Source organism: Pavona decussata, unplaced genomic scaffold (genome assembly GCF_977016875.1).
Source record: "Pavona decussata unplaced genomic scaffold, jaPavDecu1.1 SCAFFOLD_302, whole genome shotgun sequence".
Taxonomy (NCBI): Eukaryota; Metazoa; Cnidaria; class Anthozoa; order Scleractinia; family Agariciidae; genus Pavona; species Pavona decussata.
Window position 1 is genome coordinate 1,234,986 of NW_028145698.1, and position 70,596 is coordinate 1,305,581.

The 70,596-nt window shown below is 38.8% G+C and overlaps 6 protein-coding genes and 1 long non-coding RNA gene across 10 annotated transcripts in view; 4 read left to right on the plus strand and 3 right to left on the minus strand.

The window, feature by feature from the left end:
• Positions 1–3,017: 3,017 nt before the first annotated feature.
• Positions 3,018–4,957, minus strand: LOC146454402 (uncharacterized). Its single transcript, XR_014859266.1, has 2 exons — positions 4,078–4,957; positions 3,018–3,684 (listed from the first exon to the last, which is right to left on the minus strand). It is a non-coding gene; the product is annotated as an uncharacterized LOC146454402 (long non-coding RNA).
• A 1,053-nt stretch (positions 4,958–6,010) lies between these two features.
• Positions 6,011–28,237, minus strand: LOC146454403 (adenosine deaminase-like). Of its 2 annotated transcripts, XM_085095487.1 has the most exons (10): positions 28,087–28,237; positions 24,804–24,865; positions 16,534–16,662; positions 14,796–15,085; positions 13,791–13,918; positions 12,685–12,756; positions 9,731–9,832; positions 8,313–8,380; positions 7,430–7,559; positions 6,011–6,493 (listed from the first exon to the last, which is right to left on the minus strand). In XM_085095487.1, exons 1-10 carry the CDS (start codon positions 28,111–28,113, stop codon positions 6,404–6,406), a joined length of 1,098 nt encoding a protein of 365 aa, XP_084951613.1. In that variant the 5' UTR covers positions 28,114–28,237; the 3' UTR covers positions 6,011–6,403. The 2 variants fall into 2 exon arrangements, with proteins under 2 accessions (XP_084951613.1, XP_084951614.1); XM_085095488.1 differs by lacking the exon at positions 6,011–6,493 and having other exon boundaries at positions 8,245–8,380.
• Positions 28,238–29,486: 1,249 nt separating this feature from the next.
• LOC146454404 (mitochondrial inner membrane protein Mpv17-like) lies at positions 29,487–32,918 on the plus strand. 2 transcript variants are annotated; one of them, XM_085095474.1, is made up of 2 exons: positions 29,487–29,797; positions 32,335–32,918. In XM_085095474.1, the coding sequence occupies exons 1-2, from the start codon at positions 29,710–29,712 to the stop codon at positions 32,820–32,822; spliced, it is 576 nt and encodes a 191-aa protein (XP_084951600.1). In that variant the 5' UTR covers positions 29,487–29,709; the 3' UTR covers positions 32,823–32,918. The 2 variants fall into 2 exon arrangements, with proteins under 2 accessions (XP_084951600.1, XP_084951599.1); XM_085095473.1 differs by having other exon boundaries at positions 29,487–29,650.
• Positions 32,919–35,664: 2,746 nt separating this feature from the next.
• Positions 35,665–65,145, plus strand: LOC146454405 (mitochondrial inner membrane protein Mpv17-like). 2 transcript variants are annotated; one of them, XR_014859276.1, is made up of 3 exons: positions 35,665–35,843; positions 42,612–45,150; positions 65,094–65,145. XR_014859276.1 is itself a non-coding variant. In XM_085095565.1 (2 exons), exons 1-2 carry the CDS (start codon positions 35,762–35,764, stop codon positions 43,097–43,099), a joined length of 570 nt encoding a protein of 189 aa, XP_084951691.1. In that variant the 5' UTR covers positions 35,665–35,761; the 3' UTR covers positions 43,100–46,302. The 2 variants fall into 2 exon arrangements, 1 of the variants encoding a protein (XP_084951691.1); XM_085095565.1 differs by lacking the exon at positions 65,094–65,145 and having other exon boundaries at positions 42,612–46,302.
• On the minus strand, positions 38,502–41,385 carry LOC146454406 (uncharacterized). Its single transcript, XM_085095508.1, has 2 exons — positions 39,745–41,385; positions 38,502–38,519 (listed from the first exon to the last, which is right to left on the minus strand). Exons 1-2 carry the CDS (start codon positions 41,383–41,385, stop codon positions 38,502–38,504), a joined length of 1,659 nt encoding a protein of 552 aa, XP_084951634.1.
• On the plus strand, positions 47,609–50,803 carry LOC146454407 (uncharacterized). Its single transcript, XM_085095529.1, has 3 exons — positions 47,609–47,785; positions 49,925–50,054; positions 50,637–50,803. The coding sequence occupies exons 2-3, from the start codon at positions 49,967–49,969 to the stop codon at positions 50,801–50,803; spliced, it is 255 nt and encodes an 84-aa protein (XP_084951655.1). The 5' UTR covers positions 47,609–47,785; positions 49,925–49,966.
• The window catches only part of LOC146454408 (uncharacterized), a 204,412-nt gene continuing 187,166 nt past the window's right edge, over positions 53,351–70,596 (plus strand). Inside the window, exons 1-6 of the mRNA XM_085095547.1 lie at positions 53,351–53,518; positions 54,039–54,272; positions 59,775–59,934; positions 60,753–60,925; positions 61,398–61,631; positions 62,649–62,805. Of these exons, the coding sequence (XP_084951673.1) occupies positions 53,407–53,518; positions 54,039–54,272; positions 59,775–59,934; positions 60,753–60,925; positions 61,398–61,631; positions 62,649–62,805 (1,070 nt within the window). The 5' untranslated portion in view covers positions 53,351–53,406. The remainder of the gene's footprint in view (positions 53,519–54,038; positions 54,273–59,774; positions 59,935–60,752; positions 60,926–61,397; positions 61,632–62,648; positions 62,806–70,596) is intronic.

Here is a 70,596-nt window from a genome sequence, read left to right on the forward strand (position 1 = left end):
GACTATGCAATTTCCTGCAAAACGGTTTGTTTGAACAGCGGCCGACGTGTACTGTGCATGCTCAAGACTGAGCCCCCACGCAGGAAAATGGGGATTAGGAAATTGGATGAGCAGTTTGGTTCTCCAAACGCTGACCCTATTTCAGATCAAAACATGCAATTTTCCGGGGCCTTTTTACAGACCTGTCTCTAGAAGCTCTTCTTGTAAGCCCAGTAGGGTTTGTTGAGAGCTCCTGCTCCTAAGCTATTAGTAAACTGAGTATTACTGTAAGAAATTATTGAATGGGGCAAATAAACATTGATTGAATCATTGATAAAATTACTGCTTATTTTCAGACCTGATTTCTAGATGTCATGTCTGTTTTCAGACTTTCAGAACAAATGGTTGAAATCTACAGCTGTTTCAATTAACGCTGTCGGATTAAAATCAAGCTAAAAGACAAGACCGCAATGTTTTGTGGGATTATTATTTATGAATAATTTCATCAAAATCATCCCTGCTCGTGCAGGAGTCATTGTACTGCTAATTACAACCGATTGTTTTCTCAAGGCATGACTGATTGTGATGAATTTATTCATAAAAATCTCACGTAAACTTTCGGTCTTGTCTTTTAGCTTCATGCTTTGAACCGACAACGTTCAGTTGAAATGACTGTATACCCCAGTATTTCAGACCGAAACGGCTCAACAACCATAAAAAATACTGACGGCAGACTGATCTTAACGGCGGAGGTGGCGAATTTAACTTGCTAGAAATGAACAACAAAGGCCAGAATTACTGAATTACCGAAATATCGGGCAAATTTAAAAAAAATATACATATTTCAGTTATTCTAGCCTTTGTTGTTTATTTCTATCAAGTTCGTCACCTCCGCCGTTAGGATCAGTCTGCCGTCAGTATTTTGTATTTGAAATAATTTGTTGATCCAGGTCTACCACAGGCTCCCCAAGCTCAAGCTGTGAGCGATGATCATCTTGCGTAATAGCGGTCGCGGCGCAAATATAAGAATTTGTATGGAAATATTTACGATCAGATTTAGGGGGTACAGATACTGGAAAGGACTGGCTAAAAGGACGAATGAGAGCATAACTTCTCCTTGGGCACCAAGGAGTCTGAACAACATCCTTTTCAGTGCCTTGGCATTGGCACCTAATTTGAACAGGGTCTTATGTAGTGGAGAAGCCTCCGGATAATTAACAATTATTCCACGAGCGCACGTTAGATATAAGAGGTGCGTAGCGCCGAGTTGGCTATAATCATTTCATATCCAACAAGCGTGAATGGAATAATTGTTTTATTAAAAACAAACAAGAAATATTGCTAGATCTTGCTGATTTCGCTTTGCAAGAACAACCAGAAGACAATTTAATGGTCGATATTTCTCGGGCATGGTATAATGGCTCATATACCATGGCCGGTAAGCCAATCAAATCCCTGGGATTGCATTATACAATGATCCAGTTTTTAATGACCCTTATTGGAATTATCGATATCAGGTTACCCGGGACCTTCAGAGGTGTCTCGCGTCCAAGCGATGTAGCGCGTCCGGTTTAAACTGTAGATACCTGAACCCTTATATCAAATTAAAGCTTATAGAGCTGGCTATCCAACTAAACCAAGAATTTTGAAATAAAATGAATTGCCGAATTTTTAGCGCTGTTTTCTCGAATAAATTTTTTTCACTTGGAGGGGCCACTTCAAAGAGCTAAAACTCAAAAGGAATTTTTTTCGTTTGCCTTCAAATTTGGACAGTAGCTAGTTTAACATATAAACAACAAAAACGTGTCTGCGAATTTTTTCTTCCGAAGTATTTTTTTCTCCGAGAGTGATTTTTGTACGATTACTCCACATTTTTTTCATCCTATTTCGAAAATGCTCTATAACTTTTCACTGCGATTGAATATGGCAAAACGCAGACACGTTTTTTTAGCGCTTTGGGTCAGGAAACTGAGGAGCAAATTAAATTAGCAAAAAACAAAATTCACTTAGACTTGTAGCTTTAAAAAGGTGTTCGGACGCTCACAATTAGAGGTCGTGAAAAATTCGACAATTTATTTTATTTCAAAATTCTTGGTATGTTTCGATAGTCAGCTCTATAAGCTTTAATTTGATATAGGGGTTTAGGTATCTACAGTTTAAACTGGATGCGCTACATCGCTTAAACGCGAGACACCTCTGAAGGTCCCGGGTAACCTTAAACTATCATCCATTCCCTGAGGGGGTCCCCGGACAAGGGAGGGGACTTTGTAAAGTTTCGTCTCCAAAGTGCTAATTTTCTTTCTCGTCGAAGGGACAGAGAACAATCGAGAGTCATCATTGGAAAAAAATGCGGACTTTATAACCTGGTCCTCCACGTTCAGTATCATCTGACAGAATCTACTACAACGAGCTCTTCAGAGCACGGGACACAAGATCAACCTGGGAACTCATATACAGCGGTGCGTTTGCCTGTCATTTACAATAACGACAACATGGCTTCTTGTTTTTCAAAGTCTCCTATTTTCCGCACAGGGTATGACGAGAAAAAAAAAAAAACCTTCCTCATTTTCCCCTCCTTGTTAGGCAAATCCCCGAATAAGTCCCCAAGTCTACTTGCCCCTAGGGGATGCTAAGATATCAGAAAATAATTCAAACAAAAAAGTTTCCTTTTCAGGAACGAAAATTTATATTTAGATACCAGCTTTCGATTCCGTCTCGGAATCTTCAATCAATCAATCAATCAATCAATCAATCAATCAATCAATCAATCAATCAATCAATCAATCAATCAATCAATCAATCAAAATAAAATAAATGAAATTGAAATCAGGGTCAAGAAAAAGCTTTATACCCTCCTTTCGGTCACATTACAGCTTTAAATTAATTGTTCAAAAAAGAGAGAGGGGGCTGGCTATCTGGAATAACTATAGAGTTAACGCAGACAGGTAACCAGTTTTACAAACAACAAAATACCGGTTTAGGTGTGTGCACTCACACAAATAAACAAATATGACACAAAACACACAGTTGAGATCACGTTCTGGGTGTAAAAAGGTGTTTTTGTTTTCGTTTTTTAATCTCACTCCATATAATACACCATAGTTAACTATCGTTAGCTATAAGCAATAGGCAAATACTGCAAACAAAGAATGACAAATTAAGAATCGCAGTTTAAATGCAGTCAAAATACAGCGAAAAAAAGAAAGAATTCGTTCGACCAAGAAGATAAATAAACATGGCTGAAAAGAAGAAAAAAAAGAGAAAAAAAAAAAAAGAAAGAAAGAAAAAACTCCGATCATTAAACTAAAGATTCCACTTTTATTAAATAACCATAAAATCGGAGAAATAAAAAAAAAAAATCGAAGGAACGATAAAATAATTGAAGACACCTTAAGCGAAACGTTTTCTTCATTAAAATATCCCCACCTTTTATAGAAAAATATATCCTTCACACTTCATTAACCCTGATACAGTTTGGTTTCAAAAGCTTTCAGTTAATTTGCACATAGAAAAAACATTTCCTCGGATTATCTGACATCTTTATATCATATTCGTAAAATATTACCTGTCGATGAACCTAGTATAATGGCCTTAGCTCCCACGAGTCTCCTGTAGCTCAGTGGTAGAGCATCCGAACTAGTAACCGGAAGGTATTAGGTTCGACTCCTGATAGGAGCAACTCGGATTTCCTTTTTCCGAGTATGCCTGTGTCATTCACTGAATAATATGTCATTCTCAATATTATATATGTTGTGCCTTTAAATATCGTCGCAAATTATATTCAGTAAATTACTTGTTACCCCTCGGAAGTGCAAGGAAACTCGTAGCCTTACTTTGAGGTGTCTCTAACAAGAAAAGGCCGATATTATGAGTCGTGGCATTGCTTAGGATTGGCTATTGTTGGGGGTACTGTAACGTCGTCCTAAATGGCCGCCATCTTCAATTTAAGACAAAAGAAGTTCGGAAACTGCGCAATTGTTAAGCAAGTCGTGAAGAATGGCTGTTTTCACGCCTGAGATAGATAGTGTGTTTGCGATTGATTGCGGACCGCCTTAATGCGAAAACAGGACGGATGTAATTTTTTTACAGAAGGATAACGAGTCTTATTTAATCCGTCTGTTTATTAATCCGTCTAAAATTATGCCGTCCTGTTTTCACATCACTGTCTGAAACGGATTATCCGTCTGCTGTGAAAACGAGAAAATAATTTTGATGAGCATCTTCTCATTCTGATTATCCATCCAGATGGATTACTCGTCATTGAAGTTAAAATGGCCATTGTGACAGTAACATTTTCCAGTTTGTTTTTAATCTTTTTTTCCTTTCACATTTTTTTTAAATATCCTGCGAAACGACATCTCCTTCTTCTTTCCTTGCGACGGAAAAGTGACGTTTTTCTGCCTCACGGCAAGCCGTCTTATATCGAGTTCCAGCATCCTGCCGTTTTCCATTTTAAAAAACACAAGTCATCTTAATGAGTGACAAATTAATCTTACTTGTGCTGTACGCGTTTGAGCGTATTGCCATTGTCCTTTTGCACTGAAGCGTTCGTCTTCTGCCGAGGTAACGCGTGTCGACTTTAACATTGTACGAGGTAGTTCTATGGCATTGTTAGGCCTCATTAATGCATTACTTGTATTGCGGGATATTAAATTCACAAAGTAAAATTTTGAAAGTGGCCAACCTTCAATACAAAAGGCTTGATGTTGTGACATTGCGAAGCCAATTTCCGTAATATCGAGAAATGGTAGAAGTACGCACGGATTGCATGTTTTTTGGTCTTCTTTTCGGTAGGTCGAACTTTACAGAAATGCTCTGTGCCAATCTCGTTCCCACAGTCTCTCTTCTTCTCGTCCCCGGGAAGGGGGGGGGGGGGGGGAGAGAAGAGACACCCTTGGAATGAGGTTAGCTCTGTGTCTTTGTGTCATTAAAACATGATGTCATAGCCACGTTTTCTCGTCGAAAAGGCCACAATGCCACGTGACACCACAGAATCCGATTTCCAGCATGCTAAAGATCAGGGCCGTACCTAGGATTTTTTGTCTGTGGGGGCAAACTCCGCACACCCCTCACAGGAGTCTACCGTATGCAGACAGGGTTTCTAGTTGCACATTAATTTTGTTTTCACTCCTACACAGAAAGTTGCCTCTACGACGTTTAGAGAAAAAAAAACACACCGATACTTTTAGTTTTAAATTGTCATGACGCACTATCTACAACGATTACTAGAGAACCAAAAATCCAAATAGCCGTGCCAAGAAATACAACTCCTTGTGACAAACACTAGCCGGGCACGGCATTGCAACAATTACCGAATGAAGCTCATTGCATGATACAAGCAGTGATTAATTTCTGCCCTACTATTGCCAAATCTCAACAAGAAAGGCAGTTAAAACTACCAAGCACTAAAAAGAGCCAACCAAACCCAGCTGAAATGTCCTATGTGGCATAAAAATACTGTCGTTGAACACACACAATAAGAAGTCATATTCAAAACGAAGAGAATTCAAAAGAGGAAACTCAAAATTCATTAGGCGCAAATGACCTGTCGGATGATGAACATATGATGGTTAAATCCAAACCCGCTACAAATACTTGCGAGCAGCACATGCTTTTAAAACCAATTTATCTCGGGAAAAAAAAGTATAAGCTAGATTTAAAAAGGCTAAAACACGCGCCAGAAAGTGGCGTATGCTTGTCACTCTTTATTTCCACACCAAATTCTAAACCATAGGCAGCCCAAACTGAAAAAGAAATCATTATTTTCATAAGAAAACCGGTACCTCAAAAGATTTTCCAAAATAATTATTTGGAATTCACATTGAAGGAATGTTAATTAGTCGATTTTCTTGTGATCAGTGTGATGTTAGAAACCGAATTGAGTTTTCCTGGCGGGGGCAGCTGCCCCCTCTGCCCCCGCGCTATGTACGGCCCTGAAGATTTTAGCGTAAAATTGCCCACGTTAGAATTTGATGCCTTCAAATATATACTGGAATGTACACGAGCAACTGAAGTTTCCCCTGAGAAAAGGTTGTGAAAAAGACGTAATTTTATTCCAAGATTGTCTTGCCATATCATTCTACGTAATATTATAATCCCTCAATTCTCAGCCTGAACGTTTCCAAAATGTATCTAAGAGACAGAACGAAGCGCTCATGAAAACAAGACAACCCTAGCTCCACTGCCTCGCACTTTCGAGGGTCAAAATAAATCCAAACCAATCCTGCTGTGTAAACACTTTTTCTTTTAGGTTCTCCCGGATAAATATTTTCAAAAAGTCATACAATCCAAACATTTCATTGTCGTATAATACAAAACACACTGGCACGTACAATTACCGACCACTTTCATTACCACCCCAACTCTCAAATACTAGATTCTATTCCTATTTTAATGTTATAAAATATCCTTTTTACAGAAAACATCAATATATTCCATGCGCTACTTTTAGTTGTTCAATGAGTCGTTGTTTTTCATCATCTGGAAGAAAGGAAGCCCTTGCAGCATTAAATGTCTGCAAAGAAATAGAAAACAACATAGTATTGACTTTCATGTCGAATGAGTAGCGTTTGAAGTTTTCCCGCATAGTCATAAACTGTGTAAAAAGTGCATTAGTATTAGGAGAAGGTCGTTATAAGCCTCCGCCATTTTCGATGCCATCGAAATTATTGATATTGCACGGTGAAGCGAAATCTTATTGCTTTACTGTAAGTTGTGTTCCTGAAAGTATGTTTCATTATCTTTAGTAGTTTCACAGTGATTTCGTTCATTTCGACATGCTCCGAATAAAATATAATAGCCAAACTCTCGCATATAAGAAAAAACAAAGGTGTGGCTGACTAGGGCCCTTTAAGCGACGACGACGCCAGCGAGAACGTCAGAAAACAATAGTTTTAATTAGCAAAACACTAGCTCTGCACGTGCGTTATTAACTCTACAAACAACAACGTGAAGTGACCTAGTTCACGGTTTTATGGAGAACGTGAACGAAAAATGATTAATTTTTCTTTCTCTTTCTAAACTTTAAAGCCGCTCCTACGACGTAAGCTCCTGGATAGTTCGGGCAAATTACACAAACTTAATGAGCAGAAACCATCGTGAATTTACTCAGAAAAAGCGAATGTAATTGTTGAGTCTTGTTTTCGTTACCGTCGTCGTCGTCTCTGCTTTAGGTCCCTATATAATTACCCGACTGACGGCAGACGAAACCATCTGCACGGTAATATGCAAGACCTATCATACATGAACCTGGCAAATGTGACGCCCAAGCCTCTTTGCAACTCCGGCAGTCTACGGAAGTCGCTCTTACATTAATAACAAACTCACAAGACCCAGAACATGGTATTTGAAGACCCATTTCCGTCGGTATTGTACATTTGAATTTCCATTCTTGGAAAATTGGGAAAACCGTTTAACTTCAAGGTACTATACAAATAAAGACGAGACTTACCGCGCAAGTTATTTCTGCAGGACTTAAACCAATCTCATTTATTGCTACTTTTTGTTCTAGATCTATTCGCGTTTGACACACAAGAGGATCGTCGGAGTTAAGAGAGAAATTCACTCCGTCTTCTGCAAACCTGAAAAATAAACATTAAACAAAATAACGACCTGTACTCAGCATAAACAGCCGATGAAAAATTGCGACGTTTTTGAGTGGCGCTTTTATATCATCAATTCTTTAAAAACTGTCAAGGACGGTGCCTACTTTTGTTACTTCGCATACGTTCTGCACATCCTGAGATACTCGGGTTTCCTATGGGTGGTACCTACTAATACAGGGGTTTTTTCGCGGTTTAAAACTATGCGGAGAAAGCAGAACTTAGCAAGTGCCCTTGGTATCCAAAAAGGAAAATTTGGGGTAACCATGCATTTTTCAGAGATAATAAAGCTTCAATTTGGAAAAAAAAATGGAGTAACTCCAAACGTAGTCTCCCTCACAGCCGTTTTTAGTGTCGTCACGCCGTCACGCAACGCTCCGGATAGGAGCGTCGTGCGTTGTTTACAGAAAATTTCCCTTTAATCCGCGCGTTTCAGCCAGTTGAAACGAAAATATTAACCAAATGGAAAGCGCTTCTGGTTTACTATGATTGCCATTCCGGTATGTATATAAACTGCGAGCACTCTCTCCTTTGCTCAAGAATCCGGGGGGAAGAACCGAAAAACTGAGCAAAAACGACATTCGGGGGGCAAGTCGCGCGCGCGAATGGTAAGGCCGCGAGTAGCGCGGGCGTCGCTCGCGCGCGTGACTCGCTTCTCGAATACCTTGCGTTCTTCCTCCCGGGCATCTCTAGCAAAAGAGAGTCTGCTCGCAGTCTGGTATGTATACATACTGTCTAACTGGGTGCGTCCGAAAGCATGGCTTCACGGCACCTGTCAATATACTGGAAGTTGGACACACCTGTCGAGAAACAACAAAAGACAGCTTTTAAATGTATCAGTAAAAACAGAAACACAAGAGAATCCTGACATCTTCAATTATCCCATAAACTTAACAATTCTATTAATGTCAATAACACGGGGAGCGTTTGCGCAATCTCCCGAGCTAGAGGCTCGTGGTAAAGTGCTTGACAATAACCCAGAACGAATCGGAAAGTAAAAATGTTGGTTTTGAACGAAAATGTGTGACTGAACTCAACAGAAGAACTCAGTAATTACTTTTTCCCTGGCAAGTAACAAAAAAGAAAATAAATGCAAAATCATGACATAAAACGACTTCTCCCGTCTAATGTCTTCCAAGAACGTTCCAGGCCTTTGAAAGGATATCTGAACGAGCCAAGGCAGTATCATTTCATTCGGAGTATATGCGATGTAGAAGATTGCAGGAAAACAAATTTTATCCCCCAAATTTCTGAGCTACTACTTTGTTTCCGAGAATCCTAACTGACCTTATTTCGACCTACAAATTAGATTTATATCTCTCGGTTAAATCATTTTTTTTCCTTGTTATTGAAAGCTAAGGTGGTATTTCATGGCATAAAACTGCAAGGGAAAATCTTTAATAACCCTTTCCAGCCGTGGACCCAGTACATCCCCAAATCATAACGTGGTCCATATTTGAACAATTGCAGTGAAATTCTGTCAGCAAACTAGCCTTGGAAAGATCTTTGCATTTAAAGAAAAAAAAGGTACTCTAGGTCTCTATGATTGTGGTTTACCACCCCTAGAATATTTCTTTTTATTTTGTTAATTGAATACAGTTTCGTACTCTGAAATATCTCAGGTGATTCTGTGCATTAAAAGCTGCAAATTAAGCTACAGTTTTGAGGTATACCTATCACATGTGCTGATCAGTGAAATTTTGTAGTATTTAATTTTGACGTTTTAAAACCATTTCTGTCAAAGACGTCACTTCCTTCAGTTATCTGGATATGAGAAATGAATTTCACTCATCAAGACCTTTTTTTTTAAAACGGTATACAACTTCAACTTCAACTTCAACTTTATTAGGTGTTTGTAAAAATTTACATGTACAATTTCTTGGCGCCACAGGTATAGCAAAACTAATCTAGGCGGGCCAGGATGACAAAAAGAAAGAACGACTTTAACTGCTAAGTAAGAAGGCAGACCGAGCTATAATAACAAGATACAAGAATAAGGAAAGGTTTCAAACATCAAAGGCATCGAACATTACATCATGTTTCGTTTGCTGTTTTGGAAAACTGGACCAAGAAAACTTACGCTGCGAAGGGATAACTGTTTAGAGAAGATATCCCAATACAACGAGCACTCATCGGCTGCTGTAACTTACCTCCAAGTGAATCTTCTCATCGATGACTCTTCTGTAAAGAGCGTCATCTTGTAACACGTGGTATCCATGGCCTATCCGTTCAGCATGAAGGACATCTAACGCCTTAAAATACGGTTAAAACCACTCGCAGTTAATAGAGAGAGGCAAATTCATGCACAATACATTAGCCTGTAGGAAAAAACTGTTGGCTATGGCAAATGGATACTGGGATCAATTTCATTTTGATAAAACTTAAAATACACTTGTAGTTTAAAGTCTGGAAACTTGTGGAATATATGAAATACATACATTTGAACTGCGGATGAAAGAAAGAATAAGTGAATGATGACCATCGCAGTTATTGACGCAAAGAAAGCCTCCCAGTTGGCTTGATAGCTCAGTTGGTGCACCGCGGCATCATAAGAGGTCATGGGTTCCAATCCCGTTCAAGCCTGAATTTTTTTCAGGCTTTCTTTTTGCAACTACTTAAGTTGCGTAGTAACTGCGACGAGCTTTATTCTACTTGATCTTTCATCCACAGTTCAAAATATATGTCTCATATATTTACATTCATTTATTTATCCTTCACAGGTATATTATGAACTCACAATATGACCATCTCCCAGTTGGCTTGATAGCTCAGTTGGTAGAGCACTGCACCGGCATCGCAGACGTCATGGGTTCGAATCCCGTTCATGCCTGTAGTTTTTTCAGGCTTTCTTTTTGCAACTACTTAAAGGCGCAGCGTCGCCGATTTTTGTGCCCTTTTAAACAGCATTTGTATGGATGGAAACGGTTAAAATAATGGTTCAGTATTGTTAACAATCACCCTATGAGTATACACAAGCATGTATTTGTTATCTTTCACGGCGGATGGCTTGGATGGAAATGGATTACAACTTGAAAAGAATGGCCAATTTTTTCAAGTAGTTCCCGTGCATTTTGGACACATTGCTAAAACCTGGTTTTATAAATTATTCTTCATTGGAGAAATCACTTAATATTTTCCACTCGGTGCTGTATGCATAATTTCATGTCAGTAAAAAGGTTCTATGTTAAATATTTAAGTAGCTTTGATCAAATACACCAAACTCTTCGTGCTTACACAACGTTCGCTTAAGGCCCCGTTCAGACGTCGACCTTTTCAGGAGCCGAACCTAACACCTCGAATTAAGTAAATAAACAGTTCGACGTCTGAATCGGCTGTTTCCATTTGGAGCGGCTCAGCCGTTCTCCCCGCCTATCTCAGCCGGGAATTTCGGCTTTGGAACGGCTTTGATTCAGACGTCGAACTTTTCACGAGCCGAACCTAATGCATAAATTATTATAATGTATTTCAAATAATAATAAAAGCCGCTGAGATTTCGATTGGTTTTGCTTCAAGTAAATTTTAAAGTTCGGCATCTGAATCAAAAGGCGGGGTTTTCGTGATCGAACTCCCGCCATCTTGGTTTGTAACGGCGGGCGCACCTTCTCGCTCCTCCTCCCCTACTCAATGTACCCTCACTAGGCCCCCCTCAGTAGCTGAGGCACTCTCCCTAGGTATGCTCGCCGTCGCAAACGAAGATGGCTGAAGTTCGATCCAAGCGTACGAGTCTCGAAAATCCCACGGGAAAATATGGGGACTGTGAATAGTCCAGCCTGATAGTTCAGTTGGTAGAGCACTGCACCGGTATCGCGACGTCAAGAATTTTTTTCAGATTTTCTTTTCGGAACTATAAGTTGCGTAAATAACTGCGATGCTCATTCACTTGTTCAGTTTGATATCTGGACCATTGGGTTTTGCATGCGCACACAAAAAGAGACTCAATGAAGAGTTCAAAAACGAGTTAACCCTTGAAGTGCAAACAGTGATCAGCATCAAATTTCTCCTTGTAATATCAATGCTTATTCAACCCGTGAGGTCATGAGAATTAAGGATATGACCACCAAAGGTGAATTTTCTTGATATTATAATAACTTCTACCCAGTACTTTTATAAGAAAAGTATGCGGACAAGAAACGAGAATTTGTTCTTTGATATTAAGGGTTAAAGGGTTAAAGACTTCTAACAGTGTTTGCTGGACTCACTTTCTGCATAAGCGTGTAACGGCCAGGGCCCAGATTGTTCGTGACAAACGCATGTAAACATTTTTATCAAACTGGTCCCTGACTAATCTGTGAACGGGCTCCCAAGTGGGGTATAGGGCGAAGACAAAAATCGAGCTCGCTTCGCCTGGCTCATCGATTTTTCTTTCCGCCCATTTATACCCCACTTGGGAGCCTGTTCACAGGCTAGTCCATGACCAGATAAAAGTATAACCACTTCCTATAAGATGCTAACCCATCGCTGAGCAGCCCCTGTATTTCATTGATTATACTACAAAACTACGCTGTTCTACTCCTAAATTCACAGAGGGAGACACAAGTCGCGAAGAGCGCGAACTCGCGAGGCGCGTAAAGCGTGGATTCTCGCGCGTTCCTCCCTCAGGCGTAAAGCTGTTTGTAGAAGCTTGCAGTTTTGGTCACGCCTTATTCTCGAAACTGTACTCTTCTAGCAACAGCTGTCCGTCCCCTTCGAACAAATACCCGACCATATTCTTGAGCCAAATGGCGAGAAGGGTTCATCTGGCGTAATTTTTTAACGCCTGGGTAAAATGTCGCACTTCACATGAGACGAAATAAACTGAGCGGATTTAGCTCATTAAGTCAATCGAGTTTCGATCGACCAACACGTTGTATTCGTCTGATTCAGACGGATAAACCGTGTGAAGATCGAAGGTGGCACAAACGTCGATCTTTTCATGAATCGAACTTAATGAATAAATTTAAAACTTGTATGATAATGTATATTTTAGCCTCGATATCAAAACAGTAGTGACGGAATTTGGTTCGACAAATTACGTTCGATGTTTGAACCAAAGGTCGAGCTTGACCCATTTGGGTCGACCCAAATTACAATTTAGCTCATCTCATGTGACATCAAAGGAAAGTACTTCTTTCACGCTGGCCGCAGGAGCCGCCTCTCCAGCATGAACTGTCCTGTGTATGTTCAACCTTCTGGCTTCCTACAAGAAAAATAAAAACTGTTTTTCATAACCAACACAGCGGATTTTACAATGGTCTTCACTATGCATCGAACAAGATGTTCATATCATGACTATCATTAGCAATAGATTTACTTATGGCTGAACTTAGTAAGTTCAGTTACGTTGGAAGATTTTTTTACTTATAGGTTCAAATAAATCCTTTTGGGGATTACCGTTTTTATTCAATTAACCCCCCACCTTCGAAAAAGCGCCCACCCCACCCCTCCCAACAAAAAACATTTCTGTACTAGCCCCCAACGTGAAGTAAGAGGAGCGTCCGTTGTGTTCCAAAATTGGTTTTAGATAGGGTAATCAATGAACTTTTATATTGTTTATGGCTTGTTCAAGTTAGCTTTTGGACTTTGTGTAAAATAAACTTGTTATCCTTTGTTTTGTTATTCTCTAAAAATGTCCTCACTTGCGGAAAATGTTGGGAAAATAATAAGCACCCATCCTCAAATTAGCACCCACCTCGTATAAGCGTCCACCCTTACGGGCTCAAAATTAAATAATCGAATAAATACGGTATTTGAACTTCTCCGAATCAGAGGATGAAAGCGGAGTATTCGTTGTAAGCTGGTTTAACAGCCTATCAGAAATAAAATACAAACAGCGGTGATAAACATAATAAACCTGCGCATTTTATATAACTTGACGTTTCGTATCACTTTTGAAAATGTATGTTGACTAGCATACGAAACATCAAGTTATAGAAAATGCGCAAGTTTATTATGTTTATCACCGCTGTTTGTATTTTGTTTCTGATCAAGCTACGATGGCCCAAGAAGAAAAGTATTTAACAGCCTATGCTACATGCAAGTTGCCGTTTGAATTGCTCCAGTTTTTTTAAGTTTTTTTTTTGTCAACAAAAACGTTTTGAAATTTAGTAATTACTGTACTTCGAAATGATAACGAAATAACCGTGATTAAAAAAGAAATACACCGCCCATCATTCCCCCTCCCTGCGTTTCATGTTTTTGTTCCACCAGCGCACCCTTTCAAATGCAACAAACCTTGAAAGCGTTAATGTGTCCTTTCATAGCTGGAATCTCGCCAAGCAATTCATCTCCGGCCAAATCGATTCCTATAACTCCGTCGTTAGAAAACTCGTGGCACAGCGAAAGAATTTCCGATGACCAATCTGGAGAAACAAACAAAACATTTGCGGGTTGAACAACACAAGTGCTATTCTCACGGCTAAAATACTCACGTAATCAGCCGAACGGAAATTTTCACCTGTTAAAACACCCTCTGTTAATAGTTTATTACTGGATGGCTCTCTAGGGATCCCGTTTGTCTATTTAAGTAGATTATTGGGTTTTTTTTACCCTCTTTTGCCAAGTTACCCGCTCTGCCTCGGCTGGTAGAATAATTTTACCCACCCTACTCCCCTTCGGCGACAAACGTTTCGGTTTGCCTTCTTCACTGTCTTGCGATCTCCTGCCTAGACTAAATTTTACCTCCCACATCTTAATTCCGCTTAGGCAGTGAGTGGTGTGTTGGAAGAAAGAATGGTTTACGAACGCCTCAGCAATGAGCATTGAATTAAAAGCGTCTTTTTGAGTACAAAAATGGCGCCAGAGGAGATTTTCGGAAAACAAACAGCGACTTGTCTTGTTCAGAGGTCATTACCCAAATTTTATACTGTCGAAGCCTTTTCAAATATTTCCTCACTCACCCTAATTTAAACGATTAGGGTAGAAAGGAAAATGGCATTTTCAGGTACTTTGCTGACCTGCATTTCTCGTTTAGAGCCGCTGTTTAGGACGATGCCTACTTTGGTTACTGTGCATACGTTCTGCGCATCCCGAGATACTCGGGTTTTCTATGGGTGGTGCCTACTAATACTTGTACAGGGATATTTTTGCGCGGTTTAAAACTGTGCGGAGAAAGCAGAACTTAGCAAGTGCATGCTCTTGGTATCCAAAAAGAAAATATTAGCCGTCAGCCGTAAATGCCTCCACGCCATTGAAACCTTCTAATTACACTAGCTCACAGTCAAGTATGAAGCTCATTACCTGGTCTAGGTCTGATACAGCAAAGGATGGATCTGGCTTTCAGTCCAAAATCTCGTTCTCCTCTCTTAAGGCCTCTAGACACCGCTTGCACAACAGCCCGTGGGGAAGTGGTCTCCTTGACTGTCATATTGGGTTCCTTATTCGGTTCAACAGGTTTTCCATTCATCATATCATTTCCCGTTGAACATAGCAGATGTGGACAGTATCGTACTTCAAAATACAATACACCGCTAGATGCTTGGTCCTCACAAAGCTCGTGTGCTATTCTTTCAACTGCAGTGACATCATCCCTGAAAATAAAATTCATCAAATTTGCATTGGTCAAAATATAAATCACCATCAATACTGTACAAAGTCTCTTATTGGATACGACGTGCAGTAGTATGCACTCTCTAGCAAAAGTTGAAATAATAGTGGCCGGCTTGTAGATAAAAATGTCTATGTGAGGGAAGCTAGGGTGTTTTAGTGGATCTTCAACCATGGGCTCTTGGGCAATGTTCACAATCGGAGCCAGGCACCAATCCTAACACAGCTTTTTGCACTCAGGTACGGGTACAAAGGAAAAACCCTTGTAGTCGAGCACTAGGCCTGTTTACATGGAGGTGGGGGACTACGGGAAGGTGAGGTACCCCACCTACCCGTAGTCTAAAAAAGCTAGCCTTCACATGCAACCCCGGGGCACTGGCATGAGGTTTTAAAATGCTATTGCGTGGTCAGTATTTTCTTCAATAAAACTATTTTTCTCGACGCTTTGAAGATGAAATCGGCGGGAAAGCTTGCCAGGCTTGTAGTGGTTGGCGGTCATGTTGTTTTGCTGGGCTTCGGCGGAATTCAAAAATTCAGAATTCAAAATTAAAGACAAATGCCCGGATGGACCTCACCCCAGCTAGGCGGGTTACCCCACCTTCAGCGTTCACATGGAAAAAACTCACCCCAGGGGTTACCCGGCCCGGCTGACCGGGCAACCCGCCTCAGTGGGGTACCCCACTTCTCAGGTGAAGGCGATCAAGAAAAAAAAGAGAGATTATATGGAAAGATTGGTTACCCAACCAAGGTGGGGCATCTCATTTTAAAGTTTCACTCCAGTTGTTTGAGTTTTGTACAAAAACGATTTTAATGGAAACCTCCACTCTTGAAATAAATTAGCGTTACATTGTTGAAAATACAATCTAATTTTAAATTTCGTTGGAAAACATGGAAATTATATTTCTGAATTGGACAAAACAGAATTTGATTATCGCCTACAAGTATTTTTCATTTTAAATTTCCTGGGCGCCGCTCTCTATGATTTCAAGACGTAACATGGTTGCTCAATTGTTTCACACAAAAGAGCTTCTGCTTACTGACAATAGCGGCAACCGTATGACGTTTTGAAATCCAAAATGGCGGCACCCAGGAAATATAAAATCGAAAATAGGCAATAACCATATCTGATTTTTAGCCCACTTAAATATCACTTCTACCTTTTAAACTAAAATTTAGAATTTAGACACTATTTCTGGCAATTTGCCATCAATTTGTTGTTTGAGTGGTCAGGTTCCCTTTAAGACAAGAAAGGTGTTTTAAGATATGAAATAAGCCCCCCTCTCTATCTAAAAGCCCCCTTCTCTAAATTACTAGCCCCCTGGCCTGATGTTAAATATGCCCCCCAGGGGCTTAATAGCTCTAGCTTTTATGGTACAGCTGTACTTCATAATTACTATAATTTATAACAGCCTATAATTATTCCATAACTCACATGATGACTGGCGTGAATACATTAAAACATCTCAAAAAGCCGCATAAAGTTGATGGTTTATCCAAACTAACAGACACATGTTGTCTCAAAGATTTCTCTTCTAGAGAAGGCAGTGCCACTTGCTTTTCTCTGTAACAAGATAAACATAAAACTCACTCGACTTAGATTTTATTCTTTGCGTACTAGGAAATACAATGACCGTTCTAGAATGGCTTCAGTTCTAAAATTGTTCACATGAGACTGTGTTAATAGAAGGAAGACATTGTTTTCTTTTATACAATAACTGTAAAAAAAAAAGCTATTGTCTATGAGAGTACAGACAATAAAAATGACGTCAGATGTAACACGCACACTTTCTCAATGAGAACAACAGCCAATTCTGCTTGACATGTACTTTTTCCATGTTATTGTAAAAAACAAATTTCAAGACTCACAGCAGTTTTCTATGGTCTACATGTATACTCTTATAGAAGATAAAATGACGCTATAAAATGCTCAAAACTTAGCAGTAAAATCACTCGCCTGAGGTTTCTGGTTCCACTAGAGTTTTGAACATTTTGTGACATCATTTTATGGTCTATAAGAGCATAGACCATAGAAAACTGCTCTCGATTCGTTAAATACAAAAGCTGATGCCAAACACAGCTTTATACATGTAAATATATCAGAGAACAAATTCTCTTATCTTGTCCCCCATACTTTTCTTATTTATTTATTTATAAACATTATTTAAACAGAAATTCCAATTCAGAGTAGCTGGTTTAAATGGAGATCTGTATAAAATAATAAGAATAAATAATCAAATATATGTACTGGGGAGATGATATTACATGTAACATATCGAGAAAATTCGACTTTCATTGGTGATCATGTCCTTGATTCTCATGACCTCAGGATTGAATAAGCATTAATATTAGAAGGCGAAATTTAATGCTGATCACTGCTAGGGCTTGAAGGGTTTATTAGAAGGAATGTGCAGACTTTAAACTAAGGTACAGGGCTCAAAGTTAGCGACCAACTGGTCGCATATGCGACTAGATTTTTTATTTTGCGCCTAAAAAATTTTATGTGATCGCACTCACGCGCCTAAAAACGCCCAAGCTCAGTGCGCCTGAATCTGGGCCACTTTGTTTCCTCACCTGACAATTCTTGTGTACTCTGCCTGATTAACACGAAACAGAAGCTTGAAATAATATATTCAAATGTGGATGTAACACAATTAGGTTCCACATAAGAAAGTTGCACCGTTTTTAACAAGTGTTGCAGTTAAGTCAATGCGCTGTCAACAATGTAATTTATTCTTTTTTGAAACATTCATTTACAAAAAGAAAATTTATTCGGAAACAGCCGGCCGCTGCCTTCCAACACATTTGACCCACCTCCAGCAGTTGTGAAGTGGTTAAACAGTGGACAGAGATCAAGGCGAGCTAACCTTGCCAACAGAAAGTAGCCAAACGAATTTAATTTCAGTCGGGTGATCCGTGGGACTTGAAGGATTTCGTCTGATCGAGAGGATTCAATGACGTTATTCCTTACCCTTGTTTTGTCTTATTATCTTGTTGAACGTACCATAACATTTTATATTCAAAAAAATGTAACAGTATTATTGCTATCTCAAACGTACAGTAAGAGACTGAAAGAAACAAACACATGATTGAAATAAAAGATTACCGTGCTGATTAATGATCGGCAAGCGAAAAGAAGAAAAAGATATTATCAACGTGTCAGTGTCGTCATGACACCATTATCAACGATCACTAATAAAATGTCTAAAGCTTCTGATTTTTCTTTTTGGTGCTACCAGTATTTTAAGTTGTGCTCCTAAAATTTTTAGCTGTGCGCCAAAAATTTCGGCAATGCGCCTAGAAATTTACACCTGGTAGCACAGGTGCTCCCAAAGCCAAAAATAAACTTTGAGCCCTGAGGTAGCTACAGAAACCAAAGGCTCTAATTAATGTTCATTTTAGTCATTTTTAAATGCTGAGGATCAATGATAATCCCTGGTGAAAAACCTCACAGGATCTTCAAGGATCTTTGAAGATCTTCAAAGACCTGCTAAAGATCCTCAAAGACAAAGATCCTCAAAGGATCCTTACAGGATCTTTGAGGATCCTCCAAAGATCTTTAAAGATCCTGTATCTGCAAGATCTTGAACAAAGATCCTTAGGGGAATCAATAAGGATCTTGCAAGGATCTTTCAAAGATCCTCGTAAAGATTCCTGCAAAGATCTTTGCAAGGATCCTTGAAGATCCTCAAGGATTAAATGAAGATCTTTAAAGAATCCTTAAAAGATCCTTGTAAAGATCTTGCAAAGATCTTCGCCAGGATCCTTGAGGATTTAATGAGGATCTTTGAAGAACCTTAAAAAGATCCTTGTAAAGATCTTGCAAGGATCTTTGCCAGGATCCTTGAGGATTTAATGAGGATCTTTTAAAAATCTTAGAAAGATCCTTGTAAAGATCTTGAAAAGATCTTTGCCAGGATCCTTGAGGATTTAATGAGGATCTTTGAAGAATCTTTAAAAGATCCTTGTGAAGATCTTGCAAAGGTCTTTGCCAGGATCCTCACGGATTTAATGAGGATCTTTGAAGAATCTTAGAAAGATCTTTGCTAGAATCCTCAAAGATTTAACATGGATCTTTAAAAAATCTTAAATAGATCCCTGTAAGGATTTGAAACGGTAGCAAGTCTCAGCCAAGAAAATTAGTAACACATATTTGTGAAGGGCTCAATAATTTATTGAACACCATGTTGCCTTGCAAAAGACAAAACTTGCAAAAACCGAACACAAAAGTCAATAAGATGGTATACATTAAGATGATTGCACTTTACAAGTCAAGCTTTCAGTTAGCTGATTGATCAAATTATATTAATAACCTGAAGATTAACTACAGAACTAAGTGAACTTAATGAAGAAGACAAAAATGTAGTGAGAAGCAATAAAAGAAGTCATATTCAATTTCATAATTGAGCTGGTATGATAAAAATCCTACATCAGAATCTCATAGTGCATTTCAGAGTCACACGACTGTTTCACTGGTGGCCTGTCTACATGAAAATTGTGCAATCACTCTTAATTAAGCCCATCCTAACCAATCAAATTGCCTCATTGTTTTTTTTTAATTGCATTGAGCACACTTGGCACTGACATGAAAGCTACCAAATTAAGATTTCAGATGTTAACCAGAAGGTTACCTGTGAAGAGTTTCAAAGTTAACCTTGAGTTCCACACAGTCTGGAAAGATTAACCTGTTACCAACACATGGTACACGTATATTGAATCTAATGATCAGGGCTGTCATTAAGTTGTTAGCATGTGGCATTAAGCTTCTTACCTGTAACAATCTTGTCAATTTCTGACTAAAATGATCCTTCAACCATCAAGATCAACCGTAACATCAAAGTTCTTTCAAGGGAATTCAGGCCTAATAGCTGTTATGGGATAGGGCCCTTAATGACAGCCCTGATTTCATCAATTATTACAGTTACCCTTCCCATGGAACACATGCTAATTTAATCATGTTGGTAGTGCTTAAACACAGGACTAACATGACAAAGATGCAAGGCATCCATTGGAAAAATAATTACTTTAGAAAAAGATAATTAAAAAGGAAAATTTTTAATGTTTCTTTTTTAATAAGATCTTAATCAAAATTTGTACCGTGACTTTACAACCATTCTGATTAAGGTCTTACCACCTTACAATTATTATCTTGGTAAGATCTTAGCATAAATTAAGAATGACAGTTTTAAAAAACAGTTCTCATGAAGATCTTGAAAAACAAAGACAAAAACTTCTTGTTTGGTTCAATTCTTTATTAAGATCTCATAATATCACACAAGAATCTTGACAGGATCTAAGAATAAATAAACATGCCCGCAATACTCTTACACTGACTGTGATTATCTCTTTACTTATACTGTTATTAACAATAAAATTTACTAGTTGTTTGTTGTGACATCTTGTACATCTTAATACTGTTTCCTTCAGTGTTCAAAGTTGATAAACGCAATGTAGACATGTGTGTTTCTAAACAAAGGCTTAAAAATATGACTGTTAAGACTTACAGTGTGCAGTTTACAGATTGTATTTGAATAAAAAAAACTAAATGCACGGGTCCTCCACTGAAACTTACTTGTGAAAACACTATTACTTACAAACCTTCTTTGATGAATCTCAACTCCATTTAATGCCAAAAAGAACAAAAATGCTTTGAATCATAATCCCTTCGACTTCCATGCATAATGTTAGCTTTTAAAATGAGCGAGAAAACGTGGAAAAACGTGGAACCACAGCAACACTGGCAGCCATCTTGGATTTCATTCAGACTGCGAAGACTGGGCACCATTTTGGTCAGCAGTTATGCCACTGCAGGCTCGGAGAAAGACCGTTTCATATTAGATTTCAGGGATTTCAGGCGGGATTCAAATCTATACAGCACACATTTCCTCTGGATTTTGCCTCTGCTAAGCTAGAAAAATGATGGCTTCAAGTAGCAAACTGTGGACAACCACTTTTTAGAAAGAGGTAAGTTTCGACACCAATTATTTTGTGAAAGACTGCATGAAAAAGTGTGATCGTCCAAGCGAATTATAGACAACGTGCATGCATGTCTGCTTCTTGAAGATTATTGAGGTGGTCATTCCCTATTTAGTTTTTATATGAAGCCTTTGCAAACGTTTTTACGGAGTCATTTGTAGCCAGGTTAATATCATGACAGAGTTGGTATAAGCTGAAGACTTGAGTCATAGATCTTGATTTGGCGTGAAGATTAGTTTATGATCTTCGTGCATGGAGTGAACGACTGAAGGCAGCAACTAACAAAATTGTTGCTGGTGAGAAGCTCACTGTAACATTGTCTAAAAAGTTAAGGGCAGCTTACTGGTCACTGTGATCACTCAGAAGAACTGATTAAAAGTGCACAATTTTCTGTTTGACGGTAGATTTTCATCTCGATCCTGTCTCCATTTTGTTGTCAAGGTTGTCAGACTCAAAACTGCAGCTTCAGAGTCAAGTCACCAAATCCTGCTCAATATAGTCACTTGTAATTATGATAGTTGGAGTCTATTTTGACTGATTTAATTTTGTTGTGAATCATGACTTCTGGTACTTCTACTCGGCAACAATAAATAATAATACCAAATAAAAGTTTGTACATGTAACTTGCATAATGGCAGTATTTGATCAGTTCTTGATTTCATAGTTGAAAACAGCAAGCAATATAAAGGGAACACTAAGTAACAATCCTTTATTGTTTTTGATCAATGCAATCATTTTTTCTTATAATAGGCTTTAATGAACATGTCAAAGCTGCATTAAGAATGGTAATATTTCACACATTGTAAATGGTTCAGCCTACACTCTGGAATTTTTAATTGGCTCAGAGAAACTCTCAAAACACAATCTGAAAAGTGGCATTCATGTGTCACTTTAAAGCTGTTTAAGAGACAGTGATCTTAATTTTCAGTTCACACAATGATGATGTAATCCTGCTCTTCAGTGGGTTGTGGCTTAATCCAGCTACATGTACATTCCATCTCCAACATTTGAAAAACAATTGTTTTTAGTGCTTCACTGAGTATCTCTTGTATGTTGGTGCCGTTCTTTTCACTGAAAAGTTGAAAGACTCTGCTCCCAAACAGTATAAATTACTGGCCCACTGGCCTGAGTGAAAAGTCTACAACAACTCTCAATAGCTGTTGAAACGCTACTCCCCTTTCCTTTGGGTCAATGTTGTTAGAGCAAATTGGTGTGCACATCGTCATTGCTTTCATTGGACTTTACTTAGGAGGAGGAGGAGGTAGGGAGACACTTGTAACAAACAGTGTTTCAACATTTTGATGACAATAGTAAGCTGCTGTCAGCATTTGCTCAGAGGCAAATAGTAGATGGTGACCTGACCAATGGGGACATACACTAAACCTTAGTTAATAAATTATTATTGTTCTAATATCGGTACATATGTACATGTAGCTTTTTTTAGCAAGGGAAATAGCGTAAAAAAAATGATATCTTGGTTTTTATTTTATGTTTTAATTATTTTTCTTTTTTTCTCCACAGGGGCCATACAGGATAATTTCAAGCTTTCATGTTTTCTTGCTTTTAACATGCAACTGGAGGGACTTTATTATGTTATTTTTTTATTTTTATATATCTGTTTATTTTACACTAACACTAAAGAACATTATTGTACCAGTTGAAACCAAGCTCTTATTCATATGTACACTCTGTTAGGTTGCTTCTTTCTTGGGAAAATAATACTGGCAAATAATAAGTCTCAGGATTGTTTTGAAAGGCTTTAAAGCTGCCTGGTTAATTAAGTCAAATAGATTATTATAAGCGCTTCAAATTGTTGCAAATGAAAGAAAAAGTTACTTGTAGAACTTTGTCCTAGTCTAGGAAAAATTTGTTGGTAAAGGTTTGTTTCTGTCACTCTTTTGTGAATTACAATATTATTAGAATAGTGCTGTTGATCTTGTGAGCATGCATCACAAGAACTTGAATACAATCTTATGCCTTGTAAAAAAAAGCCATAATGGCATTGTAGATGAAAGTTTCCATGTTAACTTTGAAGATTGTTGTGATAAATTTATTTCACATGAATAGCTAAGATTTATCAATAAAAGGTTATCACACTTATAATTATTTATTTTTCTTGTTGGTTATGGTTTGACAATGCCTCAGCCTTTGAATTGAAGTGCTAGAAGCATATCCAGGTATGTGTAGGTTTTGCATTTTAAGCAAGCTGTGATCAAACTCTCAGGAACACATGATTCTAGGTTATTTGAATGAACCATTGTAGGTCATTGCCAGAAATGTCAGGGCAATCCAAAGAAAATAAAAAACATATACACTCCAGGGTTTTTTTTCCTATTTTGCAGCTTGCTTGGAAAACAAAATCAAATCTTGGCCCTTTTTGGTAAGATCGTGACAATTTCAAGAACTTGGTAAGAAACTTATAAGACCTTGCAAGATCTTGGTAAGAATCTTATATTAAAATCTTTTAAGATTTTGGTAGGAATCTTATAAGATCTTGTAAGACCTTTGTAAGAATCTTGTGAGATCTTGTAAGAGCTGAATAAGAATAAGAATCTTTTAATCGTACAAGATATACGAATCTTTTGACACGATCTTGTAAGGTTCTTGTAAAATTCTTATTTCTTATTAAGAATCTTGATAAGATTATTGAAGGATACTTAATGAGGATCTTTGCAAGATCTTGGGAGGATCTTTATGAGGATCTTAATAAAGATCTTCAAGGATCTTTGAAAAGATCCTCAAGGATCCTTCATTTTCTTGCCAAGATCCTCAAGGATCCTTAAGGATCCTCTAAGGATCTTCAAAGATCCTCAAGGATCTTTAAGGATCCTCTAAGGATCTTCAAAGATTCTTGAGGATCTCTGAAAGATCTTGGGAGGATCCTCGAAGATCCTTGAGGATCTTTGCAAGATCTTGGGAGGATCCTTAAAGATTCTTGAGGATCTTTGAAAGATCTTGGGAGGATCCTTAAAGATTCTTCAGGATCTTTGAAAGATCTTTATGGATCTTTGAAGATCCTTAGAGGATCCTTAAAGATCCTTGAGGATCTTTGAAGATCCTTAGAGGATCCTTAAAGATCCTTGAGGATCTTGGCAAGAAAATGAAGGATCCTTGAGGATCTTTTCAAAGATCCTTGAAGATCTTTATTAAGATCCTCATAAAGATCCTCATGCAGATCTTTAAGGATCCTTAAAGATCCTTGAAAGATTTTCACCAGGGATGAGTTATGGCTGTCATCACTGGTCTGCTTGTCTAGCTACTTTTGAGAGCATAAAACAGGAGATCAGAGTTCAGGCTAGAAAAAAATTGTATTATATTTCATTTGAAAGTTCTTACTAATGAGCACAATTATAGTAAAAATAGTTAAATTAGAGCGGTTTTCAATTGGGTGACTGTTGTAAAACCAAAACCAAAGTAATTTCTCTGGCCAATCACAACAGATGTAAACAGCACAATCAGCCAATCAGAACTCAAAGCAAATACATGTAACCGGCATAAAGTGCGGGAAAACACATCCGACCAAGCGTGATTGGTTTTGGTTTGGTTTCCCATTAGTTGAGAAAATGGTGCATCTTTGCCAACCAATCATTCATAGAGTTTTGTAAAGCAAAGCCAAAGTAAGCGTGAAATTGCTTTCAACACTCAATTGAAAACCGCTCTAGTCTATGATTCTCAAATATTGTAACTGCTGGTACATGTAGATGAGATTTAAATGAAACTGTGACATACTTTGCCAACTCAATGATAGTCTGTATCCTCAAGGCACCATCAAGGTGAACATGAAGCTCAACCTGTAGGGATGTCAAAATATTTGAATCAACAGTTTGTTTCAGTTAATAGTAAGTCGGCATCTATCAAATCGAGTAACCAGAGAAAATCTTGCACATTATACATTTGGGAGGGTCAGGTCAACTGCATGACCTAGGCCTGGGAGCCAGACTTGTAATCTGGACGACCTGGGTTCAAGACCCACTCTGATCACTCAAGATATTTGTTTCACAGTAGGCCTGTTTTCAAATTGTAGACCACACTTTGTAAATAGCAATTGGTTTGCCTGCCACAAGTCAGAGATGCAAACCTCTGAAGATCAGAAATCTGGAGATTTTTTCTTCTGAGCAAACCCCCCCCCCCCCCCGAACCCTCTTATTACCCTACCTTCCCCCCAAATAAAATTGATGCACTTACCCTTACCCCCCCCCCCCCCCTCCACTGGCACAAAATTTGCACGAAACTAGAGCTTTTTTTCCCTGCTTTTAATTGGTTGAACATTTATATCCAATCAGACAGTCGCTTATATTGCAATGATGATAAAAGTGTGTTTTCTTTGGTTTCCGTCAAAGTTTGTGGCAGATTGGGTAAAACAGGTATAATAGCCATGACATGATACTTCTTAAAATTTATGGAACATTTGAGTTGAAATGCTAGCCTTTTATACAGACCCCAAGTCGCTTTATCCGGGTCAGGTTTAGTCACCCGTACGGGAGACCCAGAGATTCGTTCCATATCCGGGAGACTCCCGGATAATCCGGGAGAGTTGGTATAAATGACAAGTTGGGGGTTTTAACCAATGCTAAGTTGAGTTCATTGTGTATAATTTATTCCACTGATTTATAGTGTCCCAGGCAATTAGCACTGTACAACAGTGCTAAATACTTTGACATTATTAATAAATAAAGTCTTCATCATTATAATTAATATTATTTCACATTTTCACAGGCATTATAATTTGTCCTCGAAATAATATTTACTATTAGATGGGTCCCATCCTGAGACCTTAGAATTTTCACGGACCTTTGTCAAAATGGTGGCCGTTTCAAGAAGTTCAGACTTCTGTAGAAACATCTGACCGTTTTTGGGATTCCTGACAACTGATCCTTTAAAGGGGCAGTGTCACCTATTTTAGTGTTACTTTGAATGGCCAAAAAGCATACTTCAGTCGACAGAATCGATCATTAAAATAATGGTTGAGTTTTGTTAACAATAACCCTACTAGTGGAGAAAAGCTGTAGCTGGCTAGGATGGAAATGGATTACAACTTGAAATTGGCCAATTTTTTCAAGTTCTTTTTGTGCATTTTAGAGAAGTCGCTAAAAACTAAATATAGTTTGTTCTTCCTTAGAGAATTCCCTTAATATTTTCTTTCCAGTGTTCTAAGAGCAATTTCACGACAGCAAAGAGGTTTTTTATTCAAATGCCTGAGTAGTTTTGACCAAAATACAGCAAAATAACCATGACAGTACCCCTAAAGTTCTTCAGTATCACACCCAGAGCTCCCACAATGACTAGACAAGTAATAATTTGCTACTTTAAATTGGCCTTTGCTATCCAAAATCTCAATATTTCCCTTGAAAACAGTTAGCCTACCGTATTTTCTCGAATAAGCGCCGCCCCTGAATAAGTGCTGCCCTCGATTAAGCGCTGCACAGGGAGCGTAATGGTTGATAAGCTCCGCCCTTGAACAGGCGCCGCAGCTCCAGTGCGGCGCTTATTCGAGTATTTTCATAAGAAAAAGATGAGGAACAGTCAGGACATTCACTCGATGTTGGACATCAAGTGAAGAGTTGTTGAGAACCTGCAGAAAAGTATTGAGAAGGCTGTTATGAGGGTCGTACAGGGGTATTTTCATGATGCGTCATTAGCTGATTTTATTTCCCGTGAAACGTGAATGTAATAAATTATTCTTCGTAATCCATGACCTGAAGGTTTTGCGTGACCCGTGAAGAGCTTGAAAACAAAATTTTCATTTCTGTGTTCCGTGATTTGCTATTTTTTCTGTTTGTGAACCATGCATGAGACCCCCCCCCCCCCCCCCCCCCCCCCCCCTGTACGACCCTCTGTTATGAAAGCCAAAACTTAGGTTAGCTTGAAGTCGGTAGTCCATCGAAAAGTACTCATGAAGTAAATTAATTTCTACAATAAAATGTTTTGTCTTTGTGGTATGAGCCTTTGAAATAAGCGTCGCCCTCGAATAAGCGCTGCATAGAAGACTCAAAAAATTAAATAAGTGCTGCGGCGCTATTTGAGTAAATACGGTAACTTTTTTCAAGTTGCACTCCACTCTAACCCAGTCTATCTGTGGCCAGAGACACTCATCAATAGTCTTAGTACACTGGGGTGACAATCCACAACAAATTAGAGCAATGTTTTTAGGTTTCTGTTGATTAAGGGGAACCTCTACTCCGAAATCTAATGTTGGAAATAGTGTCTAAATTGTAAATTTAAGTTTAAGAAGTAGAAATAATATTCAAGTGTGTTTAAAATTTCCATGACACTACCCCTTTGAAATATCCAGTGAACAAAGCAACCATTTGTTGAGTCTTGAATTTCAAAGTTTGCCTGTTAAAGGTGCCGCAAGTGTTTAAAATAATTATAATCAATAATAATGATTTAATAATGATGATGATGATGATGATGATGATGATGACAATGACAGTGACAATGTAAATGAAAATGTCGATAATGATGATGATGATGATAATGATGATGATGATGATGATGATGATGATGATGATAAACTGTTTACCCATATATAGTATCAAGAATTGACTTCAAGATATGGTGGGATTTTTTATGTTGAGAGAAAAATCTTTTTCTAGTATAGCACGAAATTCAGCAAATGAATGACACTCAAAGGTCTATGAATTAAAGAAAATTGTATTCGGCTCTCTTGTCGATCCAAGTTTTTCAAAAGTTGTTATGAGTAAGCTTACTAGTTAATATCGTGTTAGCCTTAAAATAATAAGCTTGTGTTAAAACGTGCATGGTCACGTTGTACATATCACGATCGGGACCAAATATAGTTCACTGTCCATGAAAGCGTCATATGATAAGAAATAATGAATATAAGAAACGTAGCTCCTTATCCGTGTTATCTTGTTTAAAACAAGAACAAACAGACAAAGTAAGGTAAACTAACAGCACAATCATAAGTAGTTAGTTATTTTGTGTGTAAAGCTTGTACTCCTCATTCGAGCCGCTAGATGAGGATCGTACTGACGAGGAAAATACTTACTTTTGACTTGGGCAATCTAAGCGCCATTACAGTCCAATTGTAGACCTTTGTTGCTTATAACCGAAGAAAGAACAAACTAATACAGTATCACCCAAACTGAAGAATATTTGCCATGTTCGACGACCGGTTGTCTTTCTCAGGCCCCTCTCGTTCAAAAAGGGGCGTCACTTGGGCGGTTAACACGTGACCTCAATATTAGCCAATACCGTCTCCTGTAATACGGACTTAAAGACCCGAGGAGGGAGGGGGGGAAGGGGGGGGGTGGGGGTGGTACTCCCTACAATGGCCTATACGGGGAGGCTTCGCCCGAAAGGGGTACCATTTTCATGCTTCCGGTATATGAAAGGGTAGAGATTTCACGAATCGAAGAAAATGAAAGGGTAGAGATTTCACGAGTCGAAGTATGTATATAAAAGGGTAAGGAAATAAAATGGCCTTTCATTATTTTCCAATGGAAGGTATACGAAAGGGGTACCATAGTCAATGGAAGGTATACGAGAGGGGTACCTTTTCTGCCAAAAATGGTATTTAAAAGGGTAGGCGGTCAGATCTCGGGGCTTAGCCTCCCCGTGTTAAATTTATTTTAGTACCCCCTACAGACCTTTGACTGAAATAAATAAATTCCCGCTTTTACGAACTCTCGCTATTAAGGACACTAACTCTCAGTCCCGAGGGTGTCCGCAATAAAGGGAGTTGACTGTACTGCGCGCGTAGCAGTCCTGATCGGGAAAGGTCAGAGAAGGAAGGCCAAAGGAGGGACAAGTGCCCCCCCCTCCCCCCTCTCCCCCTCCCCGATAACCCCTGCTACGCCCGCAGGCCAAATAGGCTTTAATATTTCAGAGAAAACAAAAGGTGAAAACAAAACGAAGTCAGAGTTACGAAATAAGCCCGGGGGGGCGGGGGTACTTGGGTTCAGTTTTGCTGGGTATGTGTCGCTGGCCTCTCAGTGCCCCTGCCCCATTATAGTCTATTTTGTGGCCAGTTATAGACCCCATCTTAGTCACTTTTTGGGCAAATGTAATTTTTGGCAATCCCAACTAAGTCACTCTCTATTTATGCATCTACTTTCAAGAACGGAATGTAAATGCAATGTGATTGTTACATTTAATAAACAACAACTTTCTGAACTTTTTAATCGAGACTATTTTGAATCCCTACTTAATAGAATTTCTTACCCCAAAAATCCGAAAGTGTGTGACCCCATTCTAGTAACTCTATTGAAAATGCAGCCCCATTCTAGTCAATCCAGCGGCACATCCCCATTAGCCTCTTATAAGGAAGTACCCCCCCCCCCCCACCCCCGGGGGAAATAAGGAGCACAGTCGAGGTTATTATACCGATGACAGGTATAAACAGGTCGTATCAATTTATTGTATCGTGTCACGGTATTGGAAAGTTCCTCCGTGCTCAAAAACCATCTAAGTAAAATATGTTATCTTTGTAATGCAAATTCAGAGGACAATACTATTGGCAGTCGTCACTGCCAAAAATACATATGCATATCACATTGACAAGGCATATTTCGCAACGGGCCGGAAAGTTATGCAAGTCAGCTTGAGTGAAGGTAAAAACTGATATGCTAATGCCCTGGACTCAAAACACGTCGTACTGGCGAACACGACGATGTTTGTAAGGCTGCCTTTGCGAGCCTGGAAGTGGTATATGCGATGTCTTGAAACTCATCCATGGAAAACACAACTCATCTCGACAGGTTTGATTACAATCAGTTCTCGCTTTCGTTCCTTACAGTCCCAGAGGTGTTTTCTCATTTTATATCCTCTTCAAACAGATCTGAATTGAGCCGCTTCGCTGTTAACTCGTTGTTCAATTCTGTTTGAGGGGAAAGAAGTTAGAAAACCTCTTCCAGGGTAGAGATGTTAGTACACTTCGAACCGATACAGTTTGCCTTTAACGGAAATTATGAAGATGGCGTAATTAACGTAACACCTCTCAAATATGTTTCGAGTTTGGCCTCTGTTTTGACCGCCATTTTACCTTGATTTCAAAGAATGATTGGAATAAGAATCTCGCCCATTTATCTTACGTTATTATAGTCTTTATTCTTCAGTACGTTCGATTAATTAATAAGGTTGTTTCAATCACTACGATTTATTTACACGTGAACTCGCATTTACGGCGAACCGCAAACGTGAGATTCGCCGCGTTAATGTTTTCTTGAAAAACGAGCACATAGATGAGAATAGTGCAAAAATAATTCTGACCTTTGCTACTAACGCAAAACTACTCAATTTTACCGAGAAACTTGACAAACAGCGAGCGGCAAATGTAGGATAAACATGATCACATGATAATTTCTCCCGTTTACCGTAAATTGTTGGACTTTGTATCCGGTATACCGGTAAGTTGGAAAATTAGGAATGCCGGAATGCGGAACCGTAACTGGAATCTTCGGAATGACTTTAATTAAAAAAGAAATATTCAAAAATAACAAATTAATAAATAAAAACAAACAAATAATATTAATAAACAAATAAAAAGTAAAACACAAAAGAGAACAAACAAGACCAGTTTTAAAAGAAACTACTGCCGTAGCATGCCCCATAAACTGTATTAGGGAAGGACTGTGTTCATTTTTTCGCTCAAGGGTTGGCGGGCAGTGTTGTGGTGGGCAGATCTAAAAATAATTCTCTCCTGTGAGAAGTGATGAATAAAAAAATTGTGCGTAACAACCCAAGCAAGCTCTGTATTCCCCAAAACTTCTGCAAGTAAATTAAAAACAAAAATCATGCTGCTTATGAAATTCGCAAAAGCAAATTCTTGCCTAAAGCTATTAACTGTACTAGAAATACGTGACTCGCAAAACCTCGCGAAGTTGGGGCTGGGTGGAAAACACCCTTTACTCGTATTGTTTGCCCAGCAAACTTGCCCAAGTGCACCCCACAGTAGGCGTAAGGTATGCATGGGCTAGTTGAAAAACTGCCTATAGTCTTTGCACGTTTGTTCTCTTTTGTCTTTTTCTTTGTATTTGTCTATCAATATTATCTATTTATTTATTTATTTGTTATTTTGAGTATTTCTTATTTAATTATGGTCATTCCGAGGATTCCAGTTCCGGTTCTGGATTCCGGCATTCGGCCTCTTCCAACTTACCTCCGTTACCTGCAGGTAAAAACTGGATCATTGTATCATGTAGTTCTAAGGATTTGACTGGTTTAGCGGCCATGGTATATGAGCCATTATACCATGCCCGAGAAATAGCTACTATTGCATATTGTGCTGTCTCGTGATTGTTTTTATTTTCGTGCTTGTTGGATATGAGATGATTATCCAACACACGCTTGTATTGTGGAATAAATTTATACATCTCCGTAGTAATACACCAATGATTTGACAACCCCTCCCCCTTCCCCCCTCCGGCATGGCCGGGGTAAAGCGGGGAGTTTCACTCATATTCACTCCATTTTAACCCCCCCCCCCCCCCCCCCCCACATGGTAGGCGGGGAATATGCCAGAAATGACGGTCCTTGCCTCCGTAACCAGGGAATAAGCGGGGAATTCACTGTTTTGTGTCCTGTTCCAGGCTCCAAAATCCTTCAAATGAATGGTACATTACCAGCACGAAGTTGTTGAATTCTAGTGAGATCAACGTTTCCATCGAATAACCGCAATTTTGTTTTGGCTGGAGTGGGTATTAAACTTGCCCGGTTGCCATTCCCTCTCTCAGTAAGTAAGGGTGAATAGAATTATCAGCAGTGTCGTGGAAGGAGTATGCACTTCACGATTGAATATATAAGCACTGTCGTGGAATGAGCACTTTGCACAGGAACCCCAAGCTCTATGAGAGATATAGGCCGTAACCTTTGCGTGAGTGTTGTAATTTGAGCTTCACGGCGAGCATTGTGTAACGGCGAGATTTTAAGGATTTGTATGAAAAAAAAAACCATTCCTATTTCAATTTAAAAATACCAACGAATTTTCAATAAAAATGTCCCTACCTGAACTCCCTTGTCTGTTTTCCTTTCTCTTATGTGGTTTTTGGACAACACACAAGGGAGTTCAGGTGGGGATATTTTTATTGAAAATTCGTTGGTTTTTTTTTAAATTGAAGTAGGAATAGTTTTTTTCCTATACAAATCCTTATTATTTCGCCGTCACACAATGCTCGCCGTGACGCTCAAATTACAACACTCACGCAAAGGTCACGGCCTATATCTCTCATAGAGCTTGGGGTGCCTGTGCACTTCGCGATTTGTTAATGCATCGTTTTGTTTACATGTTTATTCCCAGGGGCCCTTCTCGGCGCGGGAGATTTCATTGCACAACAATGCGTGGAAAACGTCCGTCTACGGGACCACGATGTGGTAAGAACTGCGCGGATGACCGCCATTGGGTCAGTTGTTATAGGACCAATATTTCACGTGTGGTACTCCACACTAGATAAACGCTTTGCTCGCAAAAGCCCGGGAAATGCCATGAAAAAAATGACGGTGGATCAGAGCATTCTGGCGCCAGTATTTCTGATTTTATTTTATGGCGCAGTTGGAATCGTGGAACGTCGGACATTGAAGCAAATCAGCGATAAGATTTACGAGGAATTTTATCCCAACATGGTTGTGAACTACAAGATTTGGCCTGCGGTGCAGTTCTTGAACTTTTACCTGTTCCCAGCGCATTTACGAGTTTTAGTGGTTAATGTTGTGTCGCTGTTCTGGAATACGTACTTAGCGTGGACATCGCATAAGGAACTAGAGCCAGTAGAGCACACAGAACCTTGAAATTAGGGCTTTTGGTAGTAACGCAACGATAGGCCTGCCCAGATGCGTGACAGGATGCCAAAACCATAATACAATCGTCGTCAATTTTGTTGGGAAGATTACCACATTTTTACCTTGACCTCACTCTCCTCCTCGGGGGAGAGGGGAACCCCGCGGAATTTTTCGCAGGGTGTGTAACCCACCTCTCCAGACCCTGATCCTATTTTAGACTAAAACCTGACCCTCGAAACTTCATACCTATTTTCAGACCTGGTTCCTAGAATCCATACCGTTTTAACACTTTCAGACCAAACTGGTTAAAATCTATGCCCTACTTCAGTCCCAAATCACTCAAAACCATATCCTTTGGCACCACCCCTCCCTGGGTCTCCTCCCTTCCCTTTGTTTAAAAGGGAGCTTAAGCAACGAAAACGTCACCCAAAAATATATCTTTATTTAATTTGTTTTACTTCTCGATTATTTCAACTCGCTCAACGTTTAAAAAAATGGCGAACTATCCAGGAGGCAAATTGGTAGGAGTGGCGTACAAGTTATGCACCTATTAAAGTTAAGCTGTTTGAGGGGGGGGGGGGGGGGGAGGCCGGGAAAAGGCGATCATCTTTTCAGTTCAAATGCCCGACCCCAGGGAAATTAATCATGGTCAAAAGTGTGCAAGTTCTCCATCTCTATGTAGCAAAATGCATTGGTCTGTCAAAAAAAAAACAAAATTAAGCATCAATCATTTTCGATCCTACCATACTACTCTAGTGGCTATAAAAACCAAAAACTGCCATACTGTCCGGCGGAACGGAATTGAGTATAGCACTCTACCTTTCCTCGTAACAAATCTTTAAATAGCAACTGACGAGAATCGAAAGATTCGAAACGTAACCGCGGTCTTGCTTGCAAACTCACATTGTTTGATGAAACTTACAATGGAGGAAAACTCCGATGATGGTTTGGTATCACACACGGACACAAGTCCTTTGAAGACAATCCAACTGGATTACCAAAAACCTGGATGCTCTAAAGAGTATGACGGGGATAGCGACTCATCAGACAAAATACCAAGCTACCAACTGCCTCCCAAAACTGAAAAAGAACAAGCCGTAGAAGAAGAAAAACAGAGCGACGCCAAACGAAAACGAAAAGCTGACGCAGAAGTCACGTCCTCAGCGGAAGCCAAAATCAGAAAAAACGGCGGAATCCGTAAGAAAAATAAAGAGACATTTGGACAAGAAGACGTGTCCCAAGTCAATGGCTCAAAAGCTCGACCAGTGTGCGAGAAACCGTATTGGTCAAGCGAAAGGAACGCGAGGTCTTGAAGATGAAACTCGGAGATGAAACTCGGTCCCAGGGTTCTCTCCGCTTAAAGAGGGGAGACCCCAGAACGAGGTTGCTGGAATATCAAGTTTTTCTTCTCCTGTTTCAGCTGTTTATTAAATTTATGTCTTTTAATTTGAAACTTGAGACTAGAGACAGTGGTGTGTGTCTCATAATGTGTATAGCTGATCAGGGAAAAGGAGCCTGAAAGACTGAATCTTGGACTGAATGTAGGACATTCCCAGAGTGTGGCCAATGTGCGAGCCATGCAAGCCAAACATGCGAGGTACAGACAACCCCCAACATAAATGCTAACCATTAAGCTAAACGGGGAGCCACTTAAGCTAACCTGAGTGCTATTTAGGCCAACCGGAGTGTTTTTTAGGCTAACCTGAGTGCCTCGCATGGCTCGCTGGCTCGCAGATTGTCAAGACCTTCATTCCCATTGATGAAAGCTTTTCTCTTCTTTCAAATAATTCTGCAACCTCAGTTTAATTCGTTGGTTATTTATTATAAATAATTTTATTTTATGACAGCATGGGTTGTAACAAGTGTCCCATATAAATATCATGATTCGTGATTTTAAAGCTCAATTTCAGTATTACTGAAAATAAAGGAAGTTTGACATTGTAGTTTTCTAGTGTCTCAAATTTTGCGTGGCCTGTGACTTTCTGATAGTCTTTTTATTGGGTGGCTGGTGTACAAAAAACCAATAGAACCCCGTTCTTGGAGACACAGGAGCGAGACTTGGTGCCACGCCAGCACAGGCAGCCCAATCTCTGTGAGCGTTTGGATCTTTGTTACGTCTCGTTGTAATTTGAGTGTCACGATCTGAATCACGCAATGGCGTAAATTGTAAGGGTTTGTATGGGAACTTAGCTTGTCTCCTTGATACCTAAAACCCAAGTAAATTCCCATACATACCCTTATAATTTACGCCTTTGCGTAACTCAGATCGTGACACTCAAATTACAACGAGACGTTTATACAAACATCTAAACTTTCACAGAGCTTGGGCTACCTGTGACACCACACATTCCTGTGTTTCTTGCCATGTGCATTCGTGTTTGTTTCGGCATCAGTGAAATCCTTCTGGAAGAGCTGCTTGCCAACGGCTTTAAGGAAAGGATAGCTGACAGGCGACCCATAGTATGAGATTGCGCCAAGGGTGACTCTCTCCTGGCGCTCATCCGCTGACCAAAAAGTCTGGGGACTCTGGATGCGAGATTCGATTTACAAACTGTGTGGAGCAAACATGAGGCCTCTTTAGTCCATTTCACTTGCATTTGCCGGAGCCTTTTGAAGAACAAGGCAATGGGCACTTCTGATCAGGAGCTCATGAACTGGTGCAAATAAGTAGCCCTGCATTCGCTGACTTTGGCGACTGTGTTTTGTATTTCAGATATTTCTAGATTAAAAAAAAAAAATTTTCCTGCAGTCTTCAGGTTCTTTGGAATTTCGCCAGCGGCTGCGAGCGGCTGCTGGTTTTAGCAGGAGGTGGTCCTGGGAACTAGTATTACATTCTTGTTCCCAGTGTCTCTCCGTCTTTCGGTCGCTAAATTCCAACATGGCGGGCATTTTATAACCGGGTTACGTTACGACTGTGAATTACGAAACTTTTGCGTAGAAGTCGTACAATGAGGATCCTTACAAGAGCTTGGGAAAAATATCAACAGCTTCTCATTACACATCCGTGGAAAACACAAACAATCGGAACAGGTAAGACAGAAAAACCTTATAAACAACAAATACGCATTCAGTCATCTTGTGGGGTTTTCGGTTTCAAATTAAGCTCAATCCCAGTTGAATGGTGGACATCCATTTTAGGGTACACAAAACGTAGCTAGATTTATGGGATTTCCTTCGTTAACTCTACACAAATCAAACACTGGTCTGTTGTAAATTATAAAAATGTCGTCAAACTTTAAATGTTCTAGACTTAATATTTTGTCAAGCTTACATGTATAATGCATCAGTTAGTTCCAGTAGTGCCCAAACCCAGCTTGGAACATTTGTCGGCCTCGTGATTTTCAACTCATCACACTGTTGCTTACTTTCACCCGTAATTTTTTGGGCAACGATCGATAAATTTGTGATTAAGTTTGTCTAAATATGGTAAAAATGAGATGATAGATGCGAAGAATGAATGGTCAGTGGGGTGCAATGCAGAGAAACTACAACACCTTCCCCCCCCACCCTCCCTCTTCCCCGGGCAAACCCCGGGGCATTTGAACTTTAGATCGTCACCAAATAATTGGTGTTCAAATGCCCCACCTTATAATCGAATTAATTTTGTCTTTCAAATTCCTCTGCTAAAGAACAATCGTTGTAAGCTCCTGTCAGCTTTAATAAAGCTTGTGTATAAACATGCCAACACGTTTCGTGACCCTTTATATGATGGCCCTGTTTTTACCAGACTTGAGTTACTACAAAAACACAACTTTAATATTGAAACTATTAAAAAATGATTTGAAATTCATGAAGTCGGACAATGTCAATCAGCAAGTGTAAAGCCACACGAGCAATTTTTATATGGCAATTTTTATGTGGAAATTTATATTTGCCTGTGTAGATGGTGAGAAGTGACCAATTTTTATGTGACCACTGCATTTGCTGAAAAGCTAGCGTGTTAGTTTTTATGTGGCAAATAAAAATTGTCAGATAAAAAAATTGTCCGTGTAGATGAGATGCCACATAAAATGTGACAATTTTTTCAACGTTATCTGTAGAACCAAGTCCCTACAGTCCCTAACATTTGCGCATCCAGCATGGAGCCATCTTCCTTTTTGCCTTTCCATAGCAAAATTATTACTGACGCAAATTAACAACAAATATTTGTCGAGCCATCTACACGGGCAAATAAAAATTGCCACATACAGTTGCCACATAAAAATTGCTCGTGTAGACGGGTCTTAAGCTGCCCTAACTCTGAAACATGGCAGAGCCAAGGTTGTGTAACGAGGTTACTGTATACCTATCAACAACAGAGCCTTGAGTGGTTACGATTGCATTGTTAAATTGTTCTGTGTCAGTTGATTACCTCTAACAGAAATGTACATGTATGAAATGGGGATGTGAAAACGTGTCATATTGTATTCACTCTATAGTATGACAAAAGCACTCTCTTCTTTTCATACACACTTCAAAAATACTATACAACTTCTGAAGACCATTTATTTGTAATCCAATCGCTCACAATTATGCTATATTTCTTCCTTTAAACTTTTCCATCTTGTCCAAACACGTGTTTATGTAGCTGTTAGTAACTTCGGCATCCGAAAAAAAAGCCATTTGAAACCTCACACTTCTGGTTCAATTTTCCCCACCCCACCCAAGCAAAGGTCAAATTCCCCACCCCTGGGAAGGCCTTACCCGTCAAATTCCTGACTCCCGGGACACAGAAAATAGTCAAATGCCTGGAGTTTGCAGGGGGTGGGGGGATGTTGAAGTTTCGATTTGATTGGCGCATAACACCTGGTTCAGATGCCATACTTGACACGAGCCACATCAAATTTGAATTTAGATCCACCCAACTTACACTATAATTTATCCCAGCTGAATTGATTCACATGCTGAACTTACTTCAGCTGTACATGCACTTCACATGAGCCACAACAAATTTGAATTTTAGGCCTGCCCAGCTTAATTAATCCCAGATGAGCTGATTCAGAAGCTGAACTTAATTCAGCCGTATTTCGCATAAAGTACATAAAATTTGAGTTTAGGCCTACCTAAATTGATTATCCCAGCTGAATTGATTCAGACGCTGAACTTTATTCAGCGTAAATTGATTCACTGTTCAAGCGTAAGTTATGACTGAAGACTGGAGAGCAACCACATCCTTGGTTGTTGAGCTATGGTTTGACATTGAGCCCTCACTACAACTGCTACAACACTGTTTCTGACTATCCAGGATGTGCTTCCGAAGGGGTAAAGCAAAACTGGAAATACAATGTACTTACCTGAAGTGGTACCTGCAAAAATATTAGCCTGGTACATGTATCCTCTAGGTATGCATGCATGCTCTCCTTCCTGATTAGTACTCATTGATTAATAAACACAGTCATAAAGTGATTGTACTAAAGGACAAACAACAACAACAAGATATTAAGTGGATAAGGGAGAAACGAAGACTCGGAAAAAAAAAAAAAAAAACGGGTCCCAGATGGGATTTGAACCAACGACCCTAAAGTGATTGTCAATTTTAAGCAAATACTGTAGCACCAACTTGGCTAATAATGAGTTCAAATACAATGAGACTGTGTGAAACTGCAAGAAAATGTATCAATTGAAGAACCGGGTGGAAGCAAGTGTAAGTGATGATTTGACCTTTAGAATTCCAAAGAACTTACTACTTTGGCCCACAAATTTGTGGTGTTAGAAAGTTTTGTTTAGCTTTAAAAAGAGAAGAAGAAAAATTAGTTCAAGCATCACTTCAGTTGGTTTAGTTCTCAGGCTAAAGTCGTAAGCTTGTTGGACAAATTTAAACCCTTAAATGAGAACGTAAATATGAAGTGTGTTTCGGACACAATAACCTGTCTGTATGCCAAATGAGAAATGGTTTATATTATGAAAGGTGTTTGTCATCGTGGTTTAAAATGATAGATGAGTTAATCATTTGTCTCACGAATGAGTCACAAAGATGTGGATCGCAACGTTTCAACCGCTATACTGCTAGTCTTCATCAGGCGATGGTGTCGACTGATTGCGTGACAGTATAAGTAGCACCTTGGTTTGTGTTGATTGGAGCGTTTCGATCCTTTCTTAGGCTGTTGTTGATTGGAGGATTTCGATCCTCGTCGTTCAGACTAGAAATTGTTCCCTCAGCCGTCCGCCTTGGTACCGATCGGCTGCTTTGTTGTTTGATCGTGGGCATCCACGCTTCCGGAATTTCAATTCCATTATCCCTATTGATGTTGTCAGGGTGAAGTCTTATGTGAATAGCCTCTTTAACCCTACGGGTGTACCAATGTGGGTCTCAGTCAATAAACTTAACCTCATCCCAGAGCGGATAGTGGCCCGTCACATTGCTGTGTTCTGAAATGGCGGAGGATTGGGTTCGAGCAAGCCGTATGTCTCTATCGTGTTCCTTAATCCTTTCATGCATAGATCTTCCCGTCTCTCCAATATAGACCTTGCCACACTCACAGGGAATCTTGTAGACTACTCCGTCTTGTTTTGCAGGGTCGACAGTGTCCTTAGGTCGCACTAGGTGTGATCTAAGTGTTGGGTCAGATCTGAAAACTGTCTGTATGCCTTGCTGTTGTAGGCAACGGCGAAGAGCCTCTGATAACCCTTTGACGTATGGTACCTTTAGCACCGCAGTAGATTTAATTTCAGGCGCTGGTTCTTTTGTGGCTGTTTGTTTCTTTGTTTTCGTAATGTTTTTCACAAACGAAAACGGATAACCGTTAGAAACAAGAACTGATGAGAGGTGTTTCTTTTCTTGCAAGATAACTGATGGTTTAGTTACGAGGTGTTTCGATCTATCGTACAGGCACTTGACAATACCGCGTTTTGCAGATTGCGGGTGGTGTGAATCATACGCTAGGTATTGGTCAGTGTGTGTAGGCTTTCTGTAAACACTGGTAGAGAGGTAGCCATCCGGATCTCTAGTTACCAACTTGTCAAGAAAGGGTATGGTGTTGTTAGTCTCAGTTTCCATAGTGAAGCGGATCGTTGGTTGTTGACTTTTGAGGTGTTGCAGGAAAATGTCAACTTTGTCTCGACTCAAGATGGTAAAGGTCTCATCCACATAGTGTTTCCAAATCTTAGGCATACAAGGCATAGAAGTCAAAGCTTGTTCTTCAAAATAATTCATGTAGAGGTTAGCTATGACAGCGGATACTGGGCTACCCATGGCTGCTCCATCTTGTTGCTCATAAATTAATCCATCATACTGGAAGTATGTGGATCTTAGAACGAAATCCAAGAGGTCCGCAATCTGTGCAGGTGTTAAAGTCGTGTGGTTGGCAAGACACGGGTCAGCTTCTAGTTTCCGTAACATGGCCTGTGCGGCGCCTTCGATAGGTACGTTTGTGAACAGTGATTCTACGTCAAAAGACACCATGATCTCGCTCTCTAGTACCCTCTCACCGTTGATAGTGGACATGAAATGAGCTGAGTTGTTAACTGTATACTCTGATTTCCCTGTTAAGGGGGATAACACATCGGCTAGGTAGGAAGACAGATCATAAGCAAAGGTGTTCACACAAGAAACTATAGGTCTCAGTGGTGTATTTACCTTGTGTATCTTAGGAAGGCCATAGATTCTAGGTGGTTGCTGATGTTTGGGCCTGATCTTATTATATACGGACTCTGTCAGGTGCCCACCTCGCTTCAGGTTCAGAAGCTTTTCAGTCAACTTTCGGCTCAAACAGTCCGTTGGGTCTTTATTAAGAAGTCGGTATGGACCCTTCTCAATCAGTGTTTTCAGTTTATCGTCATAGGTGTTTTTGTCTAGCACTACACTGGCACGACCTTTGTCTGCCGGGAGAATCATAATGTTCTTACCCTCTTTTAAACCTTTGAGAGCTTGTTTCATCTCCCTGGTGATATTATGTTCAGGAGGCTTAGCCTTCTGGAGGATAGAGTTTACGTTTCTCCTGACAGTGTCTGCCTGTTCTGCGTCAAGTGGTCTTATTGCAGATTCAACCTTGGCAGCTTTCTCAGTGGCTGGGATGCTTGTAGGTGTTACAGCAAAATTTAACCCTTTTTGTAGTAAAGATACCTCAGCGTTGCTTAAGGACCTGGAGGATAAGTTGATAACCCATTTGGATTTGTCAACTTGAGGTGTTCTGGCAACATGAGGTGTTCTTGTCGTTGAAACAGAAGACTGTTTCTCGATCAACAGGTTATCGAACTTTCGTTTCTGTCTGTCTCTGGTCTTATTAAACAGTCGTTTTGTGTTGCAACTGATCTTTTCAAGTACATGTATCTCAGAAGCATGAGTGGCTGTTATACTCTTCGCTGTAGAGTGGCTATCTTGCATCGCATTTCCCTTAGCCCTCTGAGCTAGTCTGATTCTCTCTCTTAGCAATCTCAAGGATGCTAGTTCGGCTACTCTGTGACCGCCTTTGGTTGGAACTGGCGAACGGACCCGAAGGTCTTTAGGAATCACGTGGTTCCTTACGCACCTTATGAGAAAGGTGAGGTGGTTAGCATATCGCGCGAGCTTCCGTGAGCAACGCTCGTGTCGACGAATCAACCTTAGGGCTGTGCGCCCATATTTCAGGTCAATATTATGAAAGGTGTTTGTCATCGTGGTTTAAAATGATAGATGAGTTAATCGTTTGTCTCACGATTGAGTCACAAAGATGTGGATCGCAACGTTTCGACCGCTATACTGCTAGTCTTCATCAGGCGATGGTGTCGACTGATTGCGTGACAGTATAAGTAGCACCTTGGTTTGTGTTGATTGGTGCATTTCGATCCTCTCTTAGGCTGTTGTTGATTGGAGGATTTCGATCCTGGTTTATAAAAGGTTTTCGAAATGAAGGGCACAATCTAAGACTATTTGTTCTACATCAGTTATCATGCCAAAAACATAGAATGTACTGTAGTACTGTCCCATATTTATGTTGTCACCAAAAGGGTTGAATTTAGACTTTTGAAAAAGTCCTTCCTCTTATTCAATATGGCGCGGGACGAAGGACTTTTCATACATGATTGCCGCAAATTTCGACCCAAAAACAGGTCGCTACGCTTAGACCAATCAGAGTAGATCCTTGAGACCCTCGGGGATAAAGTTGTCATTCAAAAGAAATTATGAGCTACGAAACATGACTTGCAGTTGAAATTCCAACATGGGATCGATTGCGAAAGCGATAACTGAAGCTCTTCTTCCAAATGCAAGTCACGCCGCTCGCCATTTTGGCGCAAAACGCCAATGCAAACCATTCAAGCGAGACAAGTCGACCTCTTGCGCCTTTGTCGCTTGCTCAGCCGCTTCGCAGCCTAAAAAGCTTGCTCCTGTCGTCTTTTCTACTGTGAGACTCTAGAGGTCGACTTGTGGCAAGTCTAGGTTGAATTGGATGAATTGACTTAAGAAATTTTGCTTAAAACTCAAGGAACAAAGCTCAGATGTGTGGTTGACTTTTTTATGTAAAGAGAATGAAAGAAATCTTCCATGTGTTGATTCAGGTTTTAGGGTTACAGACTGTAAGTCATAATGAGCTTCCATGGAATTCAAGCCCTTAAAGCACAAAAATAACCATTAAACTACATTTCTGAGACGTTGGCCCTGGCTTATAATCATCTAGAGCATAATTATTCGGAGAACTTTCATCATCACTTGTGCTCGTTTTACAATTACCCCCCTCAAATGAGTAATGAGTGGTACATGTACAGAGTAAAATATTTTTATTACTTTTAATGTGAAAAGAGAAAAACTCAGATTACAGCTGCAATATTCTGTACTGAGTATATTATGTTGTTACTTAACTCATACTCCATTCTCTAACTGAAATGTTCTGCCTTGTACATTAGGTGTCCTTGTAGCCACTGGCGATGTTGTCACTCAGCAGCTTGTTGAACACAAAGGAACTGACCATGATTTTGTCCGAACTGCTCGTATGGGTGTGGTGGGTTTGATTATTGCTCCTGTGCTTAGAACATGGTATCTATCCCTTGACAGGATTGTGCCTGGTGCAGCTAAAACTGCGGGCTTCAAAAAGATGCTCTTAGATCAAAGCCTCTTTGCTCCTGTTATGATATGCTTCTTTTTTGGCGTCACGGAGACACTCGCTGGGAAAATGCCGGATGAAATTAAGAAGATGCTTCAGGAACGCTACGTGGAGACTTTGATTACAAATTACAAGATATGGCCTCTGACACAAACTCTTAACTTTACTTTCGTTCCAATTCAGCACCGCATCGCTGTTGTCCAGTTAGTGGCAATATTTTGGAATGCGTATTTGTCTTGGATGGCTAATAAGCCAATGTCTGAGGACTTGATTCAGAAACCTTTGAGCTAAAATTGCCTCAACTTTGCTCAGTTAGTCAACCCTTGATTGACTTTTCTATCATGGAGAATCACGAAAAAATAAGCCATGATGTACAGAAATGCACCAGAACGTACAGTGCCGTTTACTGCTCATTTAACCCTTTGTTTAGGTAAGGCTATTTACGTGGAGGGCGGAAGATCCTAGCACTAGGAAGATCCTAGAAAGCGGATCATTCTAGCGCCATGTTTTCTGTATTCAGTCTACATGCAAAAGGTTGTACTTGGTGTTAGTGCTTGGATCTTTCGAATCAAGGTCTTCCTCTTAAATCCTAGCTGAGAGATAGGAAGACCCTAGCACAAAGTAAACTACATGTACACATGTACCTTCACTTGGAAGTTCCTGTACTAGGGACAAGGAAAACAAACATGGTGGTGGTAGGGCATTCAGCTTCTAAAGGGCAACAATTTTGACTTTCTTTTCTCCCCATGTGGTAAGCACCCTGACCAAAATTTCTGCTTGTAAACCAAAAAAAAAAACCAGTTGTTTCGCCACTGAGGATCTTTCTACTCTTAGAATCCTCCTTCCTTCATGTAAACAGTCCCCAACTTTGCAGTTTCATTATCTGAGAAGATTTCCAAGCAGACCTCCAGTAGTGCCTTTCCAGATACAATGTAGACTTTACTCCGCTTGCTTTGACTAATTAGAAAAGGACTGTTAATGTAGCCAGTAACCTGAAGTATCCCTTTAAGAATGGTGCATACTAATACTGAAGTATTTTTGCATGGTTTATGACTATGCAAAAAAAGCAGATCTTAGCAAGAGCTATTAAAATCCAAAAAGAAAATAGGGGGTAACCACACATTTTTAAGGATAATTAAGCAACATTTATTCTAAAAAGCTGTAAAATACAAAGCAATGTCTGGCAGTTTTTTTTTTCCAAATTGAAGCTTTATTATCTAAAAATGCATGATTACCCCCAATTTTCTTTGTAGATACCAAGAGCACTTGCCGAGTTCTGCTTTCTTCACCTAGTTTTAAACTGCCCCAAAATATCCCTGTATTAGTAGGCAGCACCCTTGGAAACCCGAGTATCTCCAGACGTGCAGAACATATGCGCAGTAGCAAAACTAGGCACAGCCATAAGTCCCATGATCAATATACATGTACTTATTCTTTTCACTATCCTCTACCGTTTTCTCATGTAGCAGACTTGGTTACCAATTAACACGCAACTCACATGTACAACCTTCAAAAGAGTTGCATAAAGTTGCATTTTTATTTTTGGTGGATGTCAATCAAAGGGAAGTCATTGAAATTACATGTATTTAAATTTTGACAAGATCCAAGGGCAAGAAACTAAGAATTTTACTTTGCTAAGAATATGTAAAATTTTATTTAAATTGATTTTTGAGCTACATTGTAGATCAAGCGAAAAGAAAAGGCATTTTTGAAATTATTTCACTGCATGTGATCATTTTCTAACTCAGGATCGATTGCATGCATCGTTGGTTGTGCAATATCCTGAAAATGATGCCCTATCTTTTAGATAAAATGGCTTGGAAATCAAGCGTTGATAAAGTTTACCATCTGTCAGCAGATAAAATTGTCAATTTCTTGGTTCTGTTGCCTTGTAATCTTATCAGAATTTAAATGATTGGCATACAGCAAAAAACAACTTAGTTTACCCAACTCTTCTGAAGCCGATACATTGTACAGCTGTACAGATGTAGGTTGCATGTTATTGGTAACAGCTGTAAGAAGTTTAATCTACACTGTATGCTTATCATTTGTCTTTATTCTTGTTCTCCTTATATTTGATTGAAAGGGGAAGTGTCAAGGGTTTTTGTTTTTAACTTTAACTTTTCTTTTGAAAATGGACTATTAAGACCTTCACTTAGCTACAAAATAATTATAGAACAATGAGAGGAGAGAAATCAACTCAATTCTTGAAAGGAACAGCCAACTTTTTTAGTGCATTTTGCAAGGAAAAGTGCGAGAACTTGAAAAACGTTAGCCTAACATCTTTCAAGTTTCAATCCATTCCGACCTACTCTGTCTCTGGCCACAGGCACTAATCAAGAGTTTTCTTGCACTGGGATAATAATTTGTGACAAACCTAGACAATTATTGTTATTATGTTTTTTTGATTTGTTTCTGTTGACAGACAAACATTTTTGGGTTTTTAAATGTCATCAAATTTGCATAATAATTCCCCTTTAACAGTGATGTTGTATGAAGAATAGTCCAGTTTTGAATTCATCAAGACCGCTGGATAAAGAGACAAAATACGCATTTATACAGGGTTAGCCTCAACCTGAAGCAAAATATTCACAAATGTTAGCAGGAAACTGCTGAATCCTAAAATGAATAAAAAATACACAGAGTTGAGAAAAGTCCCTCCTCTCACTGGTATTTGTAAATATTTTACTTCAGATTGAGGCTAACCCTGTATAAATGCATCTCTTGTCTTTTTATCCAGCGGTCTTGGTGAATTCCAAACCGGACTATTGGACATCTCTCACCATGGAGTATTTTGTCCTTAATTTTTTGTGTGGATACTACCTGTATTGACAATGTTTTTCTTTTATTTGATTGATCAAAATTGGTTGTTGTTCTTGTATAAAAATTGAAAAAAATAAAAAAAAACATTAATTTTCTTTTTCATGTTTGAGGCTAGCCTCCCTCGCCGCCGTTCTGTCTTGTCACGCAACTCTCCTCCCCAAAAGAGCGTTGCGTGACGAGACAATGGCTGCAAGGGAGACTAGTTTGAGGCGTATAAAAGCATCAAATTTTACTTTCCATTGGGTACAATACCAAGCAAGATGGGAGACTGGGGATAGTTAGGCTGTAACGTCAATACATGAATGCTTAGTCTTGTGGGTAATCTCTATTTTTCTGTTGTTTCATTCATTCCACAATCCCATTCACATTTTCATCCACGCAGGTTTTCTACCCCTGCACTCAAACAACATTGAAGAATAGAGAAATTGCGATACTAGCATTTCAGTATTGACAACACAGTCCTACTATGCCCAGTCTCCTGTCTTGCACAGTATTGTTCCCAACCGGAAGTGAAATTTGACACCTTTATATGCCTCAAACGAGGGGAAGAAAAATTGAGGTTATTCCCGAACGCAAAAATTGGGTAACCGCTAGACGTCATGGAATCCAAAATGGCGGCGCGCAGAAGAAATGAAGATGAAAATAGGCGACCAGTAAAATCTATATTTTTGTAGCTCTGAAATTTATGTACAATTTCCAACAATTTAACGTCAATTTGTTTCAAAATTGGAGGTTCCCTTTAACATAAACCAAAGCAAGCAACCTGTGCTGATATGATCAACAAAGGTAAAAAAATATGTTACTTCACTGAAAACATATACAGGTAGCGGGTAACTGAGAAGGAGTATATTTGAGTGGCGTTGAGATAGTTCTATTAACATCACATGTGCAAAGGGCAGGGTTTTTTTTTTTCATTCGACAACCGTAATGAAAGTGCTGAGGCAACATGATTTGAATTTTGTTTACAAGGTTTTCTATTTCAACAGTAGAAGGACAAGATGATGTTTACCCTTTAAGCCCTAACAGTGATTAGCATCAAATTTCTCCTTGTAATATCAATGCTTATTGAACCCCTAAGGTTATGAGAATTAAGGATATGACCACCCAAGGTGAATTTTCTTGATATTTTAATGACTTCTCCCTAGTACTTTTATAGGAACTGTATGGGGAAAAGATAGGAGAATTTCTTCTTTGATATTTGGGGTTAAAGGGTTAAACATCGAAAAATAGTAATTATATAATCACCCACAAGGCTACCTGTATTTTTATATTCATAAAAATATTTAAAGTAATATAATATATTTTTAATTACTATCGTGAATTTAAGAAAATTTTCTAAAAACACATCGGAGACGTATATGTTAGCAATATGGAAAAAAAAAAACTATCGCACAATAATGGCCACATGTTAAATTAATTCTCAGAAATGCCATCACAGTCAGTTGCAACTGAATCAAAATTAAATGCTATCATTGCATCATAAAAAAAGAATCATTCTTCGAAAAAAGTCAAAATTATCTTTTCATTAGAATAAAAAATTGAACTTATAGGTAGCAAAAATTATAAATTATTTAGGGTTAAATAAGACAGTAAGCAAGACACAAGACTGCATCACATTTCAACAATAACATTCGAATAATTATATGCTTATTTTTAATCTTTCGACTGAAAAGAGTTAATCGTCACATATATCCACGTGTACAAAGAAGAAATTTAAAAGTCAATGTTTATTCTTAGGGTAGAACAAATGTATTAAAGATGAATATTTTCTTCATTCATCAATAAGGAACGACTTTTTTATTTAAATACAAAACCAAGCAAATGTCCGCTTTTTGTAGTTAAGTTATGCGAAAAATTTAAAAAGCTGCTTCTCTTCAGGGGAATAAAAAAGAAACTTGTTCAGTTTTTTTGGTCATTCTTTTCTAAAATTGACATAAATTACTAGTTTTAAAGCAAACTCTTTGTTAAATTAAGAATTAAAAGCAAAAAATCTACCGCGGAAGTCAAGTGAACATTTTATGCAATTTGTTATCACAAACCACAGCTGGACAGGGCTGTACTTTCTAAGTGCGTTCGGTGTTGCCCACGCTTGTAATCCTGAGGAACAACTTCTTGCAGAGAGAATCGATTGTTATCAGTCATTCAGTCATTCAGGTGAGTGAAATTATAGTTGTTGTTCTCTTTGTGTATTAACTGTCCAAATTGACTGTTCAATTAATATTTAGCTAACACATCCAGCTACTGACGCAAATAGAAGTGAAACTTTGGCGCAAAGAAATAAACACAACACTACGCATTTTGATTATTTCACAATAAACACAAATGAATATCGTGTGAGCCGATCTTAAACTTCGTCAACAAAACGTACCCATTGGTTTGAACCATTAGTGAGAGTGACCTGCTTTCTAGTACTTTTGTCGCAAAAATACACCATAGAATGACCCAGATGACTATTTTGCATAGCATAATTATTACTAAAAGCTACCCAAAAGTTAGAAGAATATATCATAAGAAAAAGCGTATTACGAGTACTGATAATAACGGATGCTCTTCACCAGTAAACAATTACAACTTGCTCTTCACAAACAAGTTTTTTCTTTAGAAAATAAAATTAGCATCTCAAGATGCGAAATTGCTGATTATGCTGATTTTCTCAAAGGTTTTCTTTAAAAAATTAAAATTAGTTTTGTTTAGTTTTTCTTTTTACGAAGTAGACAACTTCTTGTAAATGATCATTACAAATTTACTGGTTAACTGTTTTCAGTATTTCAGTTGTAGCCATTATAATATGAACAGCCGAATGAATGTGTTTGAGTTCATGTTAACTAACTCATAAATTTTTCTAAGGCTCTGTAAGTGTTGTTATAGCGGAATTGCATATCCGGTGTAGAATCTTATTAAAATGGCCGAGCTGCCAGATGCCGTTTTCTTTATTTACTTCAGTAATGACTTGAGAGAGGGCTACGTTCAATTCTTTTGCGATACTTTGGGTCATCTGATGTTTTGGGAAAAAATTATCATGAATGTTTCATGAATTTTTTTTGCCAAAGATCATTAACATCAACTTTCTTGTTATGTTTTTACTGCTTTGGGAAGCACACAACTCCGACAATTAAACTCATAATTATGGACTTCGTCAATGTATCGCCAGAGCGTTTTAGTAAATGCTGGTTAAAGCAACATTTTAAGGATTGAGTTCGGTACGGTGAATACTTGTTTTCCGTCGTCTTACGTCAGTTTAGGTGATTTATGCAACCTGATTGGCTGTACGAGTGGTCCAGCTTTCAGTCATCTGGAATGACTCTACCAGAAGTCTCTTCCAAAGCGAATAATTATCTCATTGAACACACAATATAAATTCTCTTTGAACCTGAACAGATTAAAACTTACAGGGAAAAAACTTTTTCTTTCAAAAAGCATACATAATTTTATATGTGAAAGAAATTATACATAAGCCAACATAAACATGGTAATGACAGGATTCATGTCCTGACTCGAACAATCAATCATACCATTATTCGTTCAGATAACTCTTTAACCAAAACTCACCTGTTCCTTCGCATCTTCTTTAAAACACTGAACCTTTTAAAAGATTAAACTAAAATGTCAGAAAAGGTGTCCATAAAAGTGCTATGGAAAAGATTCAAAATTGGGTTGTTAAAAATGCGAAATATAAATTATCCTCACATCCTACAGCAAACACATGGCCAATGAATTGACAAAAGCTGCTGTAAATCTATTGAAAAATATAAGCAGGTCAACATTGAGTCATCAAACTTTGTCATTGCCAGAAATACAACTTGCATAACACACAGTAGCTGTCAGTTAAACTTTTATCCTCCCAGGGTTATAAATATTAAGAAAACAACTGGCTCACCTCAGTTTGGTGCGTGGGACTTAATTTTATGTATTTAATAGTTATTTTCCTGGTAGTGGATGAGTGCGTTTTACGTGGTAATAATCTATCAATTCTTGTGATAATTACCGGCTATTGTTTAACCTTGTTTTTTGAGTGCGGCGTAAGGGAAAATTTAATGGTTGAGATGTTGCTTTTTTGCAGACAGGAGATTATCGAATTGTCTCGTTTTGGTTAACACGCTGACAATAGTTGGCGACATTGTTTTCTTGTCATACGATATAAACAGTCAATTAATATAAATTACTTCAGATCGTCACTTGAGATTGGTGAGGAAAATTAACAGATTTGTCTTTGGCAAGATAAGGCAGTATTAATCTAGGGCAGTATTTTTAATAACTCGCTTTATTTGAGTAATTGATTCTGTTTACCCGTAGGCGTCATTGCTCCAGTAAAAATCAGTAATTTGAGCAATCACGATGGTGTATAAACACTTCTCCAGCATGGCAATGCTAACCTTGCTATTTGTGCTGTTTTGGAACGAGAACGGCGTTCTCGCAAGCCAAGGTAAGGTCACTTCATGTTTCTTTTCTTTGTTCCATTTTTATTATACACTAACAATCGTGGTATTATAGGCCTTATCAGTTGCCATGTAACATGTAAGTGTACTCAATTATCACTTCTGGTAGGTTTTACAGTATGTCTCAAATTACAGGAAGTGACGTCATTGACTCAACACGAAAAATTCATATGGATTCTACTTCATAAGCTGTATTCTGCTGTTGCGAACTAAATAACAGCAGAATACAGTTTATGAAGTAGAATCCATATGAAAATTAGCCGTGTGGAATTTTTCGTGTTTAGCCAATGACGTCACTTCCTGTAATTTGAGCCTTAACTTCCGGAACAAGGCCAAGTAATGGCGGCCGTGAAATCTCGAATAAAAAGCTAAAACTTCCAATCGCCGTAAAGGATTGAAATTTGGTAACATGAGTAAGAAGGTCACATTCTACACGAAAATGCAAAAAGATGGAAAATGAAATTTTCGTCCCAGGGGCACTTTAATGTCATAATTTTCTGTTCAGTAATTGTATCTGCTTGTTTGTGTAGACCTGCTTGAAGTTGATTAAATACTTTTGTCTTTAACAGAATGTGGTTCGGTGGTAAACAACTCGCTTTCAATTGCAAGTCCTGGATATTCAAACTTTAACTTGAAGAAAATGAATTGCAGCTATTCGGTTCCAATTCCTGGAGGCATGGCGCTGTTAATCAACTTTGACGAGTTTGACTTGTGGCGGTACAGAGAATGTCGGTAAGTTAATTTGACTCTATCATTGTAGTGGTAAGTGAAATTGTTCAAGGGTTTTTATTTTGTTTTTGGTCTTTTAGGATCGGGGAGGGGGATTCGCCCACCCCTCCATAACTTCGCTACTATAAAAGCTATGACAAATAGACTCGAGGGATTGATAGTACATTAAAAAACGTTTTCTTTGACGTCCACAACAGGAAGTGAAGTCGTCATATCACGTGGTAGTGGCGTCATGACTGCCATCTTGGATCCGTCATTTTGGATTAATTTCTGGATTTCCTCAAAACTTCAGGAAAGCACTGAAATTAAGCGAAAAGTAATCAACACGATCAAAGGAGCTCTGATATGAGCTAAAAACACCCAATTTACAATAAGAAAAGTAATTTTCTTCATTTTGAAATAAGATTTACCATTTTCTGAAAAAAAAACTGCCGGTCATTTCATTGCTTATTATGATAACATCAAAGTCAATGAACACTAAACGACCGCACAAAATTTTTCCCAGATAAATTTCTGAGAAGGTGCTGAAGTTTTATGGCGTTTACCGAAATGCTGAAAAAAAAAATAGTCAGGTTCAAAGTCCTCGCGGGCAGAATCCGAATGATTATCTAGACTTTGACGTGCAGACGGAAGGAATGGAGAACGCGTGTATGTTTAGGGAACTAATGAAGTAGGATAAGTGTTTTAACATTCAGTAAATTAAAATTGCTCCAACGAGAGCAAAACTACTCGCCCCCGATTGGCTGTGCTCTTCTTTTCTATTTTTGGTTTCTTTATTTTGTGCCCAACAACTACGACTACGAGTTTGATTTTAAAGTCACCGATAAGCCAAGTTATTTGAGCAAAAAATGCATGGAAATCAAGTTCGTATATAGCTTGGAAGAAAATGAATAAAGGTGAATTTTCGAGTCTTAATAGAAACAACAAAATATTATCTGTGTTAAAAGCTAAAAACTTGGATCGACTAGACGCTTAGCGGATTTGTTTGGTTGCCAAAACAAATCATTCAATGTGACTAAGGGATTTCACCTCGTTATGGCTTCTTTCAACGAACGATAACAGAGAAAAACAATGCTCTTTAAATGGGTGTCAAGGACCAGGTCAAACTCGGTGGAAGTAATTACTATTCAATTTCTTGCTTCGGACGCACCGTTTGCTATTTTCAACAATGTTTTGTCATGTGTTGGGATAAAGCTTTATAGCGCTGGTGAATCAGTTAATTTGTGACTAACATTTAGTTTAATGAAATAAGGCCGTATCTTTCTTTACATGTCTATAACGATCATTTTCTTGTCTTGTGCGCTAAGAAAGAGGTAAATTGTTTGTTTTTCGTACGGATGAGCGGTTTTACTCCATGGCTGAGTGTTTCATGAAGTGCCTTGAACAGCTCAATGGTTTTAAAAATTTTTGTCTTGTAATCGCAATGAACCCTCGTAGAATTAAGCATTACTCTTAATTCTACTCGGCCTTGAGCAATTATCTGTACCTATTTTCCCCTAATTCGCAGGTTGTTGACGTTTATGTTGTCCTATAAACGACATTTCAATTAGTGAGACGTATAAATCGTTCGGCTTGAAAGCAGGTTAGATGTAAAAGGTGTTGAACACATTTTCTCTCAAACAAGCACTGAAACATAAAAACAGAACAAAACAAAAGCTATGTTAGAAAGACACTTTAAATAAGTTATGTGTCGTTTCTGAGGAAGTAAAAAACATTTAAAATTTGTCAGTTATAAAAACAACTTAGGGAGGGCATTCTTGGGGAAACCATTACAAAGATGTTTTCTAAGAACTATTTTAATACAAAACCCTTAATGCTACCTTGGGAAAGCTGCAAAAATACCGCATTTGATCAACTGGCAGTGTGTATATTGTAAAAGAGACTTCTAATTTAAGAGAACTTTACGGCATTAAATGTTTGTTTTATTTAGTTCGATTTGAATAGATTTGGATTTTATCAAGGGGAGACTGTTTATTTAGTATGCCAGAAAAGTTAAGCGCCACATTTTAATGAATAACATTTAAATTGAACGTATCGTCATATCTCATCCAAAAAATTTAGGGGATAATTTAGAGAATTTACACGATGGTGTTATTTCTCTGTCCAGTCCCATTCAAGGGGTATTAAAGACTCCTTTTTCTTCGCTGATTTTCTGTTTAAGACAGCATTGAAAAAAACAAAACAAAACAAGGTACCAGTTGTTAGACATTTTTTTTCTTTAAGGAACGCGTCTCATATTGCAGTTATCCGAGTAGAAGAAGCCTGACTCAGGATTGCTTAATTGTCGGTTGGAAAACGGAAAAATGGCAAGCAAGGAAAAGCACACTTGGGTGAAAACTGTGGGCAATTAAAAAGGGTACCAGCAAATCCTTATTACTTAACGTGTGAAAATGTCACCGAAAACGAAAAAGATAAAACGTGTTTCATTAGGCTCACAAAGAAAGATTGGACTGTCTGTAGACGAAGTGATCTATCGGCCACAGCAATAGAATTTTTTCCAATACCGCCACATTACTCTTCGTAATTAAAAAAAGATATTTTCCTTGCAGTTATGGCTATTTGAAGATTACTAACGAGAAGAAAGAGTCTTTTGGCGTGTACTGCGGTGAGATGACTGGAAAGTCTGTTTCTGTATCTGGAGACCAAGCAAAAATAACATTCTTCTCATATCATTTTCTTTTAAGAAGAGGATTTCGGTTATCCTTCACCACTGGTTCACCTGGTAAGAACATATTAGCTGAAGACATCGCACACACTAAAATTATAACAAATAATAATAATAATAATAATAATAATAATAATAATAATAATAGTAATAATAATAATAATAATAATAATAATAATAATAATAATTAAAACAGCAGGTACTTACTTAAACTTGTTTCAAAGATCATGTTATCATTTTTAACTTTACAACAGCACAAAGTAGCATGGGAAATTCCGTCTAAGAAACAGCTGGGAAGCTGCTTCAGCACTTGCAGACAATTAACGCGAAATATAAGGGGCTAGACAAAAATGCACTCCTTAGAACTTTGCAACAACCAGTTTTTGCCCTGCGCCATGGAAATCTTTACGGGCTATTGTTTATTTGACCTACTGTATCTAGTTGCTACATCTAGGTTACTTTTTATTCTCAAAGACCACTTCCTTCCTTACTCAATCGTCTTTCAATTTATTGTCACTGCTACGCCATCAATGAAGACTCTTTGCACTGATAAATGATTTTATTATGCTTGTTTTAGTCTCACCAAAGGTGGTGTCGCCAGCACCTGTTGTGCGATTGCATCCACACGTCGCACTCGTGTGTACAGCTAACGGAACTCTTCCCATATACATGGCAGTGATAAGAAACTCAACAATTCTGGTAAATAAAACAAACACTGCACGCATCCGGATAAAGGAGGAGGGAAACTTCACATGCCGAGCAAGAAGCAAATATGGAAACGACGAGAGGAAGTTCATAGTAGTTCTTGACGGTGAGTCATTCATATTAACTTCTCTTACTGATCTAGCATTTTTTTAAAACGTTTTACAGGAGTGTTCCTGCTAAGTGAATAATACAATTTAGCTGCATTTCAAGCTTCATTTCTGTGCCGCATTTTGTTATCTTTTGTTAAGTTCAAGTTTCAATCCCTTGGTCTTTCGTCGCTTTTGAGTGTATGGAAGACCTTGTTAACTGATTTAGTGTTCACAGGCATAAAAAAATATATATATATATTTCAGCAGTGAGTTGCTTGACAGGCAGAGAGAGAGAGAGTCTTTCCTACTCCACCCGCTTTTTAAAAAATAAAATACGTTGCCAACTTTTTAAGATTTTCATGGTCATTCCGGGGTTCTTGGCCAATGGTGCTGATACGAAGGTGACCCTCTTCACTCGAAAAAGAATTGTAATCCTCAAATCTTCTCTAAAACGCAATTATTTTACGGGAGGGAAATATCAATCATAATAAAGTAACGGTGCTATGGGTAAAGTAAGAATCCTCTCCTGGTAGTAAGTGATCATGATAAGCCCTCTATCCTCTCCATTCAGAGATTATCCTATCATCCTTTATAAGAGGTCCTAATTCCATCCGTCTTTTTAACCAAGGGAAACAACAGCTCACACTGACAAAACATGCAATTGCTGTGGGCAAACGGGTTCCTCTAGGAATTACTTCATTTTGCTATTTGTGACACGACTAACACGAGCTCGTAGCAAGTCTCATGCTGTGATGGCTCCACTGATGCGGTAGCCGCGTTGCGATTGGTTGAGAAAAACTGACTTCTGAGAACTCACCTCCCCAGTTCGGTTCGTAAGGGCTCTTTTCCCGGTGGATAAAACAACAAAAAAAGCCTTCCCACCTCCCATATACCGGGGCTTTACCCTATTTGGGCCAGGCTTTTCTTCGTCTTCCTGGGCCGGGTAGCGGGGAGGGGGATTCCACCTTCCTTTGTAAGGATAAAAGATATGACAGGAAGAGTCGGAGGACAGATAGTCCGTCTAAAGATGTTTCCTTTAGGGTTCGCCAAGTTTAGACGTCACATGGCGTGGTAATTACGCATGAGGAGGCAATCTTGGTAACCGCAATCTTGGATCTACCATCTTGAATTTGTGCATTTTCACAAAAATTTAAGAAAGCACTGAAATTGAACGAAAGTTTTCAAAATCAATAAAAGAACCCTAACATGAGCTAAAACACAAAAGTTACTGTAAGAAAAGTGATTTTTTTTTTTTCATTTTAAAAGTTTGGGGGGGGGGGGGGGATTATTGTACCCGCGGCGACTTTGAACCTGAATAACTTTACAATATTCGAGCAAAAGCCATGAAACTTTAGGAATTTTTCACGAATGATGTGGTCGATTAATGTTCACAGAACGTAAAATTAAGTGTAAGACTGATCGAACAGCTTAAATAATGTTATTGCCCAATATTTCGGTTAGAAAATTCTAACCTTCTTCAGGGGCTGCAAAAGCAAAAAGCTTCTTCAGCCCCTGAAGAAGGCCAGTATTGTCCAACCGAAATATTGGGCAATAAAATTATTTTAGCTGTCCGCTTTTCTGAAGTTTTCGGAAAATCCAGAAATTCAAGATTAGGGATCCCAGAAGGCCGCCATTTGGCAATAACGACCTTGTTACCACGTGATATGAGGTCCTCACTTCGCATTGCGTACTCAGAAGAAGACAACTGTCTGAACTGTTATATTTTCAGAGTTATGGAGGAAGTGAGGGGGCGGGGGGGCAGAATCCGCCCTAGAAGACAAAAAGATATGACCGGTCTAGTTGCAAATTTCAATACAAACCTGAAATTTCCAATAGAAAATATTAACGGCAGACTGATCCCAACGGCGGAGGTGACAAGCTTGAGAGAGCAAACAACAAAAGCTAGAATAACTGAAATATATTTGTTTTTTAAAAAAACAAATTTTTTTGCCCGATATTTCGGTTTGCAATACAAACCTTCCTCGGGGGCTGAACGAAAAAGAAAAGTGAGAAACATAAAAGGATCGTTACAAAGAAGATTTAAAATATAAAATGCGTGACAATGATTGGTTGTTTAGGACTAAGTGTGAGACATGTCATTGGCGTGTTTCGTCACGTCTATTTATACCAAGAGGGTGCAATGTTTTAGCTTTGTTGATTAAATGAGCTTCACGAGCCTTTCTAACTGAGTCACGTTTGCTGCGTATAAGTTCAAGCGGGATTAGTTGGACGTCGTTGATTGAGTGGCCAGGTTGGTTGAAATGTAGCGAGACAGGAGTGGGGTTGAGTAGTTGATGGTGATTCAGGATAGATCTGCGATGCTCCCCGAAACGTTCATTAAGTTTGCGCTTTGTCTCCCCAATGTATTGGGAGTGGCACTTCTTACATTGAATTAAATAGATTAGGTTTTTGGAATTACAAGATATGTAGTCAGAAATTTTGCGTGATTCGTTAGTGTTGAAAAAAGTGTAGTTCGTTTGACCTTCTTGGAGAAATGAGCAAGTTAGGCATCGTGGGTGGTTGCATTTATGAATCCAGCGGGTTGTTGGTTGGAGGGCTTGTTTTGAGGTAGCTCGGAATGGACCAGGAGATCACGTAGACTTGCGTTACGTTTGTAGGCGATAACTGGTGGATGAGGGAAAACTTGTTTGCAGTTGGCGGAGGACTGGAGGATGTTGATATGTTTTTTCACAATAGATGAGATTTTGGGAAGTGCAGGATTGAAGGATATGACGAAGGGTGTTCTGTCTGTTTTTGTGGCTTTCTGTTCTTGTGGCTGTAGTGTTGCGTGACGTGGGATGGCTCGTACGCGATTTGCATCTTTTTGTAGGGAATAGCGGCTATAACCACGTTGGACCAGGTGCTTGATGAGTTCTTCGCTTCGTTTATCAAAGAAAGCGTCAGTAGAGCATATGCGACGGATTCGCAGGAAAAGGCTGAATGGAATAGTTTGTTTAGTGTGGTTCGGGTGGCATGAAGTTTTGAGGAGGTATTGATGCTTGTCTGTGGGTTTTGTGTGGAGATCTGTTTGGATGTGGTTGTTGCTGAGGTGGACTTGGACATCTAGGAAAGGGAGTGAAATTTCCATGCTACTTAGAAACATTTGATAAGTTTTACTTTTCACTGTTGTTGACGACTAACGGCGACTGATTCTACTGATACTGTAGCTAGAAATGTTTCTCAATCATACGTGAACAAAACTCTTGCGGAATAGAAAAACATCTATGTATAAATGCAACAATGGACAAAGTACGAACCTGACGAATCCGGACACCTAGCAAAAATTATCGCAAGGTCATCATGTACATGTATTAAAAAGAATGTGAATTAAGGACTTTGTCTCCTAGTACCGAGGTATTTTTGCACAGGATGTGACTATGTGGGAATAGCAGATCTTAGTAAGGGTTATTGGAATCCAAAAAGAAATTTTGTGGATAACCACGCATTTTTCAGGGATATTTAAGCAATGAGAATTCTTAGAAGATGTATAATACACAGCATTATATGGCACTTTTCTCCAAATTGAAGCTTAAAAAACTCCGAAAATTGCGTTGTTATTTCTAATTTTGTCTTATTAGTTTCCAGCTAATATCGTCTTTCCTCGAATAGTCAGAATAATATTTGTTTTAAAAGGTATCGTCCTCATGAAAGAAATCCGAATTTATCGGACCATGCCGAGATGCGCAGAACGTATGCGCAGTAGCCAAAGGCAGCCATGTCCTTGTAGCAATTGACACATAAATGGATAAGGAAGGGTATTGCCACTCCAAAATTGAGAAAACCTTAGATTTAGCTAATCCTGGTATTCTGTCTTTTGGAACGGAAATGAGATTACGGTAATGAACGCCTACTCGAACAATTTTACCTTTTTGGAGAAAACCATTAAATTATGTACAGTTTTGCTCCTGAAGAGAAAGTGGCCTATGTTGGAAACTGTGTTTGTGTATTATCCTTTACAAAGATCACTAGAAAAGTACGCGTTTATCACAGTAACTTTCATGTATGAAAATATATCAACTAACTTGAGAGCCATAATGTTTTAACATTCAGAGAGATTTTCAGGTAGTGACATATGTGTTCGTTGTGACCTGGACGATACTCGGTGTAAAAACCTAAAAGTCACTAGTGAGTCTTACAGGGTTTTTTTTTAAAAAAAAAGGCAAACAAAAGGTATGAAATCTGGTACAACAATTGTTTGTGAGACAAAAAGCTAGAAAATAAAAGTATCGAGGCTTCATTGAGGCCTTAAGCTACCGTTCGGATAAAACGTTATTAAAAATCCAAGCTTTCGCCGATCGACGGCATCATCAAGGTTAACAGAAAATATTCCGTGTAGAGCTTATATACAAATAAATGTGACGTAAAATTTATGAAAGGTGTAAAATACGTGAAATGTGCGAGAAGTATAAAATGCAAATATGGATAAAATAAAGGATAAAACGATTTAATGAGCGAGTGCCACCGATGTATAAAATAGTCATTAAAACAAAAGGTACGGCGAATTCTTTGCATTCCTCTCGGGAGTTGAGGGAAGGTTTGTACTTTTTTATGTAAAATGCTTGAAATAGGCGTAGATTTGCAGGATCGTTTTCCTGCGCAATGATCTTGATTTCATGTACAATGTTCAATCAATAATCAATAATCAATAAATCTTTATTTAAACACGGTAAAATCCATCAGGAGTATATAAATTAGAAATAACCTAACTATCCTAAACAAAATTCAAAACCTGACTACAACTAATCTAACTAAAACCTGTTTTTCATGAATGCCGTGTGTAACATTAAAAATGAACATTAACTAATCTTTTAAATTGACTAAGAGATTCAGCTTCTCTCACATGACAGGGTAGGCTGTTCCAGAGAACTGCTCCGCTATAAGAAAAGCTGTTTTTCATGAAATTAGTTCGCGGAAACGGGACAAATAGTTTGTTAGCAGAGTCCCTCAGGGAGTAACGCGTTTCATTTCGTTTAACAAATTTAGATGATAAATATTCAGGAACAAGACCATTTAAAGACTTGTATACCATTATGGATTTCTGTATTTGAAATTGAGTGCTCAAGTCTTTCCAATCGAGTTGTCTAATTAAACGGTTAGCATCAGCATCATAGCCAGAGAAGGTTAAAACGCGAGCGGCACGGTTCTAAAGCTTCTGTAGCCTGTCAAATAATGTTTTACCACAATCACCCCAGACAAGATTGCAATAATCGAAATGAGATTGAATTAGTGCGTTGTATATATAATGAAGGGTAGGTGGAGGGACAAAAGGTCTAATTCTTTTTATTGCTCCTATTCCGGAAGCGATCTTTTTAGATAATTTATCAAAGTGTGTTTGCCACCGTAGATTTTCATCAATAAATATTCCAAGCGATTTGACAGAGGAAACGTGTTCTATCGGAACATTATTAATCGAGAGCTCAAGTGGATTCGCCAAAGTACTCAATTTTTGTCTGGAGCCAATTAGCATGAATTCAGTTTCAGAATCTTTGTTTATTGAATTCAACTTTTGCCTTTAATAGATTGTGGTCCAGTGGTTAATAACACGCTTACAAGTCCTGGATATCCAAGCAACTACCCAAGGAATAAGTACTGTAAATCTTCGGTTTCTGTCCCAGGTGCCATGGCGTTGATTATTAACTTTCAAGACTTTGACGTGTCTGGGCGGCATGGATCATGCGGGTTTGTTAAGTCGACTTATTGACAATTATGTTGTTTTGGAAAACTAATTATTATAATTAGTGATACATGAATAAGGCGGTTCAGGCTTTAAAAAAATTATTTACAAGGCCTTGTGGAACATTTTGCTGAATCAAGGAGTAGAGTAGAAAAAGAAGCTACAAAGGAAGTTTAAATTGTATATATGTTTAAAACTTTGTTGATAAAAACAATTTGAAAGAGTGCATTCTTGAGTACATCATTAAAAATGACATTTCTCCTAAAGCCAGCGACACACTTGGCGATTTTATATCATGTTATATGCCGATCGCCGCGATCGGCGTATAAAATCGCCGATGTCTGGCATGTCAGATATCGGCGATTAAATACGCCGGCAATAATTCGCCAAGTGTGCCCGTTCCCGCGGTTTCCTACTGTCATTATACTGCGAATCGCCAGTAAGGTCAATCTATCAGGTTGGGCGATTTTATCACATGAATTTTTAAAACTGTCACATCGCTGCGATCGGCGAAAAAAATCGCCAAGTGTGTCCGCATCAATCGGTCGCAAAAATCGCTCGCGATTTTTGCTGGCGATCAAATTCGCCGCAATCGGCGTATAAAATCGCCAGGTGTGTCACCGGCTTAAGAACGTTTTTAATAGAGCGATAACGAGAACAATTGGCCTTCAGCAGCAGAAGCCATTATTGCCCTTCCCTGGTAAACGGGTCAATTGAGTTAACGTGAGCAATAACCTTGGATAAAACTTCTTTAGCGTCAAATTCATCGCCGAGTATATTAGGAAGTGTATCATGAGATCATGAAGGAAATTTTTCGTTGTAGGTTTAACTATTTGAAAATTACTAGCGAGAAGAAAGAGTCGCTTGGCGTGTACTGCGGTGAGATGTCTGGAAAGACTGTTTCTGTATCTGGAGACCAAGCAATAATAACATTCTCCTCAGATGGTAGAGTTGAAAGAAGAGGATTTCATTTATCCTTCACCACTGGTTCACCTGGTAAGAACATATTAGCTGAAGACACCACAGATGTTAAAATTATAAACTGAAAGTAATAAAAAGAAACAGCAGTTACTTACTTTAAATAAACTTGTTTTAAAGACCGTTTTATTATTTTAAACTTGAACCATGCAACAAAGTTGCAATGGAAAATTTCGTGTGACAAGCAACTGGGGCAACTGCTTGAGCAGTTGCAGAGAAAGAAAAATATTTTCGGCCAAAAGATTATCCACTTTTATATGAATCTTACTTAAACCGGGTTTGCGTCAAGGTCTGAAGAAATCTTTAATGGTTATGGTTTGCACCCCTACATTTAGTTGCTGCAACCAGCTTCGTTTTTTGCTTGTTCTTAAATTAAGGTCTACTTTTGTTTGTACAAAGACCACCTCCTAAAGTCAGTCTTATGTCATTTTATTTCCGATATTATGTCATCAGTGACGGAACGTTTTCAATCTAATCATCCTTGTTTTAGTTCCACCAAAGGTTGTGTCACCAGCTCCTGTTGTGCGAGCGGTGTCAGGCGGCAAGCTCACGTTGTGCACAGCCAACGGAACTCTTCCTATATATATGACGGTGATAAGGAACTCAAGAACTCTTGTCAATGCAACAAACACTGCACGCATCCGAGTAAAGGAGGAGGGAAACTACACATGCCGGGCGATAAGCAAATATGGCACTGACGAAAGAAAGTTCATAGTTGTGGGCGGTGAGTCACCTAGATTATTTCTTTTAAAATGCGCTTAGAAACTCGCACTTTTGACAACAGTTTTTCATATATTACAGAAGTCTTAGTCCTCATGAAGAACGATAATGATCAGCTTGACGTGCCAGGAGAACTTTTTCTTCCCAATTTCCTATTCTTATACTAAAACTCTTTAAGTTTGATAGTATAAGAGCGAAGAAAACTTAACGTAGACTAATGATGGCCAACACAAAATGTTTCTATGAGATGCTGACGTCACATTAAGTTATATCTGCATTATAACTTCATCACCGCATCCATTTTTGATCCACCAGCACTCCTTTTTGCTATGTTCTGTTTTGTTAAACGTTTGCTTTTTTTTTTTACTTGTTTTTTTTTTCAAAAGTTTGAAAGTAATAAATTAAATGAATTAAGTAAATATTTGAAATCAAATACCTTACGACCATGGGTATTGGTAAGGATGAATTTGGTAAGAGTCAGACCCCCTATAATTATCCCTGGGCGCAAATGGCTTTTCTTTGTTTCAGGAAAAGATAAAGACGTTCCTCCCAGAGTCAACAAGTTTGGTGGCTTTTTTAGGCTAGTTCACGCGTTACCTGCCGAATTTTCGACCGGTTGAAAATTCATGCTATTAGATATTCCGTTCGCACTGAAGAACGCTAACCGTGCCAAAAATTTAAACGCCTAGTCGTTCAAAAATTAGACCTCCACATTCGAGTTAAATTTTTTAGCCGATGCGGTGGAAACTTTGACCGACACGGTGTACGGCATAGTTTTTTGAATGCGTGGTAACTCATCATTCATTTCATGTTCCTTTTCTTTGCTCCAGTTTTATTATACACGTACAATCGTGGTGTTAAAGGCCTTGTTGCCATGTGATATGTAAAATGTACTCAATTGACACTTCTGGTAGGCTGTGCAGTATGTCTTAATGTCATAATTTTCTATTCAGCAACTGTATCTGCTTGTTTGTGTAGACCTGCGCGCTTGACGTTGATTAAATACTTTTTTCTTTAACAGAATGTGGTTCAGTGGTAAACAACGCGCTTTCAAGTCCTGGATATCCAAACAACTACCCGAATAATATGGATTGCAGTTATTCGGTTCCAATTCCAAACGGCATGGCGCTGGTAATTAACTTTGACTTCTTTGACTTGGAGTTCCATAAAGAATGTCGGTAAGTAAATTTAACTCTATTATCATAATGTTAGTGGTAAATGAAATGGTTCAAGTTTAACTCTATCTAGAAATGTTTTTTTTTTTTGTCTTTTAGAAGCGGAGAGGGGGATTCCCCCAACCCTCTATAACCTAGCAACTATAAAAGCTATGACAACGAGACTTGGGCCGGGGAATTGATAGTGCATTCGAAGATGTTTCCTTTGACGTCCACCACAGGAAGTCAAAACGCCATAGGATGTGGTTATAGCATCATGAGTTCCAAATGGCGGCCATCTTCGATCTGCCATTTTGGGTTTCTGGATTTCCTGAAAACTTCAGGAAAGCACTGAAATTAAGTGAAAAATAAATAAACACAATCAAGGGAGCACTAATATGAGCTAGAAACACAATTCACAATAAGAAGAGTAATTTTCTTCATTTTGAAATAAGATTTCCCCTTTTCTGAAAAAAACTACCGGTCAATTTATTGCGTACCATGATAACATTAAAGTCAATGAACATTAAACGACCGCACAAAATTTTTCCTAGATAAATTTCTGAAAAGATACTGAGGTTTCATGGCGTTTACGCAAATATTCAAAGAAAAAAAGAGTGAAATGGTCAGGTTCAAAGTCGCCGCGGCCAGAATCCAAGTTCTTGCTGCGGACGCACCTTTTGTTATTCTTATCATTGTTTTGTTGTGTGTTGGGATAAAGCTTTACAGCGCTGGTGAATCAGTTAATTTATGACCAACATTTGTTCTATAATGAATTAAGGCCGTATCTTTCTATTAATTACATGTTTATAACGAGCATTTTTCTCGTCTTGTGCGCCAAGAAAAAAGTAAATTGTTTGTTTTTCTTTCGGGTAAGCGGTTTTACTTCATTTCAATTAGTGAGAAGTATAAATCGTTCGGCTAAAAAGCTGATTACATGTAAATGGTCTTGTAGGGAAGCAGAGTTACTGACTGCTTTTAAACGTGGACAGTGTCAACAAAGCCATTTTATGATCCTTTTAGTTCTACTTTAAACTTTTGTGTACATATTTTTTTCATTTCTTGTTTCTATGATTAGGTTTTCATTTGTTCATGGTAATTTTCTAGAGGACCCTTCTGTAAATCAAGTTTTTGACGTTGGCATCCTCATTAAAGATTACCCTCATTCACAACACATTTCCTCTCAAACAAGTACTGAAACATAAAAACAGAACAAAACAAAAGCTATCTTAGAAAGACACTTTAAATAAGTCATGTGTCGTTTCTGAGGAAGTAAAATATATTTATGTTTTCATGCCTTGTTATCAACATGGTTATAAGTTATTGCTATTTGTTCAGTGCTGCATTGACTGAGCTCGTTTACTGGTCAGATAACAATCAATCACCACGTCATGGAGTTAATGGCTATGGGGAATTCCCCAAAGCCGCTTTTAATAGAAAAATAACAATGTTTATCAATAACAATTTATTTACGAGTATATGCTAACTGGACCAGTAAAGGTGAGGGCAAACAAAACGCGCACGAAATAACTACAATCAAAGAAATCGGGAAAGGCGTTGGGAGGAGGCGGGCCTTCAAATGAAAACTGCACTTGTCGGACGTCAAGTCAGAATGGCTGTGGAAAGATAGCCAGATGGGAATATAACGTGGCCCATCCTTGGCGCCTGACTGGGCCTCTCCGAGATAATATACCAGATAAAATGTATATGGAATTGTAACTTAAGATTTAATTAATGGAAAAATGATTTCCAAATGGCAAAGATATTGTTACATAAGAGATAAGATGAAAGGTGGCTTACAACTTAAGATAATACACGTGAATCGGCATGGAACATAAAAATCCTATTTGTGCCAAATATTCCATTTATGTTTTCATGCCTTGTTATCAACATGGTTATAAGTTATTGCTATTTGTTCAGTGCTGCATTGACCGAGCTCGTTTACTGGTCAGATAACAATCAATCACCACGTCATGGAGTTAATGGCTATGGGGAATTCCCCAAAGCCGCTTTTAATAGAACAAGATGCCCCTCTAATGGCATTACACGGAATGCTTAAAGGGGAAGTATCATGGGGTTTTTGACCTCTTTTGTTAAAAATGGTGAAATAAAACCTTCACTTTGCTACAAAATAATTCTAGAAAAACGAGAGGAGAGAAATCAACTCAATTCCTGACAGGAACAACGCGTAGTCTGTTCTAGTGCATTTTGGAAACAAAAATACGAAAACTTGAAAAACACGAGCCTAATATTTTTCAAGTTTCAATTCATACCGGCCTATTCTGTCTCTGGCCAGAGGCACTAATCGACAGTTTTATTGCACTGGGGTGATAATTTATAACAAAACTAGACAATAATTTTTTGTTTCTGTTCTCAAGCAAACATTTCTGGGTTTTGAAATGACATCAAATTTTCGTGATACTTCCCCTTTAATGTAGCCCCAATTATTCCCCATTGTATGTTTCGCAGATATTTAAAAACTATCCTCCCTTGGCAATTGAAATAATTGTCTGAATGGTTTTATTCAGATATATTGCGTGATACTTATCGTTGTGTTACAAGGAATCATACCAGAAATAACTATGCAATAACGTCATGACCCCGCTGAACTGGTCTGGCCTCCTCTAGCTCTAATCCTTCGCGTTGATCATTCGAACTGTTTTTTAAAGCGGAGTTTCTTTGCTGTGAACTCTCCCAATTTCCACCGTTTCAACTCTCGAGTACTACCTAGAAGTTATTATTTCGATTTACTGCTTGAAAAAGGTTTGTTTTCTCTCTGAAAACGGCAGATCAAAGTCTTAAATTCATACATGTGGCCGCCATTGAACAAAAACAAGATGCCTGCTATACTGGCATTACGCGTGATGCTGGGGCTGATTCATTTATTCCAACTGTATGCTTCACCGATTGATAAAACTATCCTTGCTAATGGAATAGTTTGAGTCACGACGATCGCGTTACGTTGTTTCCCTTGTGTTACGCGACTCAGACTATCACCTCAAATGTGTGAAATTCCATTACGATAACGTAAGCTTCTCAACGGTCAGTGTAAAATGCAGACTTCAGACTGGGGGTAAAATGCAGACTAGGGGTAAAATGCAGACTGAACACTGCAGACCAGGGGTAAAATGCAGACTAAATTATAAAGACTATCTTTTTAAAGTTACAGTCAATCCAGGTCACGCGTGAACAGTAATTCCAAGAATGAAATGAACATTCGAATTTCTCTTTGTAATGTCCGACGTGTGAATGAAATGTTGGACATCTCTCTGGAAGTTGTTCCGAAAAGACGCATTAACTGAAAAAAAGATTCAAAATACTTGGGAAACAATTGTTATTCTTGAAATATTCAATTTTGTAATGCAAATGAAATACGATTTACGCGGGGACTAAATTAACTGAAGAGCGCATCCTGTTTTCGCGCCAATTTTATAAGAGCAGCAGTTTTTTTCGATGTTGCGGACTATTAAACAACCAAACAATAGATCGACGATTAAAAAATATACGCCTGGTATAGAACATGTCTGATCGCTGGTTAGGAAGTGACAGTGAAGAAATCGATGAAGTTTCGCATTCAAGGAACTAAGAATAAATTAAATTTCTAGTTGACAAAAAGAACGTGGCAGCGAGTAGCCTAGACAAAAAGCAACACCAGACTGGAGAAATAACATCAGTCCAAGGCCAAAACTATTATGTGAGAAATTTTAGATTTAAATTCGGTCATTTTATCAGACTCTTTGACGGTTACAATTTGTACAACTCATGGGAAAAGATGTTCTACTTTTTCTCACCTTACATTTTCGTCGAGCGACGAGTACGCAAGTCACTGTTGAGCTATCGAACTAAACATATCCGTCTTTAATTAAGGTCTTTCAGTGCCAGACGTCCCAACCTAAAATGAGATTTAAAAGCGAAAAAGCCCTAGAGCATAAAAGCAGATGACAAGTATGGTGTCTAATTATGGACACTGGTTGTTTGAAAGGTTGTGAAACTATTCTTATCACAAATGCATTTTGGTCAAATTGTTGTTCATTTTCCCGCTCATGATAAATGAATCATCGAGCGTACAGGGTATGAGAATTGATCTTTTACCGAGGGTTTAAAAAAAAAAGGAAAAAATGTTTACTATTTACCCTCGGTAAAGCGTGAGGATCAATCTTTGTCCTGAGAAGACTTTACGCTGCCACGTTATTTTTGTCAACCAAAGTCGCATGGAGTAAAGTGAACATGAAATTTTATTTACTACGGATTTACTCATAGTTCCTTGATTGCGAAAACTATAAAGAGTTTTCATCGCTTTCTTTACCCTCCCTTCTTCCAAATCAACAATCAGACGATCAAATCCTCGAATTGTTGTTAATATTTAGCAAGAGTCCGCAGCATCAAAAAAGCTGCTGCTCTTATAAAATTGGCGCGAAAACATGACGCGCTCTTCAGTTAATTTATTTCCCGCGTAAATCGTATTTCGCATAATTATGCCATTCCGCACGCCATTCCACATACCATTCCGCAAACTCTTTCCGCCTTTTACCCTCACCGCTTCTTCCAATACTTTCAAAAATTATTTCTCCATGAATTCGCTTCGAAATAAAAGAGAAAAACCGCTCAACCAGATATTTAAATGTTTTAGTTTTGAAAAAAAAAATGCATTTGACGATGTGCTTTCGAAATATATCGGTGAATTTTAAAGTGCGCGGATGGATGCATTTTACTACCGTCCGCCGTCTATTATATTACGTTGTAAACAAACCGAGTACAGAAAACTCAAAAATTCGTATCTCGGTAAATATATGTCCTATTGAGCTCATTTTTGTCTCTATAGAAAGCTGAGTAAACGTAAAATTCAAATATGAAAAGATTTCTGTTGCGCAGATAACGAAAAAGGAATTTAGCGCTTGCGAAAAAATCGTAGAAAATGAAAACATTTCTCACGGTTTAAAATGAATGAATACTTTCCGGGATACAACCTGCCCAACCGAACAAAATTTAATTTAATTTAGTCTGCATTTTTACCCCTGGTCTGCAGTGTTCAGTCTGCATTTTACCCCTAGTCTGCATTTTACCTCCAGTCTGCAGTCTGCAGTCTGCAGTCTGCAGTCTACAGTCTGCATTTTACACTGACCGGCTTCTCAATGACCTCTTTTCAGTCTCGCGTCGTGGTCTACGACTTTCAAACAAAGCAAGATTCCTTCGCCAAGAACTCACCAATTTCCACCGTTTTAAATGTCGGGTGCTTCTCAGAAGTTATTCTTTCGATTCACCGCTTCAAATTGGTGAAATTTCCGTTTGAAAACGGCACACTTGAGTCCAGAACATGTTGTAAACAATATGGCGCCACAATTTAATGCAGTTTTAATGAAGAAATCAAATGATGCGTTGACGTCACACAGGTAAGGGTGAGTGGGTCCCCTCCCTAGCGATATAAGCGACAAGAATGGATTTTGATTGGCCTGCTTTTGTTAAAGACAATCAGAACAATACTTCCCGAGTAGGAGACGGGAGAGTTTAATGAATAAATTAATGTACGGATTTGTGGCTACGACGAAGAAAAAAACAAAAAAAAAAAGAAATCGACCCGTTTTTAGACACGGTATGCCCCTTCAGGGCATCCCGCTTAAAAAGAAAATAAAAATAACAAAATCGACCTGTTTTTAGACACGGTATGCCCCCTCAGGGCATCCCGCGTAACAACTTTTCGAAATGATGACTTGCCTTGACGTCACACAGGTAGAGATAAGTGGGTCCCCTCCCTCGTGATATACGCGCCGATAATAGATTTTGATTGGGCTGTTTTTGTTCAAGACAATCAGAACAATAAATCCCTTCTGGGAGAGGGTAGAATTTAATCAAGGTTTAATGAATAAATAAAATAATGATTTGACGTCACACAGGAAGGGATGAGTGGGTCCCCTCTCTCGTGTTCTGTGCCCGAATAACAGATTTTGATTGGGCCGCTTTTGTTGAAGACAATCAAAACAATACATCCCTACCAGGGGAGGACATATTTTAATGCATAAACAAGATGCCTGCTATGCTGGCATTACGCGTGATGCTAAGGCTGATTCATTTATTCCAACTGTATGCTTCGCCGATTGATAAAACAATCCTTCCTAATGGAATAGTTTGAGTCACGACGATCGCGTTACGTTGTTTCCTTTGTGTTACGCGACTCAGACTATCACCGGAAATTTTAGCCTCCCACGCAGACGTTCTTAGGACAGGAACGCGTGACGAACCCCTAAGATAAAGAACGTCTGCGTGGGAGGCTACGGAAATTTGTGAAATTCCATTGCGATAACGTAAGCTTCTCAATGACCTCTTTTCTGTCTGCAATCGCGTCGTGGTCTAAGACTGTCAAACAAAGCACGATTCCTTCGCTAAGAACTCACCAATTTCCACCGTTTTACGTGTCGGGTGCTTCTTAGAAGTTACTCTTTCGATTTACCGCTTCAAAATGGTGAAATTTTCGTTTGAAAACGGCACACTTGAGTCCACAACATGTTAAAACAATATGGCGCGACAATTTAATGCGTCTTTAATAAATATATCAAATGATGCATTGACGTCACACAGGTAGGGGTGAGTGAGTCCCCTCCCTCGCGATATAAGCGACAAGAATGGATTTTGATTGGCCTGCTGTTGTTGAAGACAATCAGAACAATACATCCCGAGTAGGAGAGGGGAGAGTTTAATGAATAAATTAATGTACCGATTTGTAGCTACGACGAAGAAAAAGAAATCGTCCCGTTTTTAGACACGGTATGCCCCCTCAGGGCATCCCGCGTAATTAATGTGGCGATTTGTGACTACGACGAAGAAAAAAAAAATACCCGACCGAAACCTAGACACGTCATGCCCTGCGGGTATTTATCAATAACAATTTATTTACGAGTATATGCTAACTGGACCAGTAAAGGTGAGGGCAAACAAAACGCCACAAGCATCATTAGGATAATGATGCTGCCCCACCCGAGGGAAACGCAGCATGGAACAAAAAAGAAACCAAAACACCGCTCTTGCGGATCACAAAAATATAGATACAAGATTATAGTACAGCAAATGTAAGGAACTGCCGCCCTTGTCGGTCAGATCCGCACATGAAAACTGAACGTGTAAAGCTTACATAAGTAATGAAAGAAGAGAAGTAGATATAAAAAGATAAAATGTCCGACACAAAAACGACTGCCGCCCTTGCTAGTCAGTCCTGTGCGACGGAAAATAGGCTGACACTATAAAGACTGCCGCCCTTGCTAGTCAGTCCTGTGCGCCGGAAAAATAGGCTATGAAGTAGAGGAGAGGGATGGAATCCTTATGTAACGCAAGAAGGCATTGGACTTCTATCTTTCCAAAACTCGAATTTGCGCGTCAGACATTCCTGAGGCCCTGCCACCTCATTCCTCTCTCAGCCGCGTGAGAAGCAGCACCGATTCGAAAACTATGACCTTTGTAACGCGCCGGGTTGAGACCGCAACGCTTAATAGCCATGGCAAGCAGGCCGCAAAAATAGCGCCTAGGGACTGGAAGCCCACCAAGAATGAAAAGTGGATCTGGAGAATTGCCTCTACAGTTCAAGTAATCAAGGAGGAATTGTACGGGGCAAAATAAAGATTGGCGCCCTATGACCAGTGAAAGAGACACAACATGGTTATCAGCATTAAGTAGCTTAGCGATGTTATCTATAGATAAGATGGAGGTGTTGTTATAAGTGAGTTCACACTAGGCACTAAGTTCTCCTTAAGTTGACTTGGATCAAGTTAACTTACGTCAGCCTAAGTTGACTTAAACGTTCAAACCGGTATTTTAGAAAGGCTATCT

What these genes read in the sequence shown, in the direction of transcription:
- LOC146454403 (XM_085095487.1), bottom strand. Translation starts at nt 28,113, where the DNA reads ATGGCGCTTAGATTGCCCAAGTCAAAA. An exon ending in GTATTCACGCCAGTCATCAT is followed by an intron (nt 15,086 to 16,533) that starts GTGAGTTATGGA and finishes TTTTATTTTCAG; the next exon opens with GGATGATGTCACTGCAGTTG. An exon ending in CGGACGCACCCAGTTAGACA is followed by an intron (nt 7,560 to 8,312) that starts GTATGTATACAT and finishes TTTATTTTTCAG; the next exon opens with GTTTGCAGAAGACGGAGTGA.
- LOC146454404 (XM_085095473.1), top strand. Translation starts at nt 29,530, where the DNA reads ATGCAAATTCAGAGGACAATACTATTGGCAGTCGTCACTGCCAAAAAT. An exon ending in GCAAGTCAGCTTGAGTGAAG is followed by an intron (nt 29,651 to 32,334) that starts GTAAAAACTGAT and finishes GTTTATTCCCAG; the next exon opens with GGGCCCTTCTCGGCGCGGGA.
- LOC146454405 (XM_085095565.1), top strand. Translation starts at nt 35,762, where the DNA reads ATGAGGATCCTTACAAGAGCTTGGGAAAAATATCAACAGCTTCTCATT. An exon ending in AACACAAACAATCGGAACAG is followed by an intron (nt 35,844 to 42,611) that starts GTAAGACAGAAA and finishes CTTGTACATTAG; the next exon opens with GTGTCCTTGTAGCCACTGGC.
- LOC146454406 (XM_085095508.1), bottom strand. Translation starts at nt 41,385, where the DNA reads ATGACAAACACCTTTCATAATATTGACCTGAAATATGGGCGCACAGCC.
- LOC146454407 (XM_085095529.1), top strand. Translation starts at nt 49,967, where the DNA reads ATGGTGTATAAACACTTCTCCAGCATGGCAATGCTAACCTTGCTATTT. An exon ending in CGGCGTTCTCGCAAGCCAAG is followed by an intron (nt 50,055 to 50,636) that starts GTAAGGTCACTT and finishes TGTCTTTAACAG; the next exon opens with AATGTGGTTCGGTGGTAAAC.